At 41.8% G+C, this 61,234-nt stretch overlaps 3 protein-coding genes across 11 annotated transcripts; all 3 read right to left on the reverse strand.

Moving 5' to 3' along the window:
* Positions 1–18,184: 18,184 nt before the first annotated feature.
* LOC308113116 (acylamino-acid-releasing enzyme) lies at positions 18,185–31,224 on the reverse strand. 8 transcript variants are annotated; one of them, XM_080469098.1, is made up of 22 exons: positions 30,942–31,218; positions 28,851–28,986; positions 28,040–28,115; positions 27,895–27,970; positions 27,715–27,812; positions 26,929–27,063; positions 26,723–26,814; positions 26,582–26,619; positions 26,361–26,482; positions 26,225–26,285; positions 25,274–25,368; positions 25,073–25,124; positions 24,689–24,751; positions 24,028–24,131; positions 23,607–23,739; positions 23,430–23,513; positions 23,258–23,338; positions 22,961–23,049; positions 20,212–20,405; positions 20,003–20,105; positions 18,530–18,636; positions 18,185–18,443 (listed from the first exon to the last, which is right to left on the reverse strand). In XM_080469098.1, the coding sequence occupies exons 1-22, from the start codon at positions 31,057–31,059 to the stop codon at positions 18,344–18,346; spliced, it is 2,157 nt and encodes a 718-aa protein (XP_080325224.1). In that variant the 5' UTR covers positions 31,060–31,218; the 3' UTR covers positions 18,185–18,343. The 8 variants fall into 8 exon arrangements, with proteins under 8 accessions (XP_080325224.1, XP_080325223.1, XP_080325229.1 ...); XM_080469097.1 differs by having other exon boundaries at positions 24,689–24,796; XM_080469103.1 differs by having other exon boundaries at positions 24,689–24,796; positions 27,711–27,812; positions 30,942–31,215.
* Positions 31,225–33,336: 2,112 nt separating this feature from the next.
* Positions 33,337–44,617, reverse strand: ifrd2 (interferon-related developmental regulator 2). 2 transcript variants are annotated; one of them, XM_080469105.1, is made up of 13 exons: positions 44,126–44,617; positions 43,246–43,302; positions 39,718–39,834; positions 39,549–39,630; positions 38,670–38,794; positions 38,391–38,548; positions 37,737–37,790; positions 37,428–37,606; positions 37,222–37,330; positions 36,976–37,110; positions 36,656–36,784; positions 35,179–35,271; positions 33,337–35,021 (listed from the first exon to the last, which is right to left on the reverse strand). In XM_080469105.1, exons 1-13 carry the CDS (start codon positions 44,166–44,168, stop codon positions 34,941–34,943), a joined length of 1,362 nt encoding a protein of 453 aa, XP_080325231.1. In that variant the 5' UTR covers positions 44,169–44,617; the 3' UTR covers positions 33,337–34,940. The 2 variants fall into 2 exon arrangements, with proteins under 2 accessions (XP_080325231.1, XP_080325232.1); XM_080469106.1 differs by lacking the exon at positions 43,246–43,302 and having other exon boundaries at positions 44,126–44,610.
* A 1,431-nt stretch (positions 44,618–46,048) lies between these two features.
* Positions 46,049–54,070, reverse strand: amt (aminomethyltransferase). Its single transcript, XM_080469107.1, has 9 exons — positions 53,859–54,070; positions 52,537–52,704; positions 52,345–52,425; positions 51,152–51,283; positions 50,706–50,784; positions 50,078–50,223; positions 47,760–47,940; positions 47,458–47,613; positions 46,049–47,347 (listed from the first exon to the last, which is right to left on the reverse strand). The coding sequence occupies exons 1-9, from the start codon at positions 53,988–53,990 to the stop codon at positions 47,172–47,174; spliced, it is 1,251 nt and encodes a 416-aa protein (XP_080325233.1). The 5' UTR covers positions 53,991–54,070; the 3' UTR covers positions 46,049–47,171.
* Between the last annotated feature and the right edge of the window lie 7,164 nt (positions 54,071–61,234).

Below are 61,234 nucleotides of genomic sequence, written 5' to 3' on the forward strand. Positions count from 1 at the left end.
CGGCTGCGGGGCCAGGTGACGGGTCTCTTCGAGCTGTTGTGTGCTTTAACGATGCTCGTTCTAGGATGTCTATTATATATAATGTTTTATCGCAGTAAATAAGTAAATGTTATGCTGGGTTTTGTATTTTCAACTCTACCCACCCCTGATTTTAAAGGCCCTACAGCGTTTCAGAGTCCCAGGATCTCTAACATTTTACGTGGCATTGTTGGCATTTCAAAATTTTTAAACATTTATTACTGTTTGATATAATTAAAAGGTTTAGGTTTAAAGTATGTCTCACCAGCTGGTTTACCTTGGTATCGGATCAGAAAGTGTATCAGTGGTATGATACCACTGGTATTGTACATCATTACTGCTCATGTCGTGTCAACTAATTCCTGAAATTCCTGCCCTTCCTTTCACACACTTGCATAACTTTATGACCTAAAGTTACCGACACAATTGTAGAGTTTGTCCTGTAATCACCAGGGCAAAACTTCACTGTTGAGGCAATCAATCGGTGTTAAAATGTGCAAAATGTCTGAATCCGAAATCAGTCAAAAAATCACTAGAAATCCACTCAGACTGACATTGAATAAAAACCTTATATACATTCAGAATTATATTCATTTTTAAGAATGGACCAGTGTGAGTAGTAACCTTCAGCTACTTGCCGATAGAGTATAGATACCAGCACATTTAATTGCCATAAAGCCTAATTAATTCTCCATATGCTCAGCCTTTGCGTGTATAGCGTCTCGGTTGTGTGAGCCCCTAAACTCTTTAGCATGTGGCACAGCTCAGAATTACATGCTGTGCAGTTAAACTAATCATCGGGCTGACGCTGATGGTCCAAATGTTACTGGTGAACTAAGTTGCTGGTATTGTACAAACTATCTTTCACTCCTCCTCTTGATATTTTGGCAGAACATAATTTACCGTTTATTTTCCGTTTATCATTCTCATTAATATGAAAGACTCCAAACCGCGAACATCGCCCGTACTCTCTTGCATACCTGCGGGCGACGTTACTGACGCATGATTCTCGCCGGGTTGTATCAGGGATCTTTTTTGAGTGCAAGTACTCCGTGCAGTATCGGACCCGATACGGGTATCGGTATCGGTGCAGAGAGTCTTTTTTATTTGCACAAGCTCTTTCCTTTATTGGTTGAAATGACTGTGGATTAAAATTGCGATTCACTGCTGTCACCGTTTGGAGGTTATCTCCTGCAGGGGAAGGTCATGGGCGAGGGGAGGAGTTAACTAGGAGGTGGTAAGCAGCATCAGCTAAATTAAACAGAGACAGACGGGGTGTCATGGGAGTGAAAGACAAGGAGGAGCGGTGACGCTCTCCCATAAATCTGCAGCTTTTTAGATATTAAGCTGAGTGGCAAGTGGCGAAATGAAGGGTGAAGACTTTTCACTTAACCTCTCGGTTAATCTGTCCTCGTATGGAAATGGCCGCCTCCCCCAGTCATTCAATCTCATGACAGGTCCAAGCTTCTCAGTCCAGCACCACTCTCTTTGTGCTCATTACTTTCCCTCTTTCTTTCTTTCTTCCATCCATCCATCAGGCCCCCTCCTCTCCACCTCTGGCCACTAATCCCTGGGGCATAAAAGAGGCCACAAAAACAAGTTTCACTCTGGGAAATAATTATTTTTATCTTAATGTGAGAGACGTAGTCATTTGAATCCAAATTTTTTAATCACTCTTACCATAGCTATCAGGCCTGGCAGGTACCGGTGTAAACGGGAATACAAATGTATGTGCTGTAAAGCACGTCCCTGTTTGTTGGCAGTAAATCCCTTCACAGTTCGCTGGACTGACAGAGGAAGGAATGGTGTGATGGATGGAGCTGGTAATGGGAGAAAAGAAGATGGGAGGAGAAGAGTGTGAGTGAGAAGGTCGAGTGTTTTAGCTGTTGGGAAGGAAAAAAATAGCTGACTCCAGGGCAAAAAAAAAATGGGAAGGGTTTTTTTTTTTTTTTGTTGTTTGTAAAAATGCAGAATGTGAACTGCAATTTATAAATGTCACAGGAGTTGACAGGGGGAAAAGTTGTTCTGAGTTATTAAAGGTCATACCAAATGCATGTTTATATGGAAAGAATGAATGTATGTTAAGGTATGATATTGAAGGCCTGATTTACCAAGATCCTTTAGAAAGCATGGTATACTGCATGCTCGAACAAGTAGATTGTGTTTTCGATTTGCTTTGGATTCTGTGGGTGAACAATAATACTATGAGAATATGCACCAAAAGCATTCAGACTAAGGTTTTGAATAAGTTGGGTACTCTTTACAGGAAAACAATCTAACATAGTGCTTTAAGGCTTCTGTTGGCATAACTTCTCATCTCTAAGTCACATCTGAAGGATGAATAATCCGTTCGATGATGTGACATTGTACCTGTTCAAGAGTGCTGGCTGATGGGGGTGGAATGGCATTTTCTTATACGAGTTTATGAGCAAACTGTACGAGTTTGCACATACAGCACAGTTTCACTTCATTACAGTTGGAAAAAGTCCTTCTGAAGTTCAGACAGCTTTAAATACAGAAGCATGTGCAAACAGACCATTGAAAGCATTTTGATGTTTAGTGTTTTGTTCCGGGAAGTCCTGGTACATGGACCGGCAGAGGTGGAAATCAAACTAATCCCCGTTTCAAAGGAAAACGTGTTTTCGTTTCAGAAAACGTGTAAATGGGGCCTAACTCACCCTTCTGAGTATTCAATTAAGCCAATGGAAACGAATGGCGCTACCTCGGCTCTCCACTCCAAATGAAGAATTCTGCCTCCAACAATCAAGGACATGTTTGAAAATGCAAACCCTGAGAGAGAAATGTCTGAAGATATCGTGGGTGGCTCAGCTGACTAGAACAGTGATTTTGTTATTGCATTTGAAACGGTCACTCATCTGCAGGGATTCTTTTACATTAGCTGCACAAGAGGCCACAGAAGATGCTGCTCCAGGCACTGTTATCTCTTCATGTGTGCTTTATGTCAACGCTTGCACAAAGACAGATACGTTCATAAACGCAGAGAGCAGGAGAACCTCAATTGAAGGACAAAGGGCCTGCAGAGAACAGATTGAGCTCTGGGGCTGATGACGGTTTCTAAACATGGGCCAGTGCTCTGGAAGAATGAACCCGCTATGGCACCGGCTAATGTTTGTAATTTCATCATCCTGAGTGCCCATGAGCACATCACAACTGTCCACAATAACTTGCAACTCTTTGAGTTATACTATCCTTAATTTTGGTTGTATTTTGATTACATGTGTCTTTATTGGGGTTAATCTGGAAGCTAAAACACATTTATTATTGTACTATTTTTAATTCTAACGTGAATATTTGCATCTCCTCCTCTGATCCTTTGACTACATTACGTGAAGCATCACCATGTGTGGGGAGAATAATAAAGCACTCCCGACCAGGTTGGTTCAAGTACAATCCCTTCTTAAAGAGGAATGTGACTTTGAGTAAATAGAAAGCAGATTCATCATCAAACTATATTTTAAAAAAAAAAGAAAACAGTGATACAATCATTTTGAGGGAACAAATGGCTGAGATGATGAACTTGAGCAGACTGATAATTTTCCCATTACACTTCTTAATGAAGCGACTCTGCATTAATTTGTCCTCTATCAATATTTATTCCTCATTACAGCGGATGCTCGGAGCTGTGCGAGCAGGTGAAACCAGCAAGCATCCCGCTGGATAAATGAGCCTCAAGCACAACCATATGTCCTCTGGTAGGATTTGGTAATTCACTCTTTGGTCCGACTTTTTCTGTTCCATCACATTCCCTCTGCAACTCGTAGCCACCTGTCACAACTTAGAAATACTCCTTGAGTCAAAACAACAGTACATTTCACTTTAGATATTCCCTACAAATCACCTCGTTAGGTGAATACACACAGATAAAGACAACTGTGTTCACCGAGCATGGCGGGCACCTTCACTGAATCTCACACCAAAATCCTGATGAAACGGGACCTTCTGTGCCAGCTGGCAGCGCCCCACACCACCACTTCCAATCCCTGACGACAAACATGTCACCGCCCCGCGACCTGCTCACTGTCATCTAGAATGTCACCTGGCACACAAAGCGGAGACGTGAAAGACACCCACATTCAGTTAGACAATCGTCTTCTTATGTCTCACATCTTTGTGTGTGGAAGTGTATTGTCACGATGGTGAAGGGGTCAGCCCTCTTGCCTCACAGTGAGAAAATACGCAGTTCAAGTGCTCCTGTGGATGTGGAGTTTGCATGTTGCACAGGTGCGTTCTCACTCCAAAACCTTTGTTTAAGGTTGATTGATGACTCTAAATCACCCACGGTGTAGATTTGTGTCTGTTTGCTCTGTGATTGACTAATGATCTGTTGAAGGTGCAACCAGCCATCAGCCATAGTCAGTGGATTGGTCCTTTATTTGCCATTAAAACATTCTGTTGTGATCAACTGCTGAGATCTATAGAAAACTGATGAGTTTTGTTGATGTGTGCAAGGCTGTGGATTTTGAAGCGTAAGTCATAGTGAGTCCTTATATATAGCCTACAACTGCTTTGCATTTGGACTAATTATATCATTTACATTGACTTCATTACATTTACTGTTACTATCTTACCTCTAAAACATCAACATCACACAATGTGAGCACATAGTCCTTTCTATTCGTGCCAGGGCAGCTTTGAAAATAAAATTGATTTGAGGAAAAAAAGACTCCCAATACCCAAAACAAATTAATATCTGTGTGTCTGTGCAAGGAAACACATCATACCTAAAAACACCACGAGGCATAGAAAATCAGTTGACTAAAAGAAAAAATAAGCACTTGGTTCTGTTTGACTTGAAACTGGAACACAAACATACTTACACCAATATTTTCGTATCTGAGTTTTAAATGGACTTCAATAAATATGTATGAAATATTATTCCTTAGTAAAATTCGAGTGTTAAACATATGCAGCCTGGGATGTGTGCATGTAAGTGTATTTGTACCAATCAAGTCTGTACGTGTGCAGTGTGTTTGTATTCATCACTCTGTTCAGCACGGTGTGTCCCTTGGCTTTCTTTTTCTGCTGACTCAGCTGTTTGGGCGATCCAGAGATCAAAGTGCGGAGAGTTAGCCCGAACACTGCAGTGAAGTTTGAGCAGCTGATGAATAAACATGTGGAGCTGTTTTTATGCACCTCACACATCTCTTGAAGAACAGCAGCACATAAAAACCACCACCGCTGCTGAACCTCATGGTGCATGCAGAGAGGCTGTCCGACTCACTCACAGTGGACTCTCCAGAGTCACCTTTTGTACTCATATTGAAGTCCACCTAAAAGCATTCGCCCACATGCTGTAGAGGTGAATAAGTGTGTGTGTGGCTGTTTGTTTGTTTCATTAAATGGGACTCACCCTCTGCTTATTTCTGTCTGCAGAGAGGGCAGCAGGGTAATCCTGCATTTATGAAACGCACACATGCAAGGCCCACCCTGAATAAACCAATATACTGAGAAGGAGGTGCCCAGACAGGCCAGCATTAATGAGTAACTGTGCAAACAAACATTTGCACATATCTTCTTTACTGTCTTTACTTCTGTCTTTGCTGCTTTTTATGGGGCATGGCGTGGAAGCACATGCCGCAGCAGCACGTTGTGATAAATAACCTCATCGCTCACCCTGCCAGGTCCCTGATAGCAGACAACCTTCTGAGTACAGATCAGGTCAACCTCACTTCCCCAACACCTGCACTCAGCCAGCAGCACCAGCCCTGTGGATTGGATGGATTTGCAGGGTTAAGGGGTTGATTGTAGCATGTTTTACCACTTTTACCAAAGGATCAATGCCTATAGTACATTTGTATGTCTGACTGAAGATAGATGCAAAAGGGTGTGGAAAAGCACATAAAGACTGTAAAGATGAAGCGATGAGAAACAGGATTTCTGAACGATATCATCTTACTTTTAATTACTGTTACGTGACCTAAGTTGACACTAACCATGACAATGGATGGTGGAACATAACAAAGCAGAATGAGCATTATATGATACAAATTCTATCAACAGTGCCCAGAACTGCTGCACCCAGGGCAGAAAACCAGCCAGGTCCGCCACAGCGAGACCCCCTAAACTCCTCAGTGAGGTTATAATGTGTTTTATCTGGTAGCATTACATTACACTCTCCTTTAGCCTCTTGTCAACTCTTCTGAACCACATTGTCTATAAAAGTTTCAAATTCACATTTGGGAATTTATTGAAATGTTTCTTTATAAACAAATTTTACATGACAAGTTCCTAATTTGTTTTGAATTATTAAAATTGACTGAGGACTGGTAGATGCTCAAATTCCTGATTACAAAAAAACCCAACTAATTCAGCGAATATAGACTTTTAATAAACAATGGGGCAAATGAAAACTAAGGGATCTAATATTATTGAACTAAGGGGTTACTGAGTGTCAGAGTGGGCTCCTTTCTAAATATCCTTTTGTAGTCAAAGTACATTTCTTTGGGTATTTCTGCCACATTGTGAAATCCAGTGGGTTTAATTTCAACAGACACACATTGTTTATGATACAAATGGGGCCCTGTTTACGAGACAATATTTTCAAGTCACTGAAAACATAACTTTTTGAAAACCCTGCTACTGCACATGCACACCACGGCCATACTAAAAAGTTGTTCTGCATTAATATATTGAGAATAAAAACAATGACAGCCTCCAGAGTGTCATGACTCCCAGTCCATATTGTCCTGGGACGTTTTTTAAATGAGTCACCCGGAACAGCAATTCAACTTGGCCGTCTAGCCATACAAATGGCCATACACTTGCCATTTTTAATGTTTAATGGTGTTTCATTACACAAACAAACAACAGCGCGCACAAGTGTCCCAAAATGAAAACCGCATCGTTTTCGGTATTTGTGTCATTTCTGTGTAAACGGACATCGTTTTCAAACTGCTGCAGTGTCGACGTGAAACTTTTCTAAAACACAAAAACCAAGCGTCTTCACTTGAAACGTCTTCTTGTAAACTTAGATACGTAAGTAAGGCTCTTTAGAAACACTTAGGCCTTTTTCACCTGACCGTCCAGTATATGTACATTCAAAGTATCAGTCAAGAGGACTGAGTGGAGACTAGATGGGACAGTTGATGGTCCCATAATGCAAAATGTCACAGCAATGCTGAGATGCATTAGATTGCATCTCAGCATTGTTGATTTCCAGATTGAGAGTAAGAAGCTGTATTTGTTACAGTGATGGATTTCCTTTAGTTGACCACTTGGCAGCATGATGATATGGTGTTGCGCCAAAGAACGAAAACCAAGGTTCTCATTTCAGATTGGAAACTTACTGTGTTTCAAAGCTGTGCTTGTTTGGTATTTGGCTGTAAGTTGGTGGTAGATGTGGACGTTTTACTGTGTTGAACCTGTGATTGAGTAGCAACCAGACCAGCATGAACTGTACACTGCCAAGTGCACTTCATGACCCCAGTCTGGATAAAGCAGCTGGATGGATAGATGAATGATTAGTTCACCAGTTAAATCGTGATTAAGATTTGAATTGAGGTTCATCTTTTTAAACATGACTTGACTTTCTACTTAATATATTGTTTAAAATGGGTGTAATCACTTTGCACCAGTGTGACTCAAAAAAGAAAACGTATGGCAGTGATAACGGTCGTATCTATCAGCAGTCCATATTATTGTTAATGTACAAGGTAACATTGTAAACTCTTTTCTACGAATTCTGTAAGTAAACCACTGGTATTTGAAACGCTGTTCAATGTCATCACTATAATATTAGTCACTGCATAATCCTTAACATAATAACATACAATGCTTTCTGATGACATGGCATGTCCCGGAAATTATACACGCACACACACACATACTCACACACTCTCTCTGAATCAGTGAACAGTGTAATGACAGGTGGCACACACGACTTCCCATTTAACTAATGAAAGAACATCCCATCTCTTATCAATGAATTATGCATTGCGCATATTACAAAACGCTGCACTGCATGGATTATTAATACAAACACACCCTGCATACATGTGGACGGACACATGCTGACCCAAACACAAAATAATGCTGAGATGAAGAGAAAACTTTAAGAAGAAAAATGGATGGAAAACATGACAAAAACCAAAAAAAACACAAGATTTGTTTCTCAATTCAACTTTAATGAGTTTTTAATGGTTTTCCAATTTTTTTTCAATCATCATTTTTTAAATGAGAAACTTGATGAAAAAATAAAATATCTTGACTCGAACATCTCATATATAGGCGATTCGCTATTGGGAAAATGCTGTCGGATAAACATGGCCCCAGATCTAAACTCTCCTTAGATCTCCCTAACGGCATGATTAATACAAAGCCGAAGCATTAAAATAGCTGTATACGTGTTTTTATGGTTCGGCTTTAGTTGTCGCAGCAACTGTTCTCGGTCGAGAGTTAATCGCTGTGTCTTTTACCTGCTCCGAGAAAATGCCTGAGACGATTTATGTTCAGAAGCCAGCAGAGTTTTAAGTCGGTAGTTACACGCACAGCAGGAGCTTTCAACACTTTTAACTCATGTTCTGTTTGTGCAAGTGTTCAGCTCGTTGTGAGTGAGTGCTGGGCGCTGACGCTTTTATTTAGGGGATGTTTTTGGATTTATGTTGATCATCCTGATTGGACACATTTTCTCCAGCATGGTAAGAACTACGTAGGACAAAAACACTTTGCAAGGAAAACTAAGTGAGCCAAAGAGCGCTGTACTTTTTCCAACAGTTGCTGTGGATGTTTAGGAATTGTGTCCAGCAGTGTGTGGAACTATAACAATGGATGTTGTGGTTTTGATGTTATATGGTAAGAGGATACACTCACCCTCCTTCTACTGAATCTTTGAAAGCCACGTTAAGTCAAAACTCACACTTAGGAACACACACCGAGCAGTAGACTATGATTGATTGCTGGATTTGCTGGATTGTTTTTATTCTACTGTGGAGGCTTTCACTTTGTCTTGTCTTGTGTTCTATTTCATCAGCATTACATTTATTGCAGAATCTTTTTAAATGAAACATTGAGCTAAATATTTTTCTTTCAGTAAAAGTACATTTGTTCTAACTTCTATACTAACAACAATTTCACCACATTGTGTTTATCAGTACTTGTGACGCACTTGCAGAGCAGATTGAGTTTCATGGCCAGTTTGCAGAACTGTGCGGACAGTCTGTACCCTGTATCTTTTTTACTCTGCACACACAAAAGGGTCAGTTGCTCAATAATACCAGCTGTTGAAGATTTTTTTTTTATTTCTCCATAGACTTCTAGCGCGAGCATATCTGCACTAACACAATTAAATTAATGTTTTGGGGAATTACTTCCTTGAACTCAGGAGATTTAACAATTGGACAAAACACAGTTGAGTTACAAGAAATGATAAATACACATGAATACAATCAAGAATTCATCAATTGAGAACTTTTATTCCCCCTCTATATTATGGAAAGCATGTAGTTCATGGCCATAACACCGAGGGATGTTATGAGCACTGCAGGGCCAGAGAGGAACGTCAGAACCAAAATATGTATTAGTGTTTCGACTTTCTATTCGGAGGGAAGGATTTTCCAGCAAACTGGCTAAATATTTGAAGATGACTTCAGACACTTTGAGGTCAGAGAGTTGAATCTCTTTCTTCTTCTGTCACAGGTGTTTTGCAGCATAGAAACCCAGTGTGGTCATATTGGATTTCTCTGCCTCTGGGAGTAGAGATGCAGACAAATCATGGTCACTTTTTTCTGATTGAATTCTATTCAAATGAGCGAGCAGCTTGTCTCATTGATATGTATGCTGAATATATCAGATTAATGTGTAGCTTTATATTTACCAAGATCAATGAGTACTTTAATCCCATAGTGCAGCATTGCATATGATCCAGTTTTACGTGAAAGCTCACCTGTATTGAGAGGACTTGATGTCTTTCTTTCTGCAATTCTTTTGAAACTCCAACACCAAAGAAGCATTCTCCTAATTCAGATAAAAGGAGAACATGTAGCACTTTTTGTGTGACGTGGCAGCTTTTTCTCCTACATAGACTTTGCGTCCGTTGCCATTTTTCTCAAAACACCGGTGAAGTGTCACATGGTGACAATATGTAAGAGACATGAGCACAAAGCTCTGATAGTAGGGAGCATGATAAGCAATGACCCAAATCGGAAACAGAATTACAAGTTGTATTCTGACCCAATCAGATAAGACCATCTAATCAGATGTTTTTCAGTGTTTACATGACATGATTTTATGGACTGCTCTTTAATTGGATCGTCCAAATCTATTTAACCACAGCTATTGGGGTTAGGAAATACTACATTGTTTTATGAGCTTTCAATAGAGTTTCTCATATTTTACACTCTGTGCGAAGGCTTCGGTGCAGAACGAGATATCCATGAAAAACACTCCTGACTGCTTTCAGACGGACTGAATTCCCATCATTCCTGAGTGCTGACCTTCTCATCTCAGAGATTCTCAAGTTTCCGGGGAATCGTAAAGTCGTGGCTGAAGAAGTGATCCGCGTCAACGTAATTGTTTTCATTGGAGCTGTGAGTTGTGTGGCGACGCTTCACATGATAGACAGTGAACGGCTTCAGCTTCTTGCGCACTCCCTCAAATGAAATGACATAACTATAAAGTGTAATTAACATGTCAGGAAGTATTCATTGCACTCAGGACTGACCTGCTGCAAGGCGACGTCACGACACATAACATCTGCAGAGTCTCTGAAACTTTGGTCCACGTTGCAACAGTTCTTCTGTCAATCAAAAATCAGCACAGTTGGATTTTTCTCTCTATATGTGATTTGAAAGTGGGATGTCAATAGTGTGTTTTGCGTTTTGCAGGTAGAACGGAATAAAGTGGATTGAATGATGAAGAAACTGCAGCAGCAGCAGCTCTTCCACAGTGGCTTCAGTTCCTCGTACAACAGGCTGCTTTTCACCATCACAAAGCAAATGTATTGATCCCCTGCAGCTCAACTGCACATGTTCTCAGTCATTTTCCTGTTTTCTGCTCATGAAGAGTTTTATGCTTCGGAGAATTCAGCAGTCCTGTGAAATCAGCTCCTCTTAGTCAATCATTTAAGCCGGTGGCAATAAAACTTAGAGTATGAATGAGTCTGAAAAGTCTTTTTTTGTGTGTTTAATTGATTGAGACTGTGTTCTTAAATTCAACCTACCAAGGTCCCCCTTAAAGGAGGAATCAAGATCAAGTATTGTCTTGTCATTTTTTGCTAAAACCATAAATCCTTCATAAAATGATGCAGTAGTGTCATCAATTACACTCTGCTTGATTAACATCTTTGTCTCAAAAATCTCACACACTTAGTTTCCATCCTCATTCTCTAAACAGTTGCTCCCACACGACAACTCATCCTTACATGCAAATTTAGAGGACCAAGCCATTCACTGATGCTGTTATCACAATCTCCAAAAGCCAATAGTTATCTCTCCAAGCCTCCATTAAATTTGTGCCATCATGAACCATCACTGCTCCATAAGCAAGTGCGATTATGAACTGACAGCTATCTGGGATTAGAATATTTTAAACATAACTTAAATGAAAACAACAAGAAGAAGGTCAAGAGATGCCAACGTATCACTGGCACCACATGGCTGCAGCTGCCTTGGAAGTTGTTTTCTGCATCGGAGCCTGAAGGGGCCCCTCTCCATCTTACCCATCCCACTATTATCCTGCATGGCACTGGTACAAAAGTAGCTTAGGACACAGCATGGGAATAGAGAGACAGATAAATGTGACAAAGGAAAGATGGAGGCGAGCCAAATGGTTGGAGGAAGGGACTTAGAAAGACGTTTGTGTGAGATGGAGTTCAGACACCTCCCACAGATGAAGGGGAACGATCTGCCGTGTACTGGAAGACTTTCATAGTACAGTAAATATAGTACATTGATGATCATATGCTTAGTCTGTTGTTGCTTATGCAATGGGGGGGGGGGCATTGGATTTTCTATCACAATTCAACATTTTGAGGTGCCACATGTACACACTTTTACATTAAATACTTACACATATTGTCCTGAGGTGATATCCACTGAGTAGTGTATAATAATTCATTGCTGCCGACAATATAATGACATAAAATGGCAGACTGAGTCAATCAACCAACAGATGGTTGATATTGGTTGTTGGTTCTATAAAGACAGTCTGATCTCGGCAGTCTTAGACTCCGTTTACAGGCACAATGTTGTTGACCTTTTTTTTTGAGGTTTTATTTCAGAAAAGTTTCACGTTGACACAACGTTGTGAAAAGGATGTCTGTTTATAGAGAAACGCTGAAAACGAAGTAGTTTGGTTCTGTTGTTCGTTTTGTAATAAACCACACATGTGTAATGAACAACATACTATAAAAATTAACAATGGAGAGTACACAGACATTTTCATGGACAGACTACAAAGTCGATTTACTATTATGGGTGACTAAAACTACTATGTGGGAGTCATGACACTCTGGAGGCCGCCATTGTTGTTATGTCCATCTACTCGCCAGTTTTAACAGCTGGATATTTCATTCATTCATTTTGTGTTGGAACGAGCAACATCTCCTCTTTTATTGCTTGAGGTTTGAGAGCAAAGTGGATTAATTCTCAGAATACCGTTCTCCAACTTGGATTATTATTGAAACTGGCACAGAAGAATGAACTAATCTCTTGGTATTTCCTCTGTTGCAGTGGATTATCAATTTGTCTGGATTACAAATGTTTCATTTGGATTTAAAGATCTGTATCCTGCTCTCTGGAGTTATTTGGACCAATGACTATCTTAAGTTTTCTTAGACTATAAAACAGAGATTCTATCCTCACTGTTTAAACTTTATGGACGAATTCTAATCTTTTAAAGAAAGTTATAACTGTTTTTCATCATATCAATCGTTTTGGTATATTATAGGAAACATTTTATTTAATGGGTCGGGCTGCTTTATGTTGAATGCTCAGTGATCATTCAGAAGACTTAATGTGATTCAAACCGACAGCCACCACTGCCGATACAACAGGAAACCATCACGACTCATCCTGTTGTGACTCACCAACCTTTACCCAAACTACAAAAACAGAGATTAACTGCAAAAAGATGGATAAACAGAAAAAAGGGATGAGAGATAAAAGTCAATGGGAAGAATCACAAAAGCAAAAGGTGGCAGAAACTGTGAAAATTCCCCGAACGAGGCCTTAATTGTTCAAACAACCTTTAACAGTCTGTTACAGCCCACAGGCTGTATGGCCTCGCCTCCGCCTCTGTGTGTATGTGTGTTTGTTGCCATGTGCTGTTTGACAGGAGGTGATGTGGAGCACTCTGATTGGAGAATGACTGCTGATTGGCTCAGCGCCGCCCACCAGCTGAGGCCATTTAACCAGCTCCGGCAGACTCCTGGTGGCGGCTGATGCCGGAGGTGTGTGTGATGTGTGTTTGGACTAGTGAAAGTGGCCGTTTGAACTCGGCTCCACTCCGATCTTTGAGGGTGTTAAATTTTGTTAAACTTTATTCAAACTGAACCTTTGTCCCAACAGTTTGGTGAAGGTACCAGCTGTTTGGTTTAGTGTTAATTGGGTGTTTGTTTCCATTTTGCCACTCTCTTTAGTGAATTTGTGTTGGTAGAAACTTTAATTCACGGCCTTCTAGTGAAGAAGCTGCCTTTTTGCTATATTAAGTCAAACATCGTATAGTTAGTGGGCATTGCCTGTTTGGCCCTCCTTTGTTGTATTATTGTGCCTTTGGGGTTCTGTTTGATTATTGTAAGCCTGAGAAGTACCAACAAAACCCTCACTTCACCCAAACTCACCCGGTTATTGTTACTTCCTCCAACTACATCCTTCTCCTAGCTGCGCCGGGTCGGTAACACAGTCAGACGGCGAATTAAAAGCCCGACGCTAAAATGTTGCTTCCCCCTGTTTCCATGTGTTTTCATAGGCTTGTGAATGAACTCTGAATACACACAAACTCTTTAGCGGTAAAGACAGAGGATAACAAAGCGCACCCGTGTGAGACGTAATGAGGAAAAGGAAGCTCAGGGCCACATTTTATTGACTCACGTGAAGGGAGAAGCATTCTTACGGACTGGTCCTTTTCAAAACCACACACTCCTGCAAACGTCTTGGCCACGAGTGAAGGTCGCGGCTTGCGGGTTTGGTTGAAAAAAAAAACGGAAGTCGCCATGACAAATTGTAAAAGGACGTTGAAACTGTGTGGTTGAAAAATTGATTTATGCTCTAAATGGCTGGTGCCCAGAGAAAGGATACAATACATCATAAAGACCCATTTGAACTCTGTGTTAAACATTTTTGTTTGTCGAATAGCCTTTGTATTAGATTCATCAAGGTAGTTTATAAAATCTAGTTTAATTAAGGATTCACTTCAGCACAAAAAAACTTTATATTCACTGGTTTACGTCACACAATTCACTTAAGTATACAAGTTTCCAGCAGACTGGGATCATAAATTATTGAATTTGATCCTTCTTACATAACCATTTCTGTATCTCTCCTTAAAACTCAGCCTGGTTGACCGCTTTTAAATATGCATGGATAAAATATTGATGAAATATTGTGTTTTTCGTACATTTGATTGTGCTGGTAGTCAAGATAGTTTTTGTAATAAAACCGCCTCAATTCAACTTTGTTTATATAGTGCCAAATACTGCAAAGTAATTTCAGGGCACTCTACAGAGAAAACCCAACAAATCCACATGAGCAAGCATAAGCTACTCTAGAAAGGAGAAGCTCCAGTTTTTACAGGAAGAAACCTGCAGAACCAGGGTCAGAGGTGACGGCTTTCTGCTATTCCAGTTGGGGTGAGAGGATAGAGAGAGAGAGAGAGAGAGAACATGTAATAGTGACACAAGGTGAGTGAGAAAGGAAAGAAGCTCAGTTTAGGTCCTCCAGAAGACTTAACCTATGGCAGCTTCACTATATTGGTCCAGGGTGTCCTGAAGCAGCTCTAACTGTAAGCTTTATTAAAAAGAAAAGTCTGAAGCCTGGCCTTAAAAGTTAGAGACTGTGTCAACTTCCTTAACTGAAACTGGGAGCTGGTTCCACACGAGAGGATCCTGAAAGCTAAAAGGTTCCGTCTCCCATTCAACTTTCAGAAAACCTAGGAACCTCCAGTAGGCCAGCACTCTGACAACGAAGTGTTCTTCTGGGGAGATATGGGACTAATAGTTCTTTAAGATCTTATGGAGCCTGACAATTAAGAGCTAGAAGGAGGATTTTAAATTCTATTCTCGAAATAACGGTTTCTTTCTGCACTCCTGCTGCAGCGAAGCTGAAACCAAGTTTGTTGTTTCATTGTGCTTGCAGGTTTTAAAATTTAAACGAAAGGGCTGATTTTATTTGTAATAGTTGGGAAATGCTTTATTGTTTATTTTGTGCTGGGGTTGAATGTTCAGCCTGGCCTTTACAGTGTTGACAGTTCAGATTTCTTTTCCTTATTCAGAGATTAAAGCCGGAGAGGCTGGGTTGAGGCGGTGTGCCGAAGGGAGTTTGTGAGAGTGATTGGATAAAAGGATGCTGGAGATGGAGAAGAACAGGAAGAGAGGATTCAGGAGAACATGGAGGTCATTGAGCAGGCTGTGGTTCCCGATGAGGGAGAAGCCAAAAGACAATAGTCATAACTTTCATGCAACAGTTGCACGATATGCGTGGGTCCGTTTCAAGACAATCGCATTCACCATAAAACTTTTAATGTGTGCAGACCTTGACCATCATGTCATGTGACATACTTCATACCCTGTGCGCCAGCTGCAAAGTGTTTTCTTCACCAGTTCTTGCAGCCCGGTGCCTCCAAATCCTTCTATCCACCACAATCGAGCTTCTGCTTCTCTCATCACAATGACAAGACTCCTTTATAGACTGACTTGGTACAACACTACTTGGTGAAATACGGTACTGACAAGAAAATGGGTCAGCGCGGTTAAGTTCCAGGTCTCTTCTTTGTGAAGGTTGTAGCTTTTTCCTGTTCTCCACTTGGATTTCTTCCAAAGACAATCTAAAGATAAGCTTTGACTGTGACTCAACCCTATAGAGTGAAATTAAAATCAAAACCCTCCAGGCTGCCATTATATACTTTCTTGCATAGTTAAACTATCCACAGGATGTATGTCATGACGATGTCTAATGTGCTTCGGGTAGACGAGCATTTTTTTCTCGCTCCCATTTGTCTTACGTTCCCTGAGCTTTGGACTGGCACCACCCTCAGGCTGAAATGCCACATTTTCAAACTATGATTCATTCATGTTCCCAAGAGGATAAATCCTGTTCTCGAAATCCCAACACGTCAACCCGACATATCTCACCGCTGCCACATTTCTCCTGAGTTTGTCTCTGTCAAACTCGACACAGCGTGCTGACGAGGGGAAGCACCAGAACAAACCAACACCAAAGGCTCTTTGTCCGCCGGCGTCAGAAAACACACTTTCAGTCTCTCCTCCCTTTGTCTGCCTACCTCCTACATGCACCCAGCGTGAGCATGAGTCTTTCCCCTGTCTCCAGCTCTCAACAATGCTTCATCTCTGTGACCGGCCCACACATCAGAATACCACAGAGGGGCGCCGTGAACTTCTCCCTCTGTTTGGCTCATTCACGGCCTCCAACACCCAGTGACTTCGCCCTCAAGCTTCTTTTCTCTATCTGTCACTTCCTCGTCGCCCATCTTTCCCCTCCATCCATTTAATGCTTTAATGGGTGACCTAACCCAGCACCCACATCGCAGTGACTTCATCGGGTGACAGCTGCAGTCAAGGCCGCCCAGCAAAGTGTTGGTGGGGAGGGCGATTAACCCCGCCGCCGTGTCTGGGAAAACCAAGCTTCTGGAAGATATCAACCACCTCGGCCACTTAATCTTTCAAAATCTGCATGTGTGAATTTCATTTGTGGTCGTATCAGCCCACTTGTGTTGTCTGGGAAGAAGAAGTGGAGATACTGTTCAAGGCTGCTGTGAAGTCAACAAGGCCACCAAAGCACTGACAAACCGAGGCTGGCTTTTCCCTGCAGCTGATGGGGCACAAACCAACAATGTTTATTTCTCCAAATCAAACTCTCCGCAGTTCACAAGGGGTCAATTTTCTGAGCATAGAAGAGCTCAGATCTGCCGTGTTGAGTCCGGGATTTGTGGGAAGGTTTGAGGTAAATAAATCCAGAAATGGGATGGTGGGAGACATGCTGAGTGCCAAATGGAGTGAAGACAAAGTAACCAATTATCTGCTTGCAGTTTCACAAAACACGGAGGTAGACATTTTATGTAAAACCGGTCACCAAGACAAAAAATCCAAATAGATTTCCTCCTAAGATCCAGTTTAAATCTCCTGAATTGCACAGAAGGTCAGCGGTACAGTAGGGTATTTGTTCAGGCAGCCCCAGCAGGATGGTGGTCACGAACCTCAATCGAAGGCTTCAGATTAGGTTTCTGTTGGTTTGTGGCTCTGCAGAGAATGTGAGCTTACAGAGACTCAATGTTGAGAGGTTCAGTCTACTTTGGTTTTTAAGGGATCAAAGAATGAACCCAACATATAACCACCCAAATGAAACAGAGATGCTAATTATAATGCGCAGCCAATTGCAGTGATTTGCACAAACTTATCCACATTATTTACAGAGCTGTCATTCAGTGTGGATTCGCTATGATGGACCCACTAATTGCAAAGTAAATGTCGAAAAGTTTGCCTTTCATAGCGTCGGTCTTCAATCCATGTGCCCAACGGCACAATGCGAATTGTCGAAGGGAGACACTGCCATCTGCTGGATAGTTGTGTAAATTACACTTCCTGTGTTCAAACTTTCAGGATCTGCTTTTAAAACTGTATACCAGACATGCCATTTTAATTCAGGGGTAAGATACAAAACAATTTGGTTTCAGTTTAGGCCAACCTGGCCTAGTTTGATTACAATAAACAAGTGCAATTTTATGATGTGAAAGGATGATATAGATGGCTCATCAAATGGCATGAGCATGAGAGCCAAGCTATTTCCTGTTTGTTTAAGGTTTTATCAAAAAAAGAGTTCATTATATCTGGATACTTATTTGTGCCTCAACTGAAGAGAAAAAAAAAATGAATATTTATTACACTGTCTTTGTCTGTTGCAGCTCCATTTAGATTGAACTGGACTGCATGTCAATAAAACGAGTTTGACACTTCTAAGTTATAAACTTCTCCTTGTTTCATAAAACAACATCCCTTGTTGTTAGAATTGGTTTTATTACATGCTTTGATTCGATATTAAACAAAGTACAAATATACAGTGCGACTCTGTTATCAAAAAGGCAGTGGTGTGTTAAAGATTGTCAGCTGTGTTTGGTTAATCCATCTGGTCTGAATGATTCACAGATGCTGCTGCAGCCACAGCGTGGTGTTGAGGAAGCAGTCAGCCTGCGTGTCCACTCTGGACAGAGAATGTCCATCTTCTGGAAACCACAACAACCTGGACAATGAAACAGAGCCAGGCTTATTCGACACAAGAAGACATGTTGAAGTAAATCCACATAAACTCAGAACAAACTAACTAACCTGACAGGGGAGCCTCTGCTCTTCAGCGCTTTGTAAAGCTCCAGGCCCTGGTGAGGAGACACCCGCCGGTCTCTGCCTCCCAACATCAGCAGCACCGGAGCCTTGATCTGCACAGCAACACACAACAGCTCAACTACCAGCAGATAAACCATGGGTTTGTTATATTTTCAGGGTTTTTTTTTCCCCATTAAAAAGAACACATTCACATGCACTTCTTTGATGATAGTGCCACTCACTTTAGTGCTTGTCTTGTTACGTTATAATTGATCAATACAAATACAATGTGATCAGAAACATATAGACTGACATCGTACTGGAGTTCTTTGAGTGGCTTCCACTGGACAACAACTTTGAATAAATACTTTACGAGGCTGTAATAATGCAAAATACCTTCCAGTATTAAAAATATAAAAACATCACAATAACTTATTTGTGAGCTCCTCTTGTTTTTTTGTGTTAGATATTTGAAAAGAATCTAAGTTGACCCCACAGAAGGCGGCTATACACTGTGATTTCTCAGACAAAAGAAGAACCCCAGCAAGAATATTTTTGATCATCTTCCTTTAAAATCTGTGTTCTTATGTTGTGTGGTGAGAGGCGTTTGCCGATGGACGCTCTCATGGTTGTGCAAACCACAATCTTCTTCTAGTGTCAGAAAAAAAAAAATAGATTTCAGTTTTCAAATGAAGTGAAAGTTTTAGGAGGACTTTCCCCCTGCGCCCTTTAATCCCCTAAAACTCCCATGCTACGTTTTAGCTCATGCCAAGAAGTAATTTATGGTTGAATACCAGCTCTTCTACTCTTTCCACATGATAAGTTATCATCATTCATGGCTATTTGGAGCTACAGATAATAGAAACCTTAACACTTCTCCTGCCGGTTAGAGGCTTTTATTTTAAATCGAGTCTTTATACAAGATTGGTGACAATTAGGTTGGTTTTTGTTTTACTAATACTTATTTGATCAGTTTGAATTAACTGTGTTCATAACATTGAAAATGTGTTTTTATAATATATATGAAAGGGAAAAAGTAAATCATGCTTGGAAAAGACATATACACTATTCACAAAAAGTTCAGGATATCTGGCTTTCCGGTGAACTTTATGGAAAGTTCTACAAGCTACAGTGATGTTATATCATGAAAGTAGGGAAATACTGAAACAAAAGCCAACAACAGTGGAGGGTACAGCGCGACAAAAGATGTCTCAACAACATTAAGCTCCTTGTAAGAGAATAGATGGACATGTACATTCATAAGTTAAGAGAAGGTCACATTAAATTCACCTGGAAAGGTTATAGTGCATTTTAGGTTCATCCTGAGAATTCACCCCAAAACCTTATTATCCTGAACTTTTGGAGATTACTGTATGTATAAAATAAGACTTAAGTTGGGAAAATATCAACCAGCACCAAATTCATACCCCGTTTCTAATCAATCAAGAAAAAGTCAGAGAGGGAGCGTTTGTGTCTGACCTGAGCGGCATGTGTGATGGGTGACTTCAGCAGCATGGCAGCCAGAGCCTCTGCTGTGGGTATCTGGTCGTAGGAGTACTGAAAACCGGCACTGGTGTAACGCCTGGTCGCAGGGACACAGTGAAACACACACACTGTGAGGCAGGCTGGCTTTGTCTGTGCGACAGAAGCCGCTGGACGTCACCGTGCGTGGATGAGTCGAGTCTCACCAGTCCGTGATGTCGCTGGTCCCCAGTAACGTGGCAGCGTTGATGACCGGGTTCCTGGCTGCACCGGCTCGGTAGAAGTCTGGGTACTGACCGAGCAGGTGGCACGACAGGAACCCTCCGTGAGAACCACCGATCACAGCCAGGCGTCCGGGGTCCAGGGTGGGGTCACTCTGCAGCGCCGTGAGCACGGCTCTCTGGGAAAAGATGGATGAAAATCAGGTGGTCACACTTTCACCGCAACACCAATGTCAAGTAAAAAAATCAACCACATAAGACTAAACCACGATTAGTAAGTGTGAAGTTTCCTGATGAAAGTGATTTATGTTAACCACCAGGGGGCGCTGCTTTAAGTCAGACCAGTGTCAGGTATGGAAGCCAATGGGGCTCAAAAATCTATTTGAAATGTATCAACAGAAATACTTGTTCATTTTCAGATTAAACTGCATTTTTTGACTCAAATAAAAATATTAACGCATCATCCAAACTGCATTTTCATTTTGTTATTTAGGTTGCACATTTTGTAACGGAACTCAAAAGAAAACCTAAAGAGGGAATTGCTTTTTCGTTTTCCTGTCCGCCCTGTGTGAAATAGTAAGGTTGAAGTGTGTGGTGTTTAATGGTAATGATGTCCTCACGAGTTCCATATGTGTCCTCTGTGTTCCGGTGTAAAGATAGAGAGGTGGCTAAAATTACGACACATATACATATATACACACACACACACACACACACAGTGAAAAAAGGAAGTGTTAAGGGAGGGTGAATAGCAGATTTTAATGTTTGAACATTTTGAGGTTTAGAAATGTGATGATTAGCAATTTTAAGGTTTAAAAGTGTAATGTTTGACATGAGATAGAGATGGGAGCTTGTGATGGTTTCGCAGGAAAAGGAAGTGGCTAAGGTTGCAACACATGTACCCAAGCTCGCACACAGAGAAAAGAGGAAGTGAGGCTAGAAAGATTAGATTTAAGAATTAAGTAAGTAATGGTTGACGTTACTATGACCTGTCAATTTTTCAACTGGTTCAATGTGGGATTTTGTCTTGTTGTAGAAGGACAGTTATGAACGCACACACTCACCAATTATGTTGTTTCAGGAGCGAATGAATAATGATGTGATGAAGAATGTGCCAATGATATTGTAAAAGGCAGATACTGCAGATGAAAAGTAAGCAACCAGAGGGGATTGAATTTGAATAGGTAGGGGTAAAAAAAAGTGGCCCAAGGTGGTGATTCTTTGGTATTTGGGGGATCTTATCATCAGGATGCCAATGGCCCAGGAGGCTCACACCTTTATGTCCAGTTTAGCTGATCAGAGGACAGGCTCAGATTAGAGTAGAACTGAAGCTTTTTTGACAGCTTTAGAATAAGTTAAAATAGAGGATTCGAGCAAGGAGTTTGCATCATCAACTGGGTTGATTTTTACAGTGAGCCTTCCTTTTTATTCTACTTCTTAATTTTGGATTTTAGATTTAAAATTTGAAGTTTTATATTCAAAATTATTAATTTTTGATTTTTTTATATTAAATTAATTATTAATTTTTTTAATTTGTAATTTTATATTGAAATTTTTATTTTTTTTACTGGATTGCCATTCCCTGGTGCACTGAATTCCTCTGCTTGAGACAGCCCGGACCCCCGGCTGGGGGACCCTGCTATCGGGTGAGCCTAAGCGCTTGATTAACGCCTCAATCCCTTCTCTGGTTACTCAGTCTCAGTGTTTGGCCTTATGAATTTTAAGTTGTATTACCAATTTGCCAGCTGTTTGCCATCGCTGAATTCGGAATAAATATGTGTATTTCGATACACTAAAAAGGCCATAACCTCTGGACATTTACAGTTTTTGTCTGATTTTAGATGTGGATGATTAAGTGTGCTATTCAGTGACACTCACACATTGTATCAAGTCTTTCATAGGTTATTTCAACTTATTAGCTGCATTTATTTTAAACAATGCCCTCGGGTCCTATGCCTGGACTCTAAAACCTAACTCTGACCGTACCAAGTGCATGTCGCTATAGAGGGGTGCGGTCGTTATAAGAGGTGGTTATCATTATACAGTTCGAGGCTGTTGCACTGAACTCACAATGCTGACTGAGAACATGGGCATGACCTCTGGATGCTACGCCGTGAGAGTCGGAGCGAAGCTCCCTCGCCTACCGGCCTGAGCAGTTACTCAGTTGAGTTATTCCCCGTCTGCTGAACCACAGCAGGGACTGGGGAGCCTTACCCTTGAGACGGAGGGCAGGAGACCTGGTGGAGGCCAGGTCAGATTTTAGTGGTTGACACCAGTTTAACGATAATGATGCTTCGTTAGATAAATGTCATTTTTAGGTTTAATTTTTGTGTTAAAAGATTGATGTTTACAATCAACTTACGAGAGTAAAAAGTGTCTATTTAAAGTAAAAAAAAAAATAATAATGTAAAGCTATCACATTAATTCCAGGAATTGGTTGAATGAAACAATTTTTGGCAAAATGATTCACGTGTGAAGCTTTTTTTAAGCTTTGGAAACAGAAACGTTCCTATTTGTGAGATAAGTTGAATGAAAATAAGAAGAAAAATAAAAGTAAAAACCTACATTCACGTCTATTAACATGGGTTAAATATGTTCAAAGTGCCAGTCTCATGTAGAGTGGCGACTCTAAGTTGTCCGTAAGTGTGTTTGACCTGGTGACCTGCTCTGGATGTTCTCTGCCTTCACACACAATCATTAGCCAGGAGTTGAATAACTCACAAAGAGTCATTACCTGCACATCTTTTACATCCTGGCTACCAATTTCCCCGATCAGAGACAAAATGCTGTCCTGGCCGAGTCCCGTCGATCCCCGATAGTTTACTAGAGGCACCGAAATGTGAACAGAGGGAAGAAAAAACATTAATGACCCGGGTAAGACATTAACCATGAAACACTAGGATGGAATTTAAGTTAAGCTCAGAATCCACTGAATCCAAAAACCAGGATCTCGAGTGTATAAAATAGAAGATTACACAGAAGCAACACTCCAATAAAGAGTAAGGTAATTGTAATCTGATTTGTGTCTCACCCATGAGGACAGCGAAGCCGAGCTTCACCAGTCCAGCTGTGGTGACGTTCCACTCTGCAGCGAATTGAGAGTGTGGCCCTCCTGGGAAAACACAAACACTGTGTGTTATTTTTTACACGTTTCTCTTCCCTGTGCAGAAAATATGTAACAACCTAATAAAAAGACAACAGACCGTGGATGAAGACAACCAGAGGAATCTTGCTTTCACAAAGAGGAAGAGACGGTTTCACCAAGATGGCGCCAAAGTCTAAACCGGCTGGACGAGTAAACAGGGGGAGAGACGGTCAGAGGAAAGAATCTCTCTCTCTCTCTCAGAAGTGGTGTTGAGGTGAAGTGAATGAACGCTCACCGTAGTTTGGATTGTCCTCGTCTGGAGCCGGCGTGACGTCCAGAGTTGTCCAGTGGAAGTCAAACGTGGGAACGGGCAGATGGAGAGGACGCCAGGCCAAAGCTTCACCTGCAGCCGAGAGAAATCCCACTTTCTGCAACCCGAACACGAGAGAGAGGAACAACACAACATGTATGTAAGCCAAAAGAGCGTTTGGTGTGTGTGTGTGTGTGTGTGTGTGTGTGTGTGTGTGTGTGTGTGTGTGTGTGTGTGTGTGTGTGTGTGTGTGTGTGTGTGTGTGTGTGTGTGTGTGTGTGTGTGTGTGTGTGTGTGTGTGTGTGTGTGTGTGTGTGTGTGTGTGTGTGTGTGTGTGTGTGTGTGTGTGTGTGTGTGTGTGTGTGTGTGTGTGTGTGTGTGTGTGTGTGTGTGTGTTTTGACTGACCAGAGTGGACGGCGTGTTGGGGCTGGAGCAGCAGACCACCATCAGGTCGCTCTGGATAGTCAGAAGCTTCCAGCTTCCGTAAGTTTTAGAGCCATCGGGCACATCTGTGGCCAGGAAGAGGGAAAAGGAAGTGACGCACATAAGAGGTGGATGAACAAATAGAAAACAAACAGAGCTGAAAAAGTATCTGCTACGAACCCCAAATAAAGTTAGGACGCCGTTTAAAATGTAAATAAAAACTGAGTTCAGTGATTTTCAACCCCCACAAACTCATATTTTATTCTTCAAAAAGCTTAAACAAAGTATCATATGTTAAAACGGAGTCATTTAACAATTCATTTAAAATAGGAATTCCTTTGGAATTTAACGGAAACGATGCGTCTCAAAAAAAAGGTTGGGACATGTCCACATCCTCCTCTTTCTTGGACATTCCTCTCCCAAACCTACAGAAACTCGACACGGTGGAACACACGGGTTTGTCCAAACTTGCTTGAGCTGTTTGTTAGAATGAAATTAAAATTGAACTGTTCATATTCTGTTGACAGTAAATTCTGGGTTTATGCAAATTACTGCTTGTTTGTTAATTGGTTGATTCTTATTTTTATGAATCTTCTTTTCTGGTGTTTTGGGGATTTTTTTAACTCTGTGCGATTCCACCTACCTTGCTCTTCTCTCTTGAGCTTGTGATGAAGAGGAGATGGCAAAGGAGGAGGTGGAGGAAGGTCTGGAAGAGGAGGAGGAGGAGGTGGAGGCAGGGTAAAGTGAGACTCTGCAGAGAGGGGAGGAACAGAGAAAGGAGGAGACGGAGGAGGCGGGAGAAAAGGGGAGAAAGAAGTGGGGAGGGAAAGAGGAGTCACTGGAGCAGGAGGAGCAAGAGGAGATGGATGAGGATGAAGAGACCAACAGGGGGATGGAGGAGGGGGGAGCAGCGGAGAGGGGGGTGGAGGGAAAACCAGAGACGGCGATGAGGAGAGGAGAGAGAGGGGAGGAGGACGGGGTGGTGGAGGAGGAGGAGGAGGAGGAGGAGGAGAGGATGGACTCTTACTATCAGAGAGAGAGGAGACTTTCTTTGATCTTCTGTCAACCACAAACAGATCCTGAGAGAGAGAGAGAGAGAGAGAGAGAGAGAGAGAGAGAGAGAGAGAGAGAGAGAGAGAGAGAGAGAGAGAGAGAGAGAGAGAGAGAGAGAAGTGTGTGAGAAGGAGTGAGTCTTTCGTCGGGTTCCTTGAAGAACACTGTTTGTCACCTTCCAGTTGCTGCGAGCGCTGCTGAAGACGACCCTCTGACTGTCTGCAGACCAGCAGCAGGACGGCAGAGCTTCATACACGCCTGCAAACTCCTCTGGAACACGGAGAAAACGTTTCCAGTTGTTCAGTCATTTCCCCTCCTCACGCAAACCTTCTATTAATTCATCACCGGCTTCCTGACGGTCACAGACTTTCATCAATCTCATGAATAAATCCTGCCGACCAGGTCATCAGTCCACGAGACGGCAAACCAAGAAACACACACACACATTCCCCTCTACGGGACATTTTATAGTGACCAGTTAATGGAGTGGAGGAAACCAGGTAATATTCAAACTATGAAGTGTTAAACACTTCATCTATGTACTGATAGAACTTTACCCATCCTGCAGTTTTTATTGCTGAAAGACTGTTGGAGACGATCTATTTGAGTTGTTTTTTTTATGAATCTATTTAGTCGCTGCCACTCATGATTCAACACACTGTGTTATCGCTCCCTCTTGGAGTTTTAAATGTTCCTGTGTGGCTAAAATGTGTAAATAAAAAATGAACTGAACTTCATCACAGCCCTGCGTTACATCTCATCTTATAATTTGTACTGTGTTCATGTCGAAGTAAGAATTGGTAAATGTAGTGGAGATAAAAACCAGAACTGAAGGCCCTTCTAGCTGCTAAATGTTTTAGAAACAGAAGCTGCAGAGTCAAGGTGAGCTGTTGCTCAGCACTGTCGCCTCAGTGTGGAGTTAGGCGCGTCGTAGGGGAACTCTCTCAGGATATTCCGGTTCCTAACGTGTTTTTAAATTGGCGTGGATGTGAAACGTGAGTGTCTGTCTCTGCGTGTTTGTCCTGTGACAGACTCCTCCGGGGTCTATTCTGCCTTCACAATAACCACTTAGGCTCAGAAAACCTGCTTTTCGCCCCTCTGCAAACCGAATTGCTCTGTAACCTACCAGCTTGAGGTCTGCTGACTACATCCAGGAGCGTGTCCGTCTTCCTGCTCTTCAGGTCCAGCTGTAGAGGATTCAAGGTTTAAGGGAAGAAGCACGTGCAGGTTCCCACAACATGAAGACATGGCCGCTCGCTTACCTGCTGTAAGCTGAGGCACTGGTTGTGAGGACCGAACACTCGGCCCTGCAGGTACACGAGCGTGGACCCGTCCGGACTCAGCCTCGGGGAGGACACCGAGACATCGTCCCCCGACAGACGTTCTGCTCAGATTGGCGTGTAATAGTGAGGTTAAAAAAAAATGTTTGAAGAGAGAGAGTATGTTTGAAGTAGTGATAAAAAGAGAGCGGCGGCGTTCTCACCACAGTGTCCGTCCAGGCTGAGTCTGAACAAGGATGACCTGAGACACGGAAGACATTTATTTATTTTAGGTGCGTAATAACCCCCCTATGTCTTTTTTATTATTCTCATTGACCAGAAAAGTTACAAAGTGGCTCTCTCACCTGCGGTTGGAGCAAAATTTGAGTCCAAGTCTGAAGGGTTCGTGGTACCAACCGACAAAAAGCACAGCGTGAGCTCCAGGAGCCCACAGAGCCTGAAGGAAACACACGCATGGATCAAATAAACAGTACCGGGGTAGAATTGTGCCCTCACCTACACACACCTACACACACACACGCCTGCGCAATGACGCGGCCTCTGTCCTCACCTGTCCGGGGGAGACGTCGGGCGGGACACCCGGCAACACCGTGACCAAGCCGCTCTGCAGATCCACCACGCAGATCACCGGGACGCTCCTATTGGACAGAGCCTCTCCCCAGTCATCACAGTACACGTTCCTGTCCTGATCGCTCACAAGAAACACACATTATTTGTCACACACCCATTGTGATTCTCACCACACGTCCCCCTTTCAGAAAATCATACTTCATATATAGTGAATATTTCCATTGGTAATCGCCCTACGCTGGATATCCAGGTGTATTTCTAGAAGTTGACAGTGAAGCCAAGATTCTGTCGAACACGTCGACTCTCGCAAACATCCAAAATGAAAGATCTATATTCTAGCGAAGGCCTCTTTATCGCTTTCTTTGACATACCCAAATTTCATTTTGATCTCATATCAGACACAGATAAAGATTTCTGGGGCTCCATAACCGAGTCCTGGCCCCATATGTTCCAAACCACTGATCTATATGTATGAACGGTATTAATAAACAATCGCTTTGTCACTTATTTTTAACACCTAGTCCCATGAAATATTCGAATATTTTGAGATTATCTAGTTTCGATCAACTAAAGTCTTAATAAAAACGGGATGCGATGAAAAGCCGATGTGTAGTAAAAAATGAAATATCAAAAAAAAGACATATTTAATTTGCATTATAATATTTTGTTAGAATTAATGTTTCCCTTTGATTGTTTTTTTTTTTTTTTTTTCCCCATCACAATGTTCATCTTCTTGTCCAAACATCGTAGTAACTCGTCTACTTGCCGATTCCACGTTCTGTCCATCTGACGTGTTCCTGCTCTTCTCGGCCACGTACAGCAGCTTGTTCCCACACTGGGACCACGACAGGCAGCCGAACTGGGCTGCAGACAAACACACAGCAAACGTGCGGTGACTCCACAGAAGTTAAAAAAATAAATAAATAAATACCTCAGTCAATCTTACCGTCGTCGTACACTCTGCCATGTCCATTCAGGGCCGTCAGGTTGAGGCATTTGCGGAGGCCGTGGTTGTCCCATATCTGAGCAGCAACACAGCATTCCGTCACAAACTCCCACAACTTTAGGTCTTTATACCATATTCTCCTCACCTCTAGAAGCTGGTGGCCGCATATCTCCCTGACGACGGCTCGGAGGCCTTGAACGGGAGAGTGTCTGCTTAGTAACCTGGAAAAAACCACAACAGTTCAAAACTGAAAAAATAAAAACAGTAATTTGACATCTTCGTCACACGTTACATGTTGAAACTGAGAAGAAACAATCGGGGCGAATAACAAACGGCTAATAAAGACAGTGAAAATGACAGTATTGGATGTGGTCACGACGATGAGTATTCCAGAAACAATGAAAAGCATATCAATGTCTTAAAATAGTAGTACATGAAATACATGCCGACCAGCAAAATGACAACAACCTGCCATGAGCCACGTTTCCATGGCGATATTTATCTACAATGACTTTCTATCGAGTGAATGAATTCTAATAGATCAACAACAAATAAATCCAAAAAAGACAAATCCTGCAGAGGGGAAACAGTGCTTATTGAGTGAAAGCATTCACCAGACTAACGTCCAGATTATAGAGCATCTTCCTCCCACTTAACTTTAACTTCAGATTAATTCAATAGTGGGATTAAACGGCGCCGACAGCTCAGCTAATGTCAACAATATAAATGACGTGGAAAAACAAGAGTTACTCAATAAGTTACTTTTATTCCCTCACGATCTCTGGGATCTTTTAATGTATTTTCCGGCTCTTGTCAAGTATTTTAAAAGTTCTTGTTTCTGAGTGGAACTGAATGAATGAGAAATCCACTTTTAAGAGAAGTATCAAAATAACCGACTACTTCATAGTCACTTGAAACCTGAGGCGGGTGAAAAGACCTGGAGCGGCTGGACTCACTCTGCAGACACGGGGACACAGGGTCCTGGAGGGAGGACGCTCCGGATGCTCCTGTGATTGTTGCTGTCAGCGATCAGAGTCCACTGCTGGGAGAAGCGAAGCCTGGAGCCTCGGACCAGGTCGCTCTGACTCCACACTGACGGGGAATAACAGGTTTTCATTCACCGTTATTCACCTCTCGAGGTCGTGCAGGTGAAACGACAGATAAATAGACGAGCTAGAACATTAATTTTTAATCAAATTCCCTCTGGATTTTACAGGGACGCAGTAGTTCAGGTGTGGGACGTCTCTCAGTGGAACCTGCTCAAACACCAAAGAGAAAATCCTCCATTTTCAAAGTGGGGTCTGTCATGTTGTTGCAGAGAGGACACGACCTCACCGTCCAGAGCGATATTACCTAACGGCAGTCTGGCCGGACGGCTCCGCCCCCTGAGAAACAGATTGGTTTACGCTGTAAACCTGCTTAAACCCTTAAGACAAGATCACTGGTGTCAGTGCCAGCAAGCAGGCTGTCACCACATCCAACACGCACATGCCGGAAGGTTCCATCAGCGGTGAAGCTTCTGACACGGTGTGCCTTTTTTCTTTTTAACTCTCTTTTCAGTAACTTTCTGGATTTATTTGTCCTCATTTGTTTCAGGAGGGCAGGTTGGGTGGGACGAGGGTTTAAAAAGTAAAAGGAGTCGCTCGTAATGCAATAGTTCTGTCTATTTGCATAAACGTCAATAACAATTGATGAAAACAAAAATGTAATGACTGCAGTCAATAAGGGAACCAAACATAAACAGGACTGTAATTCTTAGAAATCAATAGTTTTGTGTTTGTTTTTTTGCACTTTCCATACAGCGGACAACAAAAGTCAGAATACAAACTAAGCAACATTCTCTGAATTATATTAGTAATTTTAATGACTTTCTTTTCTTACATTAATGGCTTTAAAACATTTAAGATGACAACAAATACAAATATTCACACACAAACAGATTCACACTTACAATGAATTTGGGCCGCATGGTGACACATTGATTCATGCTCTCACATCACAGCCAAAAGGTTGTGGGTTCAAATACCTGCCGGGGCCTTTCTGTGCAGTTTGCATGTTCTCCCTCTGTGTGTGCATAAGTTTAATCCTTTTTCTGCATTGTCCAGTCCTATTTCTACGGAAGAGTTTTAGGGCCACTGAAGAAAAAAAAAAAAATTCGGAGGCTACAAAAAAAAAATAAATAAACCTTCGTGGCCTCAATAAAAGTCGAAAATCAAAGTCACGGTGGAAAAAAAAAGTCCGTCCATCCACACGCCAGCGCGTGTGACTGCTTCCTCAAAATGCACATTAGGCGGTTTGATGAAGTGATGAAAAGATGCTTCAGGTCAGAATCTCGCTCATAAACACGGAGCAGTTATCATCAGGATCAGGACTAGAAGAGACGGAGCAGCCTGCTGCCTGGTTCCGTCGCGGAAGTTCGTCGAGTACGAAGGACAAAGACACGGATCCTTGGCTGCTTATTTAAACGTGTTCTTATTAATCAAGGAAATCCGGTGTAAAATCACACGTCCATAAGCAGTAAGCAACCCGATATAGTCAGAATTAAGTGATTTAATGTGAATTCACATCTACGGGCAAATGATGAGGGATGGAGAGACGTCTCTCCATGGAAAAAATAAAATTCTAATTTGATTTTCGACTTTTTCTGAGGCCACAAAGTTTTTTTTTTTTTTTTTCTTCAGTGGCCTTAAAACTCTTCCGTATATTTCTAAGAAGCAGTGGGGCAGCCACATCAGGGCGCTCCAGGGAGCCGATGGGGGTCGAGAGTGATGCTCAGCGTCCCACAGTGGTGACCTGTCCGCTGTGGGGATACTCGCTCTCCCAAGCCCGCTTCTCCAGCCTCCAGGCCGAAAGTATTTCTAGTAATAAGGAGAGGAAATGCAGCAAGCACAGGGAGAACATGCAAACTCCACCCGGTCCCCCATTCAGTCTCTAACCAGGGATTTCTGACTGTGACGTGGGAGAGCAAACCACTCCACCCCCCGTGCAGGCCCACCACTCAAGAGAGGCTCAGTTTAAAGAAGGTTGAGGAGGGGGGCTCACGTCACCTGCTGTCACGGTGAAGATCCGGACCTCCGGGAGCTGCTCCTCTCTGACATGCGCTGCAACAGGCACCGGGAGGCCGCTGAGCTGAGCGTACAGCCCGCTGATCAGTCCGGGCTCCATCCGTGGCTGCTGCCGCACACACCCTCACACGCACACGCACACGCACACTCGCACTCACACACAGCGCACCCTGACAGCGGCTTCTTCAATTCAACACATCACAACTACGATCCGCACCAGAGCCGCCATGCTGGATTCTTTGTTGGATCGTACCACTGTGACTCTGAAGAGGGGGAGATGCAGTGAAGGAAAATTACCACAAGAGAGCAGCAGAGATCACATAATTTTATTTACAGGGGCGTCAATATCGCTTTAATCCAGAGGTCACATTAGGTCAGTAACATGACGGGCTTTAAATACTCAGCATCTAACAAGTCTACATGTTTTCCCTTGATTAAGTGAATAGAGGTATGAATACATACAACAACAAAAAAAAAACATGTTTATAAAACGTCCATTCTGGGACATTTTATTATACGAAGGGCATAAAAAAAGCATGATTTACAAATATACTATATTTAGTGTGTGTGTGTGTGTGTGTGTGTGTGTGTGTGTGTGTGTGTGTGTGTGTGTGTTGCTGGCATGATTTATGAAGAAAATATTAATTCAAAGTATGTTCCTTTTTAAAAAAAAAAAACCAAATTCTATACGAATTTATCCAACGTTAGATATCCATTGCATTGAATTGTCCTGTAGACAAAAGATCAAAGCTTTACTTGACAAAGTTTAGACCAATTTCACAATGATATACAAATATAGAATTTTCTGTTCTACAAAAAAGATGTCAACGTTTGAATAATTATTGTCAATAAGCAAAATGACCTATGAACATAAATTTGCCTTTTTTGTCGGTGAGATTACTAAAAAAGCAAGTTTTTATACAAATTAATGTGTTTTGGGATTACTTATGGCTCATGATCAAACCACGGTTTAATAATGTGCTGAATGGCGTTGATGTGAGCAGTGACACATGTTGAGTTTCAGTTTGAGTCTTCCTGGATCTTAGTTCTGCTTTCAACACAGTTGATCTCATATTATATATCATATTGAATGTCTCATATTGCTTGACCGGGCTTGAAGAAATATTTGGCAAAGAAATAATTTGGCATAAATCTTACCTGCAAGATACAAACGGTTCTTTGTCGATAGGTAATTATGAATCTGAGAGTATGAAAATATCTTGTGTCGTTCCTCAAGGCTCCATCCTTGGGCCTCTTTGGTTTAACATGTGCATGCGCCCTCTGGTTCAGAGCATTACATTTCCCATCACAATTATGCAGATGACACACAGCTCTGTGTGTCAGTGTAAGTAAATGACCACAGCCCCATTAAAGCCATGAATGTCACAACTTCCTTTTTTTAATTTATTGCATTATTGTGTGCCTTGTAAAGCACTGTTAATTCTTTTGATTCTGAATGGTCCTATATGGTAAACATGTGATCTATGAAGCAAATTAGATTACAGTTCAAGTGTTAATAAGTATGGGTAAGATCCCAGACATTAAAAAAATTAAAAAATAAATAAAAATAATTACAATAGTGAGTTTTTTAAACTCCCTGATTCCAATCGTGATTAAATGTAAGCAGTAGTTTTCATCTGAACCTTCATGGACGTACAGTATTTATTCCCCATATTTGTAGTTAGTTTAGTTTTCAGAGGTAATTCATCTGCTAACATAAATAGTTCTCGCTGTATTAATGAACAGGAGCACATTGGGAAGAATAAAAATGGGGGGGGGGGGGGATTTATTGTCAATATTCAAATAGTTAAAAACTCAAGAGTTCCAAATTATTTGTATTTTTATTGTAACTCAATTGCTACAGTAAATCTGTTTTCATTCAACTGTTTTCACTTTGATAAATAGGTGATTATATCTGAGTGACGACAATTAAAAAAGAATTCATCCTAAATTATTAAGTTACATTTCCTGTATATATACATATATATTTGATATGGATGTGATAATTACAAGAATATAATTTCAAGGATTACGGTCTGCTTAAATAACTGGAGTCACTGATGTGTTATGCTGCCTTCTCACTGTCACTCTGAACTTTGTTTTTCTGCTGTCGTGGCAATATTGAATATTGTTTTACATTTTTATGCAATGGCCGCTTACTATTTGAAAACAATACCGCCTCTTGTCTTCAACATGCAAAAAGACAAACTGTCGAATCATTATTCATGTTAAATGTTTGGTTTATGGTGCGCGCATATGGTCAAATTGACAGCATACATTTTTTTTTCTCCATTTCTAAAATCCCTGGTGAATTAGATGTGATTGGTCAGTGCTACACAAATTAATCTTTACTAACTGCAGTTCAATCCTTCAAACTGCGACCACAACATTCAGTACATTTATTAAAATGTCGGTACAACTCTTTGTCATCACAGAGAACAAGAGGTGTTGAAATGACTTTTCTTTATTGAAACATGTTTTCCACGTGCCCGAACGTCAGAAGTGCTGACCACATGGCTTGATGAGGCCAGAATATCACAGAAAGGTCAAATCCACTGGGCACGGCTCAGCGGAATTTACACGAGCTTCGTGAATGTTTTGTGACATGTCATACGAACCACTAAAAAAGACAAATCCTTTCGGTGGCTGAAAACTTTAGTCCAATGAACAGAAGTCGTAGATGTGACCACAACTAAAAGCAGCATTACCAAGCATGAGTGGTCAGCGCCTCTGATCAGTGGGCTGCATGTATTCACCGCTCATAAGAGGAAAAGAAATCATTGAAATGCATCCAACATTTCAAATACACATCGTTTCATACATTCCAATCCTCAGTATATCTGCAATACACATTTATAGATTATATGACCCACCAACCCCCATCAAAAATACAAGTGGAAAAACTCCCCCTCATCTTTACTCCAAATCTGTGTCTGTAAACAGTTTGTCTCTTAAAAACCCAACAATTCTGCCCCTTTAATAAATTAGAATGTAAAATGCAAACATTCATCAGAACTGGTTAAAATTAATGTTTTCTTAAACACAATGAATGTAGAGATGTCACAAGTCTTTGATTTCATTTTGTTTAATTAGGCATCTTGTTTATATGGTTAGGCGTTTCAGTTCATGATTAAATTAATATCAAGTAAAACACGCTCTCACACAAACGACACACACGTTTTCTTTTTCGGTTGCATTGGTTGAGTCAGTCTGGGGTTTGGCAGCTGAAGTTGGCTCCTCTGGTGTAGAAGGAAGGAAGGAATCGGTGGAGGAGGATTATTCCAGAAAATTCGGGAATTTGAATTAAAACACCGACCAGACCTGTCGAATGACAGCAGCAGCTGGAGCCGAGCATCAAAACCAATACCCAGCAGCACCAAAAGAAGTGGAGATCCACAAATCCACTTCCAAATGAGTGATATATAATACTTTACTGTCAGTGTACTTGCATTGATGAAACTAATAAGATCTGATATCTAAAGCTTATGCATAAGTCGCAGAAACAGTGTGAACAATCCACTGCTGCAGTTGGTTGTGTGATAAAGTTAGTGAGAAGCTAATGCCAGCGAGAGAGAGAACATTACACCGGCTCTCTCTGCACTTCTTCATTTTCCACTGACAGTTAAGAGAAGCTGTGGAGGATCAACCCACAAAGAGCTGAGCAAACATTTAAACGTGTCCCTTTATACCTGGATGTGTTGCGTATCCGCCTTCGACAGTGCGATGCAACAACTTTCTGTAAAAATGAAGCGGCCGAATAGAGAGTGTAGTTTCTAAACCTCTGCTCACATCGCACGCACCTCTGAAAGGAAAACCACACTAATGTCGCTCCAGATCTCTGTGGGTCGCATCTAATGTAAAGAGGTGGGAGGTTAAACCATGTGCGTTGGATCTTTGTGAGTTTGATAGGCAAGGCGTTGAAGGCATCGTGTCGTGTTGGATTCTGTAAAGCCCAAAGAGTTCCTCGCTTCCTTTTCACGCTCACATCACGTCGGCGCGTTTGTCCCTGACTTTGTTCCTCTGCTTGGTTCGGGCTTTGAAGGCAGCAGAGTTGAAAAGATGCTGTTGATGAAAGAAACGAGAGAAACGTGCTGAAGCATCTCGGGCTGGGACTGCATTACACTGGGAGTTCAAATCGTTCAATGAAATCAGCTCGTGACTGCAATACGGAGGAGAAAGATCTTAAGACGGGCTCAGTCACAAGAGTCAAAGCCATTACCTTCTCAAACCGTGAGATCTTGTTTGCTTTGATGGTCGTGTCGAGGATGAGGGGAGCGCCGAGGCCAAAGATGTCCCTCAGTAGTGGATTGAACTGCATCAGACACATTAAAGTTAACAGTTCATTGTGAGCAATCAGGAAGGACGTGGACAATCATCTTCAACATCTACAGAAATGTACATTTCAACTTGACAGGTCCATCATTTATCAGCAAAAGCACAACAGTCGTTAAAAATGGGAGCTGTATCGATGCAAAACAGTGGATGCAGTGGGATTTCCCCAAACACACAGTGTTTGTAGGTGTCTGGGTGTGTTTGTGTGTTATCTGGGAGGTTCTCCACACAAAGTAACAATGGGCACATTTACAGGCTGCAGTGGAAACAGGCTCAGCATGTCCGAAGAGCAAACTGCAGATTGTTGAAACATTTGTCTAAGTTGTAGGTAACCATATATTTGCCTGCAGTAAATGATGCTGGGGCCACGCAGATCTAGAGGTTAGCACCCAGAGTGAGAGCATCCACTGTTTGAGTGGACTGGGGGCGAGGGGATGGGGGCCGATCGGAAATTTCCGATCCAGGAAACTAGAAGCTTTCCTGTCTGCTGAAAAACTCCACAAGTGTTTCGCTGCTGCTCTGCTCGCTGGCTGCAAACTGTGGAATGGATTTCCTGAAGGGAGGCGGGTCTCACTGAGACGTGGAGTAATGAGTTAGGAAATCCATTCCACAGTTTGCAGCCAGCGAGCAGGCTGACGCAGCAGCACTGCGGCTATCCAACCTTTCCTGACAACATATCGCTGTTTAGACGTATTTTATGCTCAAAACATAAAGCAACACTTCAACGTGGATGTTTGCAAAGCCATCGTACAGCCGGGCGGCCTCTCTGCAGACAGGCGTCACTAATTTAAAATGCCAGCTTGCCGTGGGGAACAACGCTGACAGTGACATCAAAACAATGAAAAGCAGCTCCTCCACGGTCAGCAGGCGATTCACACCTACGTGAAGCTGCGTCCTACCCCACGCAAAACTCTGAAAATAGTCCCAATCGTTTGTGCTGCGTTAGAGCTGGAAAACATTGCCGTTTGTGCTGCGTTGCTAAAGAATTCCGGAAGATTAAAAAAGTGATTCTGAGGTTTTAAAGATATAACAAGTTTATTATGATATGATGAGGTCACGCAGACCCCCTCATTGTCCAATTTGAACAAAAATAGTTTGTACTGCTTCCTTTTCTGACCTTGTACCAACCTCAAGTTGTCTTTTGGGAGAATAAATGTATGCATTCCTGCATTTCATACTTGCCTGAAGAGAAGACTATATTACAGCCCTGGCACTGCAGAGAGCTTGATAACCAGCCAATAATTGCTGTCAGCTGTGTTGATGTGAGGACACATTGGAAACGTGCAGGACTGCGGCCCTCGAGGACCAGGGTACCCCACCCCTGCTATAAGGAGTCCCAAAGTCATACGTTTTGCGTCCCTCACCTGTAGATGATGCCGGACCCCAGATTCCAGGATTTCTTTGAAGGCGTCGTAGCTTCGTCTCCTCATCCAGCTGTCGATGTAAACGCCCTCCACTCCAAACCGGATCTTCTCCTCAGTGAAGTCCTCGTTCTGCAGGGGAAATATAAGATGGACACTCGGTAACAGAAGAAGTCGTCTCAAGATTTTAAGCCAGAAAAAAATTGCTCTAAAATATAGTTGTTTTTGACGTTATATGCTGGATATGAGTTCACTATACACCGACTCAGATCGAAGAAAATATGTGAAGCAACATATTTGAGGTCCACAGAGCTGCAGCATACCTCTATATAATGTAGCACCTCCCTGAAGATCGAGCGCTGTTTCCTTCTGTCGTTCTTGGCTCTGTGTTTGTTGCCATCAGTGGCTAAACTCTTCAGACATTCACATAGACTGTCACTGTCGTCAACCTCAAACTCCTGCACGCACAGACACAAACAATTAATTTAACGAAATGACTTTGAACATTGGATATGAAGTTATCCAGCAGCACTGGAAGTGAAACATTTAGTCTTCCATCATGCCATTACCTGATCTATCTCTCGTCCGAGCTCCACCAGCAGGGCGATTGTCTCTCCCACCGCTATTCTGTAGTTGACGTCGCTGCTCTCGAGACAGGCCTGCAGTTTAGGGAGGTGACTAGAACGAGCGGGACGGACAGAGAAACCCACTGTTAGTTATAAACAATGATTGGCATAGCTGGAGATATGAATGAGTGATTAGATTACGGACTCACAGATCGAGTAGCAGTCTGAGTTTCGAGGCAGGACAGAGGGTGACCAGCAGGGACCAGGCCTGCAGGGCGGCGCCGTGCAAGCCGGAACTCCCGGGTTTAGGAGTGGGCAGCGTTCCCTCTCTGTTGGGGTACGAGGACATGAACACACTCTCCAGAAGGGCCAGAGACTTGATCAAGTCCTTGAGAGGCAAGACGAAAGGAAAAAAAAAAACGGCATTAAATCTCAGACGAGACTACGTACCACACAACAAGAAAACAAACTCATACTATCCATGTTTCAAGTTTAACAGTTGTGCAAATTGTTCTCACTTCTCCATCTTCAGCAGCTGAGACGTAGCAGCACATCCCCAACGCCCTTGCACACTGGTGAAGAAACGGATGCGGGAAAAGGTCAAGTGGATGGACATTTGTGAAGCTGTAACTCCTCCACACTGATTACAACTTGAACTTAGCAACAATCAAAACATTTTAAGAAGATATTCAACTTCTGCATTATTAACATCAGCTTGGTGGTAACTTGAGGCTCTGAAAACATCAGATGAAATGTGGTATTTGTAATGAAATTGCGCAAATAGTAATTAAAAAAAAGAAGCATGGAAAGTAGTTATTGTCTATACAACAGCTGAACCACTGGCCTGAAGGTAACCGACAGATTGAGACCGTGTTAAAGTTACTCAGGTATTGGCTGATCCTCCAAACACATACTGAAATATCTGATGTTCACATACATGGTTGAGTTTACATCAAACTGTGACATGCATCAAACTACAACTTCAGTTGCTTTGCAAAACAGTCAGAGTAAGAAAGCAGAAAGCAGCAGCACGTTGAAAATGTCACAACTGACATGTCCTGAAAATATCAGCCTCAAATGTTCTGAATCACATGTCAGAATGTATCAATCCAATTCAAATGGGAGTATGTAACGTATCTAACGCATTATTGAGGGTAGATGTGGTCACTCACACTCTGGCGAGCCGCGATGCCGGCAGTGTTGTCGATCAGGATGGCGGTGAGGATAGGGCGAAGCATCTTGAAACCCTCCTCTGCCTCGTCTCCGCCACCCAGCTGGATACAGAGCAGAGCGAAGACTGTGGCTGCCGCCGCCTGCTCCTCATTGCTGCCTGGACACATGGAGAAGGAAAAGAAAACATCAGTTCATGACAATGTAAATATGAGAGAAGATATTTTGACCATAAGAGCTGTAATTGCTGCATAGGAATGACCGACTCCTCTTCGCGTTACCTTTTTTCAGGCTTCTTTCCAGGCAGTCGCTGACAGTAAGGCGCCTCTCCGTCAGGAAGTCATACAGCACTCTGGAGGAGAAGGCCAGTCGTAGTGACTCCAGAGCTGCCAGACGAGTCTTGGCACTGAGCGAGAGACACACAGTAAAAACACGGTGAGTGTTGAAAATAGGTTTTTTTTTCAGTGTCACACCTCAGATAGTATCACATTAGTTTGTGTTTCTTGTCCTATTATTTCAGTGACGGCATGATGAGTAGGAATCTAAATAAGTTCTACATAAAAATGTCTGAAAATAAAGACACATTTTCAGGAATAGGTCAAGAATAACCCAAAAAAATAAGATTCACAAGTCAAGAATACTAAACCTCAAAATCAGATTTATATTGATGGCGGGCAAAACCTATGTGAGAGAATAAGTTGTTAAAAACAGGACTGCCAAAGTAAATAAGGACAGAAAGTCAATCGGGTTGTGAGAATCATGTCCCAGTGGTTACTGGTTACACATGTTGGCATAAAGTGTTTTAATGTGGTTTAAACAGTATGTTTTTGACTCACGAATACAGCCCGGCTCCAGTGTTGTCTGCAAGTTTGAATCAACTGGGTTCTTGTGAATGAAATGCAGTGATTTTTCTTTTTTATTCCAAAGAAAATTTTGCATATACAAACAAAACTTTCACAGTTCAGTACGGATATTGACACAAAGTTGAGTATAAAGACGAGCCATCAAGAGTACATTGAGAACAGGTATGTGAAGGATAACAAAATGTTGAAAAAACATCATCTTTAACTAGTATTAATAATCCTCTTGACATTTCAAAATCAAACCTATGAATCAGATTTTTTTTCTCCTTTGAAATGATGACGTTACCAAACCCTCACCTCTTGTCCGTCAGGTTGTCTATACACTGTTTGAGTTTGTCTTCTGTTTCTTCCTGGGCAGTCTGCTCATCCACCTGCTCGCCTGGATCAGACAACAACACAGAGCAGTGAGCTCCAGAAACAACCCGGTAAAAGCCACTTATTTCACTGTAACTGAGGTTCATCAGACCTGAGCCGTCCTCCAGCACCGTGGTGCTTTCACTGGCACTGCTGTAGTGGCTGAGAACATCAGACATCAGCTCGTCGTCGCTGGCGGCGGACTCTCCCTTCAGCCCATTTTTGTTACCTGCGGACAGAAAAACACAATGTGTGCGCACAAAGTGAGACGATGGCAAGAAAAGAAGACTTCTCATTGAGGGAATCAGCTACAACTTCAACCGTGGCTTCTGAGTCAAGACGATGAGAGCGATTGTAAGTGAACTGGCCGTTATCATCTCTCTGCCGGCTTTTTTGTCCAAAACAATGCTTTATTTTTAGGATTTTTTTCTAGCAATACAGGAAACTGGATACACAAGATAAAACACCAGCAGTGAAACTACAACGTCACCAAAGCCTCAGTTCTCCAATTTACACCTTTTCTTTGTGTTCTTTCGCTTGTACACATAAAAGTAAAACTCTTTTTCTAAAGCTTGTAAAAAGACAATTTAAATACTTTTAGTTAAATAGACAGATACAGAGGCCTACAGGTTCCAGCTTGTGACTGCAAGGTCAGGGGATTCAATCCCACCGGAGGAGTGTCATGCTGCCAGTATTAAGCAGCAGAGCAGTTGATGACTTTCTTCTTTTGTAGTTTTTTTCCCTTCTTCATGATTTTTCAAACCAAATGTTAAAACTGTGAAATATCAATGTAGAGCGGTAGGCATCCACCGGATCGATGTTGAATGCATACTGCATGAGAATGATATACTGCAGTTTGTTTAACCTTTCAACTCATTATCTGCACTATATTGCAGCTACTCATAGGTAAGATGCTCTTAACTATTGTCAACTCACAAACACAAAGGAGCCAATGTTCACTAGGTTAATAATCAGACAGTGAAAGGATTTTCCATGAGCTTCAATGCTTTTATTAGTGCCATGTGTTCGAGATTGGGGGGGGTAAGAGTGAGGCCAGCCACACTAAGCTAAACCTCAGGTTCCTGCTGGCTCAGGACTTTCTACTGTTGGTGGGATTACTGAAGACTAGAGTGGTCATTCATTCATATGGTGTGTACAATCCAGAATGGTCAGACCACAGGACAGGGTGAAATACTTATTCCTATTGTGTGTGTGTGTGTGTGTGTGTGTGTGTGTGTGTGTGTGTGTGTGTGTGTGTGTGTGTGTGTGTGTGTGTGTGTGTGTGTGTGTGTGTGTGTGTGTGTGTGTGTTCACAACTATTTTTATGAGGAACAATGTAATTTCTCACACAGTTCCACATGCTATTTGCGGTTAAAACTGAATTTCAGGGTTAGCGTTGTGCTTTAGGGGGTTAAAGTTAGGGGAGTAAGCAGAGCAATGCATTACCACAGTGAATGTCCTCACAACAATGCCATACAAACACGTGTGTAGGTCATCCAGGACATCTGCGGTAACTCAGAGTTCACTCATGTTGCAGCGTTGCAATTAAAGAAGCTTATATTATCCCCAATGTTTACTTTGTCAGGTTACTGTTAATCATTGGAATTGCATAAGCAGCAAAAGTTGCCTATTTATTGAGCACATTCTGTCCCACAAACGTATTGGAAAAATAGAAAACCATTTCCTTACACGATACAACAGTGCCCCACGCATTTTAAATTATTAGAAAATCTTAAGACAAGACTTCAACCAAACGTGATCTTCACTGGACGAGTGAACTAAACTATAGGTCAGTCGTTTTGACTTGTGTTGACTCACCGTCTCCTGATTTCTGGCTCTGCTGAGTTTCTGCTGCATTGGACCGTCATCACGTTCTGGTCTAAACATGCACCTACCGCCTCAAAACCGTCTGACACGTCACACTGCACAGTAGTGACACGAGTCAACAGTAACAGTCTTATTGCCTGCAACCATTTCCCACACTTCGCTGTATCAAAACTTCACTTGAAAGACTGAGTGCACAGGGGGCAGAGCCTCCAATTCAAATCAGGCTTCTGTGGTAGTGTTTTATGACAAAGGACATTTAACACGAGGTACAAGGTAACTTAAAACTAATTCATTTAAAAAACAAAAAGAAACAGACACTGCAGTCGCTTTTCTTTTAACTGAGCCGAGTGATGACATAAGATGTGCCAGGGCAAATTTTAAGAACCTCACCGAATGCATGTCCTCAGTTTTTAAATAATATAACTAACTAATAACATAACTAACGTCTTGGCACCAACTGCAACATGGGATTTACATATCAAGCAAAAATGTCATTTAGGAGCTTCATTTCTCCATGAAGAGAAAAGAACCATCCATATACACGCCAAGCAATATAACTTGAAATAAATCTGTTTGTTCTTTCTTTTTCACTGCTCACAGCAAAGACACTGCACTTTGTAGGCCTGTATCATGACCTTTGAACCCTAGGTCACAGTACATGGAACTCGCCTGCAGCCAACACAAACACACACGCACACACTAAGCTACACATCCTCCCACACAGGCATGTCCACACACCGGTGAAGTGCCTCACGTGTCGTCTCCACTTTGCTACTTTCTGCTTACATAGCAGTCAGTCGCACAGCTCTAGTGGGACGTGGCTCCAATGTCTGCCAAATCAGAACAGTGAAACGAAGCGGCTGAAGCTAGTTTGAGCCCCCTGGCCAGCCACGCTGAGGCTACGCAGACTGCAGATACAAGGCACAGAACTCAAATGACCGGTACACTCACTACACGAATTTCCTTTGCTGCCTAAACAGCATACTGCCTTCATTGTATGAGAATTCATGCAGCACAAACCATACTCCAACATTATGAGATATTCTAATCTGTAAAGATATAATTAACAGTTTGAAGTCTCCGGGCACAACTGGAATAACTCCTGCAATAACCCTCAGGTCAAATCCAGAGCTGTGAGTTAGGTGGGAAAGCTGCCAGAGATCCAGAGATAGTCTTTTACATGTGGAGTGGGAGGTTTCTGTGGAAAATCACAAACTCGGCAGCTGTTCTTAAATTCAAAACAACACATGTCAAATATGTGACACTTTGATTAAAGTGTGAAATATCAAGTCTTCAAATTCATTATACTTTAACTGTCAAACATTTAGTTTTATAGGTAGAGTCACATGGAAATAATCCCATGTGATGAGAGTGTCACACTGATTATACTGCACATTACTAACTGTTGCTGGTGTCAGAGCAGATAAGATTTTATCTGATTAGTTGGTGATAAAACAAGATTTCGGCAGCGGCCTGCAAGAGGAGGAAGTGCCGTTGAAGTGAGGGACAGAGCTGAAAGTCCCAGGGTGGCAGGGTAAATCTCAGCATGGTGGTAACCCCTCACCTGGAGGCATTTGAGTTTGGCAAGCATAGTAAACTTATTCTGGAGCCTCAAAGCTACGCATTTGGTGAAATTAATTGTGTTAAGGTGAGCGACACGGCAGGGAATATACAAGACGGGTATAGTAAAATGGGTTGGGCACGTATGTGACTGCTGGGTTTGCAGTATGCACTGACAGACTAAGGGGAGCTGGTGGATGAGGGGGGAGCTGGATGCAAAGCCGAGGCGGGGATCAAAAACCAAAAGAGTTACCTTTTAGTTGTGCTTTGGCCGACAGCTGCAGCTGAAGAACCTCTTGTCGAAGAGAGCCTGGAGATGATGTATGGGTGGGGGACGCGTGTGGGAATTACGATGTATAGACGATGCGTACAATGGACGAATGTGTGAATGGATGCAGGGACGACAATGAAGAAAACAAGTCAGCTGCTTTGATTTATTCATTAAAAAACCTGCAGTGGAAAAATATTTCACATCACAAACAACACTGTATGACTTAGTATCTCACTCTTTTGTGAGCGCTGGATGAAATTTGCACTGCAGAAGATCTTGCGTGTGCCTGTGTGTGTGAGGGAGGGAGACTAGACACTGCACGTGTGAGCTTCCATAAAACGTGAGGGGGCTGCAACGTCCTTGTAGGCACACGTGTGATCCACACCACTACTGTACATGGACAAATACAAACCACCAGAACATATCTGAAAATAACCCGGGAAATTTTTTTATTATTATCTTTGCGTGGCTTTCCTGTTTGGTTTATGTGTATTTCTATGAGGTGACACGTCACGAACAGCTAAAAATAACTCACAGTTAACCTTAACCGGACATGTGCAACTTCAGCATGCCACATGTAAATAGAAATCTCTCCCAATCGACGTCGAGATGAACTCAATGTAGAGATTTGACGCGATCAAACCGAGTAACACTGAAAACAGTCTGACTGATCTGAGTTTTTATGAGCCACATGGATGACAGGACTGTGAGACACTGAAGTTGGAGGAGCAACAGGCTGCTGCTGCGCCCATATGTTGAAGAAACACCCCACAGCCAGTTCATTCACGAGTTTAACTGTGTCTGTATTGCTCTCTTCCCCCGAGCCGTTGAGTTTTAGTCGTGTCGGTAGCTGTTTACTTACCGGGCTTACCGGAGCCACGTTTCCCTCTTTTGCTCCGAGGCATGTCGACCTCGATCCACCACAGCTAGCTGCTAGCTGGAGCAACTTGGCCCGCCTGAGGTCTCCTCTGGGTGGGCGCTGGTCACTACAGCAGTGGCAGACCCCGGCCTGGTGGTCCCCGCTTCGTCTCTTTGTGTTAAAACGAGCTGCTCGGTTCAAGCTCTGTTGTTGACACTTCGTTGCTTGCTGGCTACCGACCGTCACAAACAAACAGCAACGCTCCGCCCGTGCTGCGAGCGAGCGCCGGACTGAAGAGTTCTCCCGCAGCGATGAGGTCGCTCTCCTCAGCGGTCCTTCTGGGTGTATTATCTGTGTCTGTCCCCGGGTAACCGGTATGTAACACCAGGTTGAGACGGTAAGTTTTTCTCAAAGTGTTTAGGACGGAGTTTAGAGCACGCTGCTGTCGCCAAGTCCACCATCTTCCCCTCAGTCACTACTGAAAGACCGGTAGGCGGGGGCGCCAGGTCGGACCTGTTCACGTCCAGTGTTTCCGGGAAACCAATCCGCTTTACGTCCCGCGGTGCGTCTAAGAGTCATTCAAAAGTGTGAAATATATATCTAGAAATATATAAGTTAACTCAGTGGCTATTCTTATTTTATTAAGGCAAAAGAGGTATTGGTTAGTTTGATTTGGGAGGTTTTTAATCATTTATTAAGGTGTTATGAATTTGGGTCGTTATCGGGCGACATCCAGGAACTGGCATCCCTGACTTTTAGAAACATGGGTTTCTGTTGTAAGAATTTATTTCTGTGGTTCAAGAACTAAAAAAGGACTAAAGAGAAGAATCTCCGGAGATCTGGACAGCCCGATCGGTTCGCCAACAACGCGAGGAAGAAAACACCCGACTCAACCATGCGGAGGAAGGAGAAGAGAGAGAGCTCCGAGGTGAGGACGCCGCGGCCCGGGTTGGGCAATCCTGGGACTTTCCGCGGACCCACCGCTGAACGGCAGTCGACATCGAGTGGTGTTTTTGGAACTTTCCTACCCAGCTACAAGACAACGTTTGCGAAACCAAGATTGACATTGAGGCTGGACCCCTCTCCCGGTTGATGGAAGATTTTCCCTGGGACAACTGGAACTCTGTACTGAGTTTCTTGTGCCCTCCGAAGGAGATCAACTAAAGACAGGTCCGGACCGAGCGTGGTAGCAAAGGCCAAGCTGCCACGCCCAGTCCCCTCCAGAGGACAACGATCAGGTTACCTATTCAGAAAAGCTCAGTTTTATTTGTCTTAATCCAAAGTATTATCCGTAATTAAAGTTTTGAATCATTGTCGCCATTTTCTATAAGTTTGAATCAAGTGCTGTAGCTTAACCCTTGCCAAAATATGCTCAATAAATATAAGCATTGCATTTAAAGTACTGTTTTGTGGATTTTCAATTGGTTATTATTATTATAAATCCGTATACGTCATTCCTTTAATTCTGAATGGTAGTAAAAGGTTAAGTGATTGTGCGCATCAACATCATAAAAGGTTCTTAAAGGTTGTTCTACTCCACGGGTAACTAAGTTACAAACTAATCACTGGGGTTTATCCTAACCTCTAAACTAAACCTAGCAACGTACACCAAGTGCCATAGTCATATAGAGGAAAGCTGCCGTTAACAGAAGTGACTGACTGGTTGGCTGTGCTACTGAGGCTGTTTAGCAGAGCTAATTGTCAGAGAAAGCGGGATTGGCGTCTGGACATGGCTAGGCGAGTTTCCTCGTCACCAGCTTGATTGTTCTACTGAATCTTTTGGGGTATTTTAGATCCATAGGGCAGTCAGAACCTGGCCCTGGTAACAGAGAGCTGGTCCGATTCCCCCGTCTGAGGGGATATAGATCGGCGCGACTAAACAATACTTGTGTTAAAGTCATAGTAAGAGAACCTCAGAGACGGAAGCAGAAGAATTCACTTTTATTAAAAGGGACATTCATTTCAATCAAATGAAAAGAAAAAAAAGTTATTTAGAAAGGTCACATGAACATTCAACTAAATTCAAAAGGCCACATTTACATATATAGCAGACCTTCCAACAGTGCATCATTACTAAATCAGTAGTGTTATTTTTTTTTATATAAAAGTCACAAAGTAAGAAAAAGACTGTCTGATTTGAAGAAATTTTTTTATTATTAATAATACTCCAACATTTTTCCAAGTTGTACCATTTGAGGTAAACGTGAAGTACCTTATTGCATCATTGCACCAGGTTCTAGACTTTATTTTCAAGAATAAACCAAGAGAGAAAAAAGATAAAATAGGCAGTTAGCATGAAAATACTGACGTCTGTAACTGAAGTGACAGGTTTGTTAACATTGGCACATTTCAGATTGTGCTTTGAAAAGATATCAAACTGATCCTTTGAATAAAGCTGTTGTATATAGAAGTTTGATCCTGTCGCAAAAGAAAGACCTCAAAAAACAAGAGATGCATTGATATGTTGAATATAGCAGTAAAAGAAGCATTTGTATTGTTTTCATTCTGATCCAGTTTAGAAATCAAGTTTCTATCATTTTTCAGTTACAAAAACCTATCTTTGTAAAAAGTTAATAAAAACACTTTTTATTCCTCATGGTACAGACAAGCTCAGCTTGTTTTGTTTTTTTTATTAAACTCAGAATCATAACACAAAACCATGTGTTATACACACACAAAAACTACTACTCGTCCATGACTCTCACTGTTAGCATTCACATATCCTCATATTGAATATTACTTTAATTAAATCTCTTTAGTCCTTTTTTAGTTCTTGAACCACAGAAATAAATTCTTACAACAGTGTTGCACTACTGAAGGTAAACACAAGGGGTTACCATTGGTTAAAATGGCTGAGAGTTAAGGAATGTTCTATCTTAAGAGTGTGTGTGTGTGTGTGTGTGTGTGTGTGTGTGTGTGTGTGTGTGTGTGTGTGTGTGTGTGTGTGTGTGTGTGTGTGTGTGTGTGTGTGTGTGTGTGTGTGTGTGTGTGTGTGTGTGTGTGTGTGTGTGTGTGTGTGTGTGTGTGTGTGTGTGTGTGTGTGTGTGTTTTATCCAGAATAGTAGCCGGCGGGCACGAAAGGCATCTTGGCTACTGTGGCTAGGACTGCTTTTTTCCTGACTTCGACCTGGATGGCTGTCCCGTTCTTGGCGAACGCTTTGTCCACATAACCCATGGCGATATTCTTTTTCAGGCAGGGAGACGGGCAGCCGCTGGTCACCTCACCTAGATAAAACAAAGAGGGAAAGTGTGGGAGGAAAGCCTCTGATCTATTCCCAACAATAGAAATTCAATCAAATGTAAAGTAGGAATGTGAATACAGTTTGCCTTCTGACCTATGACCTTCCCATCAGGACTGAGAATGGGTGTGTGCTGTCTGACTGGGGGGCCAGTGGACACCAGACCGATCCTCTTTCTGGCTGTCTTGGCTTTGATTTGAGGTACGATGATATCAGCACCTGGGAAGTCTTTGGTCTGACGTCTGCGCTTTCCTGTGTGTGACGGAGAAAAGCAGAAGAATTAGAGGCCAGAACACCAACATTCCAGTTTTTAATTCAATGTCTTAAAATCTAAAACAATCCTGTTGACAAAAAAAACCCCACAACGCCTTGAATGAAATGTGTTATGCTAATCTTACCTATGGTCCAGACGAGGGTGGCCTCCACAGGCGTGGTGGTCTCATCTATGTCGTTGCCATAGAGACAAAGCCCCGCCTCAAGCCGCAGACTGTCCCGAGCCCCCAGACCGGCCAGCTTTACCTCACTGTTTTTCAGCAGTTTCTGGGTCAGCTCCACCACTCTGGACTGAGGAACCGAAATCTGGAACAAACATTATACACTTATACAAGGGTTTGTACCTACACCTACTTCTCTTCTTCACTGGATGAAAAAGTGACTCACTCCACCATCTTGTGGTAGAAAAGGGTATTACAACTCTGGCGCCACTTATGTCATTGCAGAGGTCTTTGAGAAAAGATCGGAACAGTTAATTTCTAATACCTTGTTGAGAATGTCATGTTATTACTGAATGATGCAATTTAAGAAATATACCCCAAAAATTTTTTAAGGGTCCCGTTTTTATGATTTAGTGACATTTTAGTAGCAAAGAGGCTGAATGCAACTGACTGAATAACTTCAAAAGAAAACTGAAACTCAAGAAAAAAGTGCTTGCTTTGTGTAGTTTTGAAAACTTCATTTTCACAGGTTAGAAAAGCATTTGGGATTCAGGAAATATCATGATGATTGTAAAAATAATTAATAGATTATCAATCCTACATTTACAAAGTATTATGGGGACATTTAATTTCCATAAAGAGGACCAGAGATAAAGCTGATACAAGCTTTAACAATACTTAAGCTGCAGTTGTACAACTGTGGATGCTGTGAAAGAATAACCCATTGACTCATGCGAGTCTTCACACTGAGTGTGCGTGAGAAGCAAATAAGATCAACAAAAGCAAACGCTCATGATGCCTCTGTTATACAGAGAGAGACCCTCCTATATCCATTCTGCACGGCCCCAGCTGAGTGGGCCAATAAAGACAGAGGAACAACAATCCATCCAGTAAACCATTAATTCATCCAGGATCCTTGAGGACTTGGACAACTGTAGCATTGTTACTGAACAATGTGTTCCTTTGATGAAGAAATAACAAGAAAAGAGAAAATATTGCCAATTGAGTCAAAGACAAAAAACCAAAAAAACAGGGCAGCTCTGAAAATTGTCATATTTAATGAAACTTTGATCATTAGAAGCGTTTGTTTCTAGCCAATCCTGGTTTCACCCTGCTTTTTGTCCCCAGACAGCTGTGATCGGCTCTGTGGTGGCTAAAGCTTTATGGAAGTTCAATTCAACTTTATCTATACAGCACCAAATACAATAGTCACCTCTCGGTGCTTTTAACAGAGAAAAGAGAAAAACCCAACAAATCCACATGAGCAAGCACATTTATTTGCGACTGCGGAAAGGAAAAACTCCCTCTGACAGGAAAAAACCTTTGCAGAAGCCAGACTCAGAGGTGGCGGCTTTCTGCTGAGCGGTTGGGGTGAGGGGATAGAGGAGAGGAAAGGATTGGATAGACAGAGAAGTAGATTGAGGGGGAGCCCCAACTGTAAGCTTTAGTAAATAGAAAAGTCTTGAGTCTCGTCTTAAAAGTAGAGACTGTTTCAGCCTCCCTAACTGAAACTGGGATCTGGTTGTGGGGTATTGTCTAGTATCTATGAATGAGATGCGTTTTGAGTAAACAGCAGCAAATATTCTGATTAACAAATGACACTTTTTTATATCGTAAAATCTACCAATAATTTTACACAAGTGTGGTACACCAAGGCCCTGTTTACACGTATGCCGGGCCACTGGAGGGCGCTGTTGCTTGATTTTGTAATGAAACTACACAGACGTGTGCAGAGAACAACACACTATAAACGTGAAGAAAATGGAGAGAACCCGACATCCGCATGGACTGATGACACATCGGATGCTATCAGGGCTGAGTCTCAACTATTAAACTACTGATCTGGACGATAAAACTAGAATATGGACCGCGGGTCGTACCACTACGTGGCCGCCATGTTTGTTTACAACTGAAAGAGCAGGAGGGAGGGGGAGAGATGTGCATGTGCAGTAACAGGCTCTGTTGCCTCCGGCAGTCTCCGCAGGAGGGATTTCCACCGTGAAAGAATCTTTCCACCTTGGGAAACTGGATTAAAAACTTTGCGGATACAGCGCATCCGCAAACTGGCGCCGTGTAAACGGACCCCCCAAAAGTTTTGCGGATACACTCAAATTCGTTGTCGTGTAAACAGGGCCTAAAACACCTTCCACCCAATGTGACACGAGCACTTTCTATAGCAATTATCAGATTAATGTGACAAGACCCGAGAAGAATCTACCACAGATTAAACTCGGGTAACTCCACTGCCTGAAACTTCAATCTTAAACATTTGAAGTGGTCACCTCCACCCCGTCCTCCCCGGTGTATCCACAGCGAGTGACCCTGCAGTTTTCCACTCCAAACACGGTGGACAAGGCCGAGGTCATGAAGGTCAGCTTGCTGAGGTCCTCCTTCATTCCCTTCTGCAGCACACGAGACATAGTGGGACCTGAGGACCCACAGAGTTTTAATCGGAAGACGAGGAACCCCAATTACAACAAAAACGTGATTCATGAAAATACCACTCACAATTACGTTTATTTCTAACTAAAAGAGACAGTTTACATTTCACACATTTTTATTCTAATTAATTCTGATTTAGAGATCAGATTGTTCGATTTACATGAACACTGAATAAACGACGAGTGGGTTTGTGTGCACCAACAATACCAGATTCAGAGGATCAATCCCATGGTGCTTTGCAACATGTGACCGTGATCCTGGATGACTGCAGACGGACTTGTTTTGCAGACATGTGCAATAAAGATCATTTATCCGTAAGATCAAGCTTTCATTCTTTTTACTCGTGTTCATGTAAATGTAGAAGAAAGAATAGCAAAGTATGGACAAGAAAATTAAGATATAAAAGAAAAGAAAAGGATTTAAATACCATATAACAAAAAAGAGAAATAATAAAGAGCAATAATGTACCTTGTACAGCGATCAGGGCCTCATCAAGAAACTCCAGATCCACATCCAGACCTGCAGCTTTGCACTCAGACAGTCTGGCCTGAAACACAGACAGTCAGTTACTGCAGACCAAACCCACTAACAGTCAGTCTACTTACAGGGTCTGCACGGCGCCAACCGTTAATCCAACAACTCAAACTGAAAGCTATTTTGATCATCCTGAGATCTTTTTTTTTTTAAGTAAAAATTTTGAAACTGAAATACATTTCTGTCCTCCTAATTATGAGTAATTTCTTGTTTCTTAGGACAAAGCAGAAAAACTTGGTTGACAACTGATAAAAATCTAAATTCTTCAGGCATTGGGAAACACCCGTCGATATTTCTTACTTAAAACATTTAATATTCAAATAAATGAATTGACTGATTGGGATGACAGTCAATAGTTAATAATGAACAGAACAACTGACCTTCATAAGAGACGAGTCTTTCTCGGCGCAGCCGGCGTTGGAGACCACGTAGAGGTAGCCCTGGTCTGTCTTTGTCACAATCAGGTCGTCAATAATCCCTCCTTTGTCATTGGTGAAGAGGGACAGCGTGCCCTACGGAGCCAGGGTGGAGAATTAGAACGGTGAGACGGCCTGAGCAGGTCCACAGTGATAGATATTCTCAACCTAATGAAGCCTTCATGATCACAATTAAACCAACTCGGAGCTCAATCCAGCAGATCTCAAAGGCACATTTCTACTTCATCAGACTGAGATTTTAGTGAAGCTCAGATCCAAAACTAAAGAAAAGCTGTAAGATCAAGATCAAGATATGGACAAACGACAACAGCAACTCGAGTAAAGAAAGAAAAACTTTGATTAAGGTTGAAAAAGGTTATGGTCATTGGCACACAACTAAATAATGACCCAGCACATCCTCAACAAAGATATGTGAGATTTATGGCGGCGAGCTCAATGAAAAGGACTAATTTTATCCCCCGATTACGATCAACATGAAGGCATTTAGTATTTTCTACCTTGCTGAACACAGTAATACAGTGATTCGGGAGTCATTTCAATTGAAACATTCTTCTAAAGTATGTGGATGGGGCGGCACAAGGCCCACGGACCACCGGCTGCACATGTCTGAACTACATGCTGAACACTGTGAAGCGTTACCTCCAAAGTCTAAACCGACACTGAACATGGGAGCTTCAAATCATTACTATCAAGTTAAAAGTAATCAAATTGTGTTTACAATTCATATCCACCACAACGAGAGGCCTGAACTATCACCAGAGACCAACATGCCTGAGGAATCGCTTTGTGAAATTAGTTTTTACATCACGTTTTGACCCATTTATTCTTATTATTGACATATAGCAGGCCATGTTATCTCTATATAGTCAGTCTCTCACTTTTCCACAGAATGTTAAAGAAATGGACAGGTTATTTTCTGAGAGAGCCGAATCATAGGCGGTCTTTCACAACCCGCTCTGGACCAGGTTATTTCTTCAGGAAAAGTTCCCATGTCAACATACGGCAATAAAAAGACAACCTCCATTGAAGTAATGCAAATCCAGAGTTCACCCTGACGTTACCTTTCCAATCCTGCTTCTTAAAGTATCATGCAGTTAAGTTCAAGCGCATTGAGACCGAGACGGTTCTTTATCTACCTGGTTATCCTTCAGTTCTGCAATATCTGCAACCACCAGGGACTCCATGAACTTCACCCGGTCCCGACCGTGGACTTTGGTCTGACAAGGGGATGAAATATTAGCTGAACAGTGATATTTCAGATGGGTACGGTCAGCATTTCTTAGTACTGGGTTAATATGAGCTTATTTGTCGGCGTACACCGATCTCACCTGCAACATGTGGCTGACATCGAAGATGGAGCAGTGTTCTCTGGTGTGCATGTGCGAGACGATGTGACTGTCTTTATACTGGACGGGCATGCTCCAGCCCGCAAACTCCACCATCTTTCCCCCATGCTGTTTGTGAAAATCGAATAGTGGGGTTTTCTGAAGCGGCGCCTGCGGAACAATACAAAAACAAACAAACAAACACTGCGATGACTAAAAATAAATACTGAAATCCATTCAAGCATCTATCCTCCACGTGGGACAATTTTACTATAAGCCTTGATAAAAGAATGATACCAGATAGTTGACACAGGAAACTAATTTAAGAAAATATTATAGTTGTTTTTTTTTAAAAAGGAAATATATTTTTCGGGACATGTTTTGAAAAAACAATCTAAGGGATATCTTAACTTTAATCCATTTGTCCTTAATTGGGGACATTTTTCCCTTCTAAAAAAAGCATGGCAAGGCAGATGCAGTTCACCGACAGTCCCTATGAGCTCCCTGCAGACAAGAAGCCTTTGTATCGGGCACCAGAATGTGAGCATCTTTCCAGAAGTTTTGTGACTATAGCAGTACACAGTGAAATGTGTCTATAAGCACCTACATTACACATATAGTGATACATTTGATTTAAAGGCGTATATGAAATAATCGGGTCCAACCACCACATCGCCACTCTCCCTGATCCTCATCATCACATCTCATTATGTCTCCTGAAGCTTCTCCTATTCCTCACCCTCATTACTGCACATTTTCAACACAATATTTCCTCTTTTCGCCGACATGTCTGCCTTTTTCTCTCACTCACTCCTGTATCTCTCAGCTCTAACTTGTGACCTTTGAACCGGCTGGTGGAGGGGGGCTTATCAGCAGGGCAAGGCATTGTGGGATATTGTGCAGTTCAAGTCCAAAGTCAGCTATTAATGAGAATAGACAGATAGACTTATGTATCAGTAAAAAAAAAACCAACAACAAAAAAACAATTAAAAAAAATATATAGTTTAGACTCATGTTGCCCACATGAGCTTTTCTTCCAATCAAAACTTGCTCTGCAGAAAGATGAGGATTAAATAAATAAGTGGATCTATGTGAAATCACAGTTCAGAGCACTGAGAAGTCAGTCACTCGTGGTTATAATTCAATCAGTGAAGTGGAGCAGATACAATCTGCTGGAACATTTAACATTAGATCTGCATGACACACTCCTGGAAATACTGTTACCGCTGCAGAGGATCGTTTATGAATTCACCTTCTATGTATGAACACATGCTTTTAGGGACAGGTTAACAAAAGTTAAGTGAAGTTCAGCGTGCCCCTCTCACCTCCGTGCTGGACGCCTGCCTCTGCTGCCTCCTCCCCGCACATCCAGCTCCAGCCGTCCGCAGCAAGCCGTCCCGGGAAGCCCGCAGCCCGAGCCCCGCTCCGCCGACCCCGACCATCAACCGAGCCCACATGGTGCCGCCCGAGTCCCCGCTGAAGTCCCTCTCCGAGCCGCTCCTCGACTGTGAGTGCTCCGCCTCTGTGAACTCCACACGGACGTAACTCTGCGTTCAAAACACATGAAGCGCAACGCCTGGAGGGCCCCGCAGAGGATTCTGGGAAATGGAGTCCCACGACTGCTTCCCAGTATTTGATCAGCGAATGAAGAGATTTAGTCACGTTTCCTCTGGCCTTGCGTGGTATAAGGCACACTGAGGACCAGACGCGACTATATTTTGAGAAATCTACACTCATCTTGAATCCTAATGCTCAAACCAGATGGAATAAATGATCTCACTTTACTACGTTAATGGACACTGCTTCAAGTCCCACTGAACATCTGACATCCCATACTCATGGACGACTATAGCTGATTTTGTGGCTACACTCTATTGTATATTGTACATTTCAGCTTTTTATGCTCTTTTTAATTAAATTCGGTTGCACTCCTTTTCTTCACCTCTGATTTGTAAATCTAATTTGGCAATATATTCAATCAGTCATTGTCTTTTGAATGTACAGTAGAATTAACACTAAAGCTCACTTTGACTCTGACTTTGACAATAGTTTTGGATTGGGCAAAAAAATAAAAAAATGTATTAAAAAATATCATATTTTGCCATTTTCTCCAGAAAGAATATCAAGGATTGGAAATATTCAAAGGCAGTGATCATTCATCCCTGGTATTCACTACGTAGGTCTTTTAAAGGAGATTGACAAATGAGGCAGAGGAAAGATATAGTCACATCTTATATTAAATCTCTCGATATTTAGAAAGCTATATTCTACCAGGAATTGATTTCACTACACTTTGGACCTTCCATATCTTTTAAATTCACGGTATTGGAAAGATTGCTTTGAGGTTGCGTAAGCTCTCAAAGTCCGACTGGATTTAATTTAACCATCTTTTCTCAAAAGCAGTTTAGATTCTTTTTCATTTTATCCCCACGTTAATTATTTCTCTTTATAAAACGAAGGACATTTCCTGTTAAATGTGTGAGGAGCTGTCTTGAATGAAGTGTGCTATTCTGATTCAACTACATGAATAATTACACACAAGAAAACAAAGAAAAATGAGGTGGAAAAGCAGGACAAAGCAACGACACAGAAGGCTGACATCACTACCCTGAAGATAACCGGAGTAGATGAAGGGTCAATCATCCAAAATGGGACGGCGCTGCAGGCGGCAGGGAGGAAGATGCTGAGAGCTTCATCGAGAGAAACCAGGATAGATGGAATTAAAATGAACAAAACAAGAAGAGAGCGACAGAGAACGTATTAAATGAAGACGATTTGCGACGGAACTGCAATAGGGGAAGAGGATGACTTCAGAAAAAAATTAATGGATGAGGTCAAGGAAGATATGAGACGGTTAGGGAACAGTGAGAACGAGACAATATCCACTGTGAAAGCCCCGACAGGAGCAACAGAAAGCCGACGAGGATAAACTACAGAAATGTACTTTTTGCTACATGATTTACATGGGGTTTCATAAATTACATTGCATTTGTTCTCCAGGTCTGTTTTGTTTTTTAGGGTGTATGAGCAACTGTCAGAGTTTCGTGTGTGGCTGTGCTGATGCTGTGTTTTTTCATTATACGTTGTATGGGTTCTGTTATGTGACGTATGGGATGGTTGATCTTGTGGTTGCTCTTATCTGGGTTTTCTGTGTGTTTTGTTTTTTGTTGTTTTCCATTCTTTTCTTTATTCTTGACTTGTTGTCTTCTTTTGTTTATGGCCCATTTCGGGTATTGACACCTTGATGTGTTTTTCCTCCTCTTTCTGTCTCTTGTCATCTGTTATGATGGTGGCCCGTTCATAAAGTGTTGTCATGAAGGGCCGAATCAAAGGAAACCAACAATAACAAAGGGTGATTCATTTTATAATTAAACTTCACAACCTCCAAACGTGACTTTATGGTCTGAGGATAAGAATGTTTAGTGAACAATTCAAATTTGAAGAATGACGTATGGATATATTGAGCTTTACATTCAAACATTTACATTGATTGCAGTATGAATCTTCTGTGCACTGAGGACCTCACACACCAGTTGCAACGTCACAGTTGTAAACCTCACAACCTTCTCGCGCACACCCAAAACAAATCTAGAAATTTATTAAAGAGTGAATTTATCATTTCACGTAATAAACCTACTCTCTGGACTCTCCCGGACGTAACATTAAAACACAATCTTTCTCTTGAAGCGCGTTTTTTCAGTCATTAAGAGCTTCTCGTGACTCATTCTACTAAATAAGTGACGTCGGGCTGGGGGCGTGGCCACGAGTCCACGTTTCCATAGAGCAGCGTTCCGGTGCAACAATCGCTCTAAAAGTCAACAATTTGCGGTTTTATATCATGAAACATTGACGTGTCAGTATATGACAGCGTCATTGTGTCATGTTGTAATGAAATCAGCACTGCTTTACAAACACGCATGTAAGAACCATAATAGAAGAAGACATGACTGAGAAACGGATCCTGTCCGTGGAAGCAGTACAGGTCAGTACACTCTTGTTTCTCTTCAGAGCGTATAAATCTTTCGCCTTTTACTAAAGATTTCCGTGGAGAGGAACATCAAGAGTTTCAATCAATTTTTTGATGCCCTGCTAAAGCGGGGCTTCCTGAGTTGTTCAAATAAAATGTCATGCCCTCAATGATGATGTTCTTTAACATGACTACAAAGTTTAACTTTTTCTTCACCATACCAGTATTTGCATATCGACCAGCTGCAGTTCTAATTGATGAAACAATGATACGTACGGACATGACAGCGTCATTGTGTCAGGTTTTGATGAGATCAGCACTGTTATACAAACACGCATGTATAAACCATAATAGAAGAAGACATGACTGATAAAACGGTTGCTGTCCGTGAACGCGTTCCTGATCTGGACCCTGTTATTTCTCTTTAGATCGAATAAATCAAACGTCTTTGATAAAAACGACCTGCGTAATAAATAAATGCGTGTAACCTTGCATTGGTGAGGCTCACCGATATATTAAAAGTATAGAATTGGCAGCTCTCAATTATGTGAATTGATGTCGGCTTACTTAGAACGATTTACATCCAATCAATCATCGTTCAACTAACAACTTGAGATTTTAAAAATGTATTCCACCTCCTAGATGAATTATAATACCTTGATTGTGGAGGCTTGCATCAGACCATTTGTTATATATACTTGTTTTATACAATAACATTGAACAAAACAAAAGCAAAATATATAAAAACAAGAGCGACTTTATCCTGACTGTGGGCCCGTTCAGACCTGGCTTTTCACATGCGAGGAATTGTAACTAAGTCTTTGAAACCCAACTGGAAAACAGATGAAACTCACCCTGTCTTCGTGCATCACTTTCACCTTCATGGCAGCCTTGTGGAAAAAGTCAGATATCCTTACATCGGTCCAGTGTACTTCTCCAGTAATATCTAAGGTTATATTGGTTATATTGTGTACAACATCCTGTGAAAAACTGACAAAGGTTGTCGTTCCTCAGTAAACTAGTGTACAATACAGCCGGCTCAATACGCGGTGATGATTTCCAGTGTCTAAACATAATCTGTCCCCAATCATCATCTAATCATTGACCACAGTCTTTGTCTTTGTCTCTGTCTTCACTGTGTCCGGCCAGTTCAACAATACCTTAAGGGCTGGAGATAGAGAAGGGGTGGGGGTACAGTATATCCACTTATTCTTGGTCTTACTTCTTATCGGATATTTTTGGTGATTACTTTTTTTGCTTTGTTTGTTTTGTTGTGTTCTATCTTGTTAAATGTCAAACTCCCTTTTATGATGTGTGTTAAAGATGAAAGCATTGATGAAAGATTTCCGTGGAGAGGAACATTAAGAGTTTCAATTAATTTTTTGATGCCCTGCTAAAGCGGGGCTTCCTGAGTTGTCCAAATAAAATGCCATGTCCTCAATGTTGATGTACTTTAACATGTCTATAAAGCATGACTTTTACTTCACTATACCAGTGTATGCGAATCAAATCAATCAGCTACGTCACCGATACCCGTGGCCCTAAAGGGAGTATGGTATTAATCACGGATGATTAATGTGTCTGAGGTGATCATCACTTACATACAGGTCAATATAAACACTACAGTGGAATCCCTTGCAAACTACTGCCTCATATCCTACCTGTGATTTACCCCACAAGTTGGGATTTTAAAAGTTATTCCACTCAGAACACGACTTGCCATAAAAACTGTGTGTAAATTCACATACTTACGCAAGTCAATTTCCTGCAACTGGGATATGTTGGCTAAAATGCCAGATAATTAAATTCAAAACAGTCCTAACGAATTAGTGCCTTTTGCTAGAAAAACACACTTTTCAGAGTGATTAATACCCGCAGAGGCCGAATGAGCAGATTCAAAAGAAATCGGCTTCACGACAGATTTGACAGGTCCCTGTCTCATAGGACACAAAACATTGAGACCAAGTAAACATTTGGGTTGATTGCATCTCTCTGGTCCCTCTTTGAGGTCATTTTGAATCAAGACTGTGGCTGTATGCAATTTTTTAATCTTTCTCTGGCTGTGTTGTGGTCCAACTTTGGACAGTAAATTCTAATTCATGTCACATTTCCCTCTTCTGCTTATCTTAAGAAAGATTTACTCGACGGTATCTGTTTTTGTTTCCCCTTATAGTCCAATAGCTTTTAGTGATCCTTCAGTCTCATATTGTACATTTTGATAGTTTAGGAGGTCATTACATTTTGAATCTCTTTGGTGAAAGCTATATCCGAAATATTAGAATTATTCTTGACTCATGAGCCATCTGTCCATTTAAATCACAATTATGGGAATCACAGCAAAGAAATCGTGACATACATGCAAGCAGGAAATAAAAGCAAAATAACAAGTAATTTCACACAAGACGGCATTTTTGATTCCTTCTTTGGGTTGGTTGATTCTTCTGAGGAGATTAGTGGCTTCATGTGCTTCTTCCTCCTCTTGGTCCAAATCTGAAATACCGCCTCACTTTATCGTGGGGGACCTGGGTTCAAATCCCTCAGGGTTGTATTTGCATGGCTGTGATTTAACAAGCTGGTTTCAACGTCAACGAACAAGCCTTCTCATGCAAAGTTATCAGTGACACGTTCAGCATGACAACTTCAACAAGCTGTCAGAATAATGGAAACTACGCAGGATTAAACTGGATTCAAATGCTCATCTTCTTCTCCCGTTTTCCAAAATCAATTGTCATGTCTAATCAAATCAAATCAGAGTTATAAACAATGAAACGCAATCACATGGAGGAAAACTATTTCTCCCCACAAGAAAGGCAAGACATAAAACACCCTTTCATCAATGTTTTCATCTTTAACACACATCATAAAAGGGAGTTTGACATTTAACAAGATAGAACACAACAAAACAAACAAAGCAAAAAAAAGTAATCACCAAAAATATCCGATAAGAAGTAAGACCAAGAATAAGTGGATATACTGTACCCCCACCCCTTCTCTATCTCCAGCCCTTAAGGTATTGTTGAACTGGCCGGACACAGTGAAGACAGAGACAAAGACAAAGACTGTGGTCAATGATTAGATGATGATTGGGGACAGATTATGTTTAGACACTGGAAATCATCACCGCGTATTGAGCCGGCTGTATTGTACACTAGTTTACTGAGGAACGACAACCTTTGTCAGTTTTTCACAGGATGTTGTACACAATATAACCAATATAACCTTAGATATTACTGGAGAAGTACACTGGACCGATGTAAGGATATCTGACTTTTTCCACAAGGCTGCCATGAAGGTGAAAGTGATGCACGAAGACAGGGTGAGTTTCATCTGTTTTCCAGTTGGGTTTCAAAGACTTAGTTACAATTCCTCGCATGTGAAAAGCCAGGTCTGAACGGGCCCACAGTCAGGATAAAGTCGCTCTTGTTTTTATATATTTTGCTTTTGTTTTGTTCAATGTTATTGTATAAAACAAGTATATATAACAAATGGTCTGATGCAAGCCTCCACAATCAAGGTATTATAATTCATCTAGGAGGTGGAATACATTTTTAAAATCTCAAGTTGTTAGTTGAACGATGATTGATTGGATGTAAATCGTTCTAAGTAAGCCGACATCAATTCACATAATTGAGAGTTGCCAATTCTATACTTTTAATATATCGGTGAGCCTCACCAATGCAAGGTTACACGCATTTATTTATTACGCAGGTCGTTTTTATCAAAGACGTTTGATTTATTCGATCTAAAGAGAAATAACAGGGTCCAGATCAGGAACGCGTTCACGGACAGCAACCGTTTTATCAGTCATGTCTTCTTCTATTATGGTTTATACATGCGTGTTTGTATAACAGTGCTGATCTCATCAAAACCTGACACAATGACGCTGTCATGTCCGTACGTATCATTGTTTCATCAATTAGAACTGCAGCTGGTCGATATGCAAATACTGGTATGGTGAAGAAAAAGTTAAACTTTGTAGTCATGTTAAAGAACATCATCATTGAGGGCATGACATTTTATTTGAACAACTCAGGAAGCCCCGCTTTAGCAGGGCATCAAAAAATTGATTGAAACTCTTGATGTTCCTCTCCACGGAAATCTTTAGTAAAAGGCGAAAGATTTATACGCTCTGAAGAGAAACAAGAGTGTACTGACCTGTACTGCTTCCACGGACAGGATCCGTTTCTCAGTCATGTCTTCTTCTATTATGGTTCTTACATGCGTGTTTGTAAAGCAGTGCTGATTTCATTACAACATGACACAATGACTCTGTCATATACTTACACGTCAATGTTTCATGATATAAAACCGCAAATTGTTGACTTTTAGAGCGATTGTTGCACGGGAACGCTGCTCTATGGAAACGTGGACTCGTGGCCACGCCCCCACGCCGCTTAGTTAGTGGAATGAGTCACGAGAAGCTCTTGATAACTGAAAATACGCGCTTCAAGAGAAAGGTTGTGTTTTAATCTTACGTAGGAGAGAGTCCAAAGAGTGGGTTCATTTCGTGAAATGTTAAATTCACTCTTTCGTCAGACGGAGCATAACGCATGCGCACTGTGCGTGTGAACGTGGAAACACCGGTGGAGAGAAAATCCTGCTTTTCTGCCTTGAGACGTTTATAAAAAGTCATTGTTATTTATAACGTTATATGTCGAAAGATTGGTGGCTTTTGTACTAAAGTAAATGATCACATATAACGGATATCAGATCCTTAGACTTAATTTACAAATA

The sequence above is a fragment of the Lipophrys pholis genome (assembly GCF_963383615.2).
Source record: "Lipophrys pholis genome assembly, chromosome: 8".
Lineage (NCBI taxonomy): Eukaryota > Metazoa > Chordata > Actinopteri > Blenniiformes > Blenniidae > Lipophrys > Lipophrys pholis.

Excerpts from the sequence above, each read along its gene's own strand:
- LOC308113116 (XM_080469097.1), bottom strand. The coding sequence starts at position 31,059 with ATGGAGCCCGGACTGATCAGCGGGCTGTACGCTCAGCTCAGCGGCCTC. Across the intron at positions 26,286-26,360 it reads AGTGCCTCAGCTTACAGCAG|CTGGACCTGAAGAGCAGGAA; the intron begins GTAAGCGAGCGG and ends AATCCTCTACAG. Across the intron at positions 18,637-20,002 it reads CCATCACACATGCCGCTCAG|ATCAAGGCTCCGGTGCTGCT; the intron begins GTCAGACACAAA and ends GTTGCTGTGCAG.
- ifrd2 (XM_080469105.1), bottom strand. The coding sequence starts at position 44,168 with ATGCCTCGGAGCAAAAGAGGGAAACGTGGCTCCGGTAAGCCCG. Across the intron at positions 43,303-44,125 it reads ACGTGGCTCCGGTAAGCCCG|GCTCTCTTCGACAAGAGGTT; the intron begins GTAAGTAAACAG and ends CATCATCTCCAG. Across the intron at positions 36,785-36,975 it reads AGGTGCTACATTATATAGAG|AACGAGGACTTCACTGAGGA; the intron begins GTATGCTGCAGC and ends TTTCCCCTGCAG.
- amt (XM_080469107.1), bottom strand. The coding sequence starts at position 53,990 with ATGTGGGCTCGGTTGATGGTCGGGGTCGGCGGAGCGGGGCTCGGGCTG. Across the intron at positions 52,705-53,858 it reads GGCAGGCGTCCAGCACGGAG|GCGCCGCTTCAGAAAACCCC; the intron begins GTGAGAGGGGCA and ends ATTGTTCCGCAG. Across the intron at positions 50,785-51,151 it reads AAGACTCGTCTCTTATGAAG|GCCAGACTGTCTGAGTGCAA; the intron begins GTCAGTTGTTCT and ends TCTGTGTTTCAG.